The 72,089-nt window shown below is 38.2% G+C and overlaps 1 protein-coding gene across 1 annotated transcript; it reads right to left on the bottom strand.

Annotated features, from left to right (window-relative positions):
* Nucleotides 1-32,017: 32,017 nt before the first annotated feature.
* On the bottom strand, nt 32,018-55,484 carry LOC145247869 (general transcription factor II-I repeat domain-containing protein 2-like). The gene is made up of 2 exons (XM_080109486.1): nt 55,367-55,484; nt 32,018-33,894 (listed from the first exon to the last, which is right to left on the bottom strand). Exon 2 carries the CDS (start codon nt 33,870-33,872, stop codon nt 32,649-32,651), a length of 1,224 nt encoding a protein of 407 aa, XP_079965612.1. The 5' UTR covers nt 33,873-33,894; nt 55,367-55,484; the 3' UTR covers nt 32,018-32,648.
* Between the last annotated feature and the right edge of the window lie 16,605 nt (nt 55,485-72,089).

The following is a 72,089-nucleotide window of genomic DNA, read 5'->3' as shown; positions in this document are numbered from 1 at the left end:
GATGGTTTCGGTCCCATGAAATCTATTGAAAGACGTTCAAAGGAGGATCGGGAATGGATTAATCGACCTGATGGAGGTTTGAAGAACCTTGGTTTTAGTTCAGCACATATTTGACATTCAGCGCAGGTGCGCTTAGCATCTTCCATGGAGAATGGTAGATTCTTCTGCCTCACAAAGTGATAGAGTCTCGCTACTCCAGGATGACAAAGTGCTGCGTACAGGTCCTTTAGTGATAATGAGCGCGAAGCAGAACATGATCGAGAAAGGGTATATGCAGAGTTATTAAGAGAACCTGGTCTATATACTATCTCATAAGAATAGTTTGAAAGTTCAAGTCTCCACCGAAGCAGCTTATCGTTTTTAATACGATTTGGTGTCTGCGTGTTGAACATAAATGATGCAGCCTGTTGGTCAGTAATAATGGTAAAGTGTCGACCGAGTAAGAGGTCACGCCATTTACGCACAGATTCTACAATGGCTGCCGATTCACGTTCCACTGCTGAATGTCGACGCTCTGACTGCGTTAGGATTCTGGAAAAATATGCTACTGGACGTCCATTCTGGGAAAGGCAGGCTGCTAATGCTGTCGCAGATGCATCAGTTTCTATCGTAAAAGGAACTTCATCCTCAATGGCTGCAACCGAAGCCTTGCAAATTTCATCTTTCATGGCTTGAAATTGATTTTTGAGTTTCTCAGTGATAGGAAAGGACGTAATGTTTAATAAAGGTGAAATCCGATCTGAAAAATTCTCTATCCATGGTGAATAGTATGAGAAGAGACCTAGAGCCCGCCTGGGTGACTTACTGCAGTTCGGAATCGGTAATTCTTTTAGTGGTGTAAGTCTGTCCGGATCAGGACTGATTGTTCCATTTTCCAATAAGTGCCCTAGAAACTTGTAGTAAAAAAAAAAAAAAAAAAAAAAAATCGTGCAAACCTTTTACCACTGGCAACGCCCGCTTTAGAGAGTGAAAGAAGAAAGAAGAAGAAGAGAATGGCCACTGCGTCTATTTATAGACTAGAGATCATGGGAAGAGTATGCAAATAACTTTGGACGGTTTTGTCCTATAAAAAGTCTGTATTTGGGAGAGAGGGTGTCTTTTTTGTTTGGCAGAAGCAATTGCTGTCAGAAGTGCATTGGACTGCAGGATTGAAGAATGAAGATTGAGTTGTGGGGTCATTGTATTTAACCACAAGCTATTTCGGCAAAGAACAGATCATGGAATCTGGGATGTTGAGATTGGGAAAAGATGTGATACCACCTTTTAGTGGAGAAGGTGATGTAGTCGGATCGATAAAGAAAGTAAAACTGGTGGCTAAGCTTCAACATGTGCCAGACCTTGCCAGTTTTATTCCACTTTTTTTGCAGGGAGATGCACTCGTTCTCTATCTTGAGATGAATAATGCAGAACAAGAAGATGCAGAACTGATAGAGATGAGACTCGTGACCGCCTTCACTGAGGGGCCTTTTGAGGCATACGAAAAACTGCAACGATTCAAGTGGACAGGAGAATCGGTGGATGTTTATGCTAATAAAATCAAAAGATTGGCTGGACTGGCGGGATATCTGGGAAGAGGGCTGGAACATACAGCCAAACTGGCATTCATAACTGGATTCCTAGACGATGTATCTGTGGCATTACAGCAGCTACCGAACATATAGAGAATGGATGTCAGCAAACTGATACCGACTGCACGGCTTTTAGTCAGCAAAATGGTCGTAGAAACTCGGACATTGGCCGCAAGTGCGCAAACTAATGAGACTAATAAGGGAAAGAAAGAATCAAGCCTTCAGTGCTTTAGATATCAAGGACCGCACCTAAAAAAAGATTGCACAGAGATCCCTAGGGCCAGGGCAACATGCTACAATTGTGGAAAATTTGGCCACATTGCGAGATATATTCCTCAGATTCAGAGAAACGGGCAAGGGGGGGCTTCTGCGCCGCAAGCTACCCTAGCAATGAAATGAAGGCGCGATACTGGCCTCTTCCTATAATAGAAGTAGAGGTGAATGATTCTGTAATGACTGCACTTGTCGATACTGGGTGCACCACTACTTTAATCAATTCCAAACTTTTGAAGGGATATGGAAGGAGCGGTACAGTGAAAGCAGTTGATGGGAGGAATATAGAATGTAAAGGAGCCAGACAAGTGGAGATAAAAGTCTGTGGAATGCATGTAAAGGTGAGGGCAATCTTGATGAATCACATCGTTGATGGGATTGACGTCATAATTGGAATGGACGTGATTAATGAACTGGGAGGTGTAACTATAAAGAAAGCCAAAGTGAAGTTTGGAGATATACAATGTGCCGTGGCTGCCCATCCGCTGAATGTTTGCAAAATCGAGGATAAAGACTTTGAAGCAAACTTCGATGGAGATAAATGGACAGTAAGATGGACATGGAAGGGAGAGCCTCCAGTATTGCAGAACAAAGTTCAATATTATAAAAACTCTCTGGAAGGCGATAAGAAATTAGAATTCGAGAAAGAGGTGGAAAGATGGATATCGGATGGTATTCTGTTACCATGGAAAGGAGAAAGAAAAGGCGTGTTGCCATTGATGGCAGTATTTCAGGCCACAAAAGGGAAAGTTAGGCCAGTGTTCGACTTTCGTGAGTTGAACCGTTTTGTGGCGTGTCATACAGGGAGTGACATAATAGATGTATGTGATGAAAAGATAAGAAAGTGGAGACAGTTGGTAGGAGGGACCGCAATAGTGGACCTTAAGTCTGCCTACCTGCAACTACATGTGGCAAAGGAACTATGGCAGTACCAGCTGGTCTGTTATAAAGGAAAAACCTATTGCCTAACACGATTAGGATTCGGACTTAATGTCGCACCAAAGATTATGGCAGCCATTTTAAAAACAGTATTAAAGAAAGGAAGTAGGACGAAAGAGGCCACTGATTCATACATTGATGATATAATGGTAGACGTAACGAAAATATCGACACAGGAAGTTGTGGAACATTTGAAGGGGTTTGGGTTAGCAGCACAATCTCCAGAATCCCTGGACGGAGGAGCGGCACTGGGCCTTAAGCTTATGAAAAATAAGATGGGTGCACTAATGTTCAGGAGAGGCAACGAGATCCCAGAGATGGGAGGAGAAATTAGTAGGCGGGAGCTATTTTCGATCTGTGGTAAATTATTGGGGCACTATCCAATAGCTGGATGGCTGCGATTAGCATGCAGTTATGTGAAAAGAAGAGCAAATGGAATGGATTGGGAAGAAAAAGTTGATTGCAGAACCATGAAAGTGATGCAGGAGGTTCTAGCTGAGGTGAAAAAAAAAAGACCCTGTTAATGGCGCTTGGCACATACCTGAAGTGAGCACAGGAGTCGTGTGGTGTGATGCAAGCAATATTGCAACTGGCGTGGTTGTCGAGATTGGCGGTGTGGTGGCGGAAGATGCAACTTGGCTGAGGAAAAGTGATGACTTTAATCACATTAACATAACTGAATTAGATGCTGTTCTAAAGGGTGTCAATTTAGCTATCAAATGGAGACTGACAAATATTGAAATAAGAACTGATTCAGCCACTGTACTCAGTTGGGTGAACTCTACTGTGGAGGAGAGTGGCAGAATACGAACAAAGGGTGCCGGAGAAGTGATAATAAAGCAGAGATTAGGGATGCTTAGAGAGTTGATATCTGAATTGAAACTGCAAATAAAAGCAGTGTTTGTGCCTTCTGAAAGAAACAAGGCAGATGCGCTAACACGGATAAAAAAACAGTGGTTAATTGAGAAAGAGGAGGCGCCGATATGCTGTCTTGGAATTAGAGAAATTAAAGAGTTGCATGACATGCATCACATGGGAGTGGAGAGAACATTATATTTGGTGAGGCAAGTGGATCCGAATGTAAAACGGGAAGAAATTAAGATGATAGTAAAGAACTGTGTTCGGTGTCAATCGATCGATCCTGCCCCAAATATACATAATCCTGGGGAAATTGGAGTTTTAACGAACTGGACGAGACTAGCTATTGGCATAGCACACTACCGAGGGGGAGCGTACTTATCAATAATTGATTGTGGGCCAAGTAGACTGGCGATATGGAAGGAACTGCGAGTGGAAGCCGCATCTGCAGTTGCAACTGAATTAGAAAAGGTGATGCTTGAACGAGGTCTAGTAGGGGAGGTGATAATGGACAACGGCACTGTTTTTCGCTCAGAAATCTTTCAGACGATGCTAAAAAAGTGGAAGATTAAAAGTTATTACAGGGCAGCCTACAGACCTGGAGGAAATGGCATTGTGGAGCGACATCATCGGACCGTGAAAGCAATAGCTGAGAGAGGAAGAATATCGCCTGAAGAGGCCACATTTTGGTACAACATGTCCCCTAAGGTCGGGCAAAGAGATGACACAGTACTACATAGAGCAATCTTTAATTACGAATGGAGGCATCCTAGAGACATGTCACCGGAAATTAATGATCAAGGACCAGCCAGAATCCAAATAGGAGAAGAAGTTTGGGTGAAACCGCCTAATGCCCGATGCACAACGCAGTGGGGAAGAGGAGTGATAACAGGAGTGCAATCCCCAAACAACTTAAGTGTCAATGGAATGCCACGACATGTTTTAGATTTAAGGCGTGTGGTCCATTTAGGTGATGAGGATGGTGGTACTGAACCAGGGAGTGATGAAGATGAACCGGTGCAGATGCAGAGACCGCAAAGAGAACGCAATGCGCCGATCTGGACACGGGATTATGAGATGTGAATGATCTTTAATGATCATGGGGGCGTGTAGTAAAAAAAAATCGTGCAAACCTTTTACCACTGGCAACGCCCGCTTCAGAGAGTGAAAGAAGAAAGAAGAAGAAGAGAATGGCCACTGCGTCTATTTATAGACTAGAGATCATGGGAAGAGTATGCAAATAACTTTGGACGGTTTTGTCCTATAAAAAGTCTGTATTTGGGAGAGAGGGTGTCTTTTTTGTTTGGCAGAAGCAATTGCTGTCAGAAGTGCATTGGACTGCAGAATTGAAGAGTGAAGATTGAGTTGTGGGCTCATTGTATTTAACCACAAAACTTTAGTTTGGTTATACCATATTCACATTTTACAGGGTTTAGTTGCAAGTTAAGACGGTTGATAACCTTTCTAAAAGCTTCCATATTTTCGTTTAATTCTTTGTCATCAATGTAGGCAAATGTACCTTGGAGTTCATGTTCTTGAATCAGATTATGCATAATACGTTGAAACACAGCTACTGAGTTCGTTAGCCCAAAAGGTAACCTAGAAAACTCGTATAGTCCTCCGTCAGCTTCAAATGCTGTGTAAATTCTCTCGTCTCTACGTATAGGGCATTGATAATATGCAGACTTCAGGTCCAACTTATTGTAAATTTTGTACTGTGATAGTTGGCGTATGATATCCGAAATCTTGTTCAGGGCCCTAAAATCTACACAGAACCTCTTCGTTCCGTCCTTCTTTTTTACTAGTACTATCGGGAACCTCCACGGACTGTTTGACCTCTCTATAACCCCCGCCTGTAGCATTTCCTCTAGTGCTATATTAACTTCCTCCCGCTGCTTGAGAGGTGTTCTATAAGGGGTTTTCTTTATGGGATCGTTTTTTCCTGTATCGATCCTCATCTCTACTGTGTCAGTCCGACCTAAGTATTTATCCTCTGTGACGAATAAATCCGTATTTCGTCGCAGGACTTTATCTACATCTTTCCTAAATTCCTCCGGCACCTTTATGCCGTCGAGGTTACTCTTGTTTCTCGACTTCCTTTGTTTATTTGGCTTTGATATCGCCATTACTACTTCTGTTCTACTACATGTACCTATCTTGTAACCTTTCCTTAATGTTACTGTCTGATTTGTACTATTAGTAAGGGAAAGCTTTTCCTACCTTTTATTGTGACTACTGTGTTCGCTACCGATATACCACTTAAATCACTTAGGAAGTGTAATCAGAGTTTTTTTTTTTCTGTCTGTTTCGATTTACTCAAAACCGCACACACCTCGTCTTCTCATGTATCGTTCTCTTCTTCCTCTTCTACTTCTTGCTCTTTTTCTTCTTTTTTCTTCTCAATCGTCAGAAGCGTCGTCTTTGTCTTGACTACGTTTTTCCTTCTCCCTTCTTGCTCACAGTGACCCGTTTTTATGCTAAGCTGAACTCTCGTGTGTGCGAGAGAACACGAGATTTTGCGTGATTACTTGGCAATATTAACTGGCCGCCGCCATCTTGCCATTTTTCTTTGGACGTGCCCGCTTTGCAGAGTGCACACCTCGAGCGTTTGTCAGGTAAGCCCATCTGTTCGCAATTTATTACACACTCCCCCCTGATCTCATTATCACAGAAAGAGCAGGGAGGCAGTGGCCTTTTTCTTCGAGTGCTTCTTCGGAGAGGGGGATTCGGGGCTTCGTCATCGTCTGCGCTGTCTTCCGTGACACGAAGGTCGGCGAACCTAAAGCTGAGCATCGCAGGAGGTGTAAGGAAAAAATGTAAGGAAAAATTCAAGATGGCGCCCGACTCTCTCTTTAACACGGTAAGATATCCTCAACACGGCACAAGAAGCAACAGCCACACGATTCCCCAGCCAACTCAATCGTCACTGCCCCACGTCTTTCCCCTCACCCGCTTTTATCGTCGTTCTAGGCCGGCTAAATTTGCATATTCCGAGAATTCGTGTGACTTTGCGAGACATCATACTTTACAAAAGACGGCGGTCGCCATCTTGGTCCTTCTTTTCTATTTTTGGTCGGTACCGCTGAGCTGGTCTCGAGGTAAGTCTTTTTCCCCTCATCCGTCTCTCCCACGTACCCACACAACACGCAAACACGCGGGCGCTTATCTCCTGGATGCACGTTACACTCCCCCCTGATCTGATGATCACATGGAGAGCACTGGGGGGCCTTTTAGTGCGTGTGCTTCTGCGAAGAGGTACATTCACTGTTTCAGATTCGGGCTCTGGATCTGGTTCCGCCTCATCAGATGAAGTATCGCTATCAGTCTCTGGAAGGGGATCACTGAATCCGTGCATCGGCAGCTCATCGCTAGACGCTTCACTGCTTTCTTCTGTAGTTGTATGACGCACCTCGGTAGCTGGGCGAAGATCTCGCACATGTCGTGGGGTTCCATCGACCAAAACAGACTGCTGGCTAATCACTCCAGATATGTGTCCTCGCTTAAACTTGTCGGTGCACCGATTTCCTGGAGGCCGCACCCACACTGGATATCCCACTTCATATCTGTTATATGTTCCCTTGTCGGTTGGCTGCGTAGTGTTGATTCCCTTCACTCCGACTCGGTACGTGTAAATAGCATTCGCAGGTGCGGTTGAAGGGGACGTCCCGTCCTTTGGCGTAATGTTGTACCAATATGTTGCTTCCGCAATAGTACATCGCTTCCTGGCAGCAATTCTCTTGATGCTGCGATGGCTTCTTTCAGCAATGCTATTTCCTGACGGCACATGCGCACATCGCAACCGTAGACGGACGCCCCACTCATCTAACAACTGCCGGACTTGCTGGATACAAAACGCTGCATCAGTGTCAGTCAGGAGCTCTTCCGGCGCACCTCGCTCAAAAAAAATGGATGATAGGTGGCGAACAACATTTGCTGAATCCTGTCTGGTCATCTGCCGCCACACCGCAAATCTCGTAGGCCCGCAATCAATAAGAGTTAGAAAGGGCTTGCCACTGTAAAATCCGGCCGATCGATATGGAGCGCTGCACACACTGGGGCCTCTAAGAATCGCACCTTTCCATCCCGATGAATTGCGACTCCCCCCAGCGCCTTGATGGCATCGTATCCGAGCAACAGGTCAAACCCCAGGAGATTTCCTTGGGTCACGAGCCCATTGATCTTAGTGGCTGCACCAGTGTCCGTGTAGATCTTGACAGTTCCAGCTCCACAGCATGTCTGGGTCTCGCCTCCTATCGTGGTGACTTTGATCTTCCTCTTAGTCCAACTTGGACACAGCCTGGTGCTCACTATAGTATGCGAACAGCCTGAGTCGAGAAGTGCTGAGCAGGGTATCCTGTTTACGTAGACGGTCATTACTGGTTGCGCCTTGTTCAAATTTTGCTCGGGGAGCAGGGCGGCGCTGACGTCCTCTCCCCTGATACGTTTCCCGCACAGTTTTGAGCTAGATGCCCCAAACCGCCACACTTAAAACAGCGCACACGCCCCCTGTTGGTGCAATTCCTTGCAAAATGTCCGCGTCGGCCGCAGCGAAAACATTTCCCATTGCTTGCAGGGTTCTGATTCGGAATCTCCCGAGCGCCAATCTGGCCTGTCTGTGTCGCCATCACAACTGGTTCCCCCAGGTCCTCCTCATCTTTGATGATGGCTCGAGCACGTTCCATCAAGTGTTCCATGGTCGTTGTTGAAACGCTGGTTGAGGCTCTCAGTAGCTGCTTCATCCGAGTGGGAAGGCCCGCCACAAACGCGTACGCGAGCGTCCGCTCCGACACCCCTCCACCGAACAGAACTGCGAGTTTCTTTAACTCAGCGAAGAAAACGTCCACGCTTTCCTCCGGTAGAAGTTTTCGGGAAGCAAATTTTTCATAGGCCGTACAAGGATCCATGGCAAATGCCTTGTACAGCGCAGCTTTAATTGCGGTGACATCTCCCTTTTCGGCAGCACTGAGTTGCTGATATACACTCAAGGCACCCCCAGCCAATCTCAGGGGAATTACAGTGTGTACCCTTTTCATCTCACAAAGGTCGCACGTCAGCTCGACCCTTTCAACCCAGTCGACGATGGACGTGGACCCGTCAAACTCGGGTATGAGCTTTAAGTCAAATTTCGACTCGGTCATAGTCCTAGAGGCCAAATGGCCGAAATAGCTTGTAAGGAAAAAATGTAAGGAAAAATTCAAGATGGCGCCCGACTCTCTCTTTAACACGGTAAGATATCCTCAACACGGCACAAGAAGCAACATCCACACGATTCCCCAGCCAACTCAATCGTCACTGCCCCACGTCTTTCCCCTCACCCGCTTTTATCGTCGTTCTAGGCCGGCTAAATTTGCATATTCCGAGAATTCGTGTGACTTTGCGAGACATCATACTTTACAAAAGACGGCGGTCGCCATCTTGGTCCTTCTTTTCTATTTTTGGTCGGTACCGCTGAGCTGGTCTCGAGGTAAGTCTTTTTCCCCTCATCCGTCTCTCCCACGTACCCACACAACACGCAAACACGCGGGCGCTTATCTCCTGGATGCACGTTACAGGAGGGTCAGTACTTTGAAGGCTACCACTCTCAGTGTCGCTGTGCGTTGAAGCCGTCATGAACCAGAATGATGGGTCGCTGGTCACGGATTCTATTTCACTATCTTCGTCAAGCGGCAGCTGCGTTTGGAATACTGATCTTAAGTCTTTAATATGACGAGGTACTCTATCAACTCGCACCGCCTGCGGGCTGATCACTTCAGTGACATGGCCGGTTCCGTAGCGAGTCGTGCACTGGCCTCGGGTTTTTTTAACCCAGACGACATCTCCCTCTTTTATGTTCTTTTGTGGTGGCTCCGGTTCGGGTAGTGAGCTGCTCTCCAAACCTCTCACCCTGACACGGTATGTATGTAGCGCGTTGGCTGGCGCGGTGGAGGGTGAAACATCGTCCTTAGGGGTGACGTTGTACCAATAGACTGCTTCAGGTACCGTACACCCCTTCCGCGCTGCGATTGTCTTAACAGTTCTGTGATTGCGTTTAATAATCCCGTTTCCACTGGGAACATGGGCACACCGAAAACGCAGATGGACACCCCAGCCATCTGCAAACTGTTTAAACGGCTCACTAACAAAAGCGGGGCCATTGTCGGTGAGTATCTCAGAAGGAGAGCCACGCTCGAGGAACACACCTTCCAACTCATGGATAATGGCAGCCGCGTCCTGCCAGCGAAGGGGCCGCCACAATGAAAACCTAGATGGTCCACCGTCGATAAGCGTCAAAAAATGCCTCCCGTTGTAGTGCGTTATGTCCATCGCAATCCTATCCCAATTACGCTTCACACTGAGTATTCCCTTCTCCCACCGGACAGGTGCTGGGTCGATTGATCGGCAGGTGTTGCAGCTTCCCACAACAGATTTCACAGCCCTCCGAGACACAGAGGGGTCAACCAATCTGGCGAAGTAAAGCGTTCGGTTTACACCGGGGTGCCCGCTTTGGCAATGGACATCATTAATATGCTCCGGGCTGAGTCTATGTCCCACTGCAGCGCAATTTACAGGTGCTGACTCGTTCACTTCTTTTGGCAGGTCTAGCCAACGGCGTGGCACTCTGGTCAGACGATCCGCCTGATTCAAACAGGACTGCACCAGTGTCACATCTATGACCAAGTCGTATTCCTTAGTGGTTTCGGTTAGGGTAGCAAGCCGCCTGCGGATCAACATTTCGGCCGACGCCTTCGTTGTCAGACGTGCTTTTCCGTTCAAGGCATTGGTCATCCACCGATGCACACACGTGGAATCCGTGATGATGTGAAGGATTCTAGCCTGCCACTGAAGCGCTAGATTGACTCCTTTCAGTGTAGCATCGAGTTCAGCTAGGTTTATATGCTTGGCGTCATTCTCCGGCCGAAGCCAGCAGGCATCTTCTATTATCCTTCCGTCGACCGCCAGAGCAACGCCAAGGGCAAGTGAGCTGGCGTCTACCCAAACTGTAAATTCACTCCCATCGACGCACCAGCTCCCCCGTACAGGGTCATCATTGGTCACTCTGGCCACAACTTCCACCAGCATGCTTCGCAGGGCAGGATCATGCACCTCATCATCCCATCCAGTTGATATAGAAGTTGCCCGTCGCTTTATGGCCGCTACAGCCACTCGGAGCCACCCACACACAGGGAAGTGACCCACCAATTTTCCGCAAATGGAAAACGTGCTCCGACGTGTGATGGTAGATGGGATTTCCGGGATTTCACCACTCCTTCCCCATTGAAGGCTATCTGCACTTCCGCTCACCTGCAGTCCGAGCATTTTCGCCCCGTTCTGTAGCCGCTCCGGCTCCTTGCACGACAATCCGAAGTGCTCGAAGTGTTCTTTGACCGCCTGGGCAGACAGGAGGCTCTCATTGACAAAAATGTCGTCTATATACGACGATGTCGCATGTTGCACCGCTTCATCTTGACGCCGGATCGCCTGCATGATTGCTGTCATGATGTTAGGGGCTACATTCAGGCCGAATCCTAGCCTGGTCAAGCAATAGCGAGTTCCTTTGATCACCACCGTCTGGAACGGCCACAGCGATTTCTCAACACGTATTTGCAAGTACGCTCTTCGCAAGTCCAGTATGGCTGCTTCCGCACCCTGCCGCCGCCACTCCCGTAGTTTATGAGCACAGACATCAGCCCCCTCAGTGTGTGGGGCAACGTATTCATTAAGTTCCCGGTAATCAAGAACAGGTCGAACTTTCTGCTTGTTCTCTTGTCTGACAGCCATCAGGGGAATTAACCCCCGCAGGGGCCCGAGCTCATCCTCTGGGTATGGAACTAACCAGCCATTATCCAGCCACACTTGAAGTTCTGCCTCGTACTGCCCCCTAAGCCACGCAGGAGGGGGATACTCTGTAAGTCGATTCCGCAATGACACTGGTGGCTGGTCGCCTGCCCATTTCCAGGACGCTGTCCAAGTGTTTGTGCCCTTATCGTATTCTGCATGGAAGTCGGGCTCATCGAGAGTGATTGCTGCACACATTTGTTTGTTTGGTCGAGAGAAGCTCACATCACCGGCGCCGTTCACAGTAATTCCGCCTAGCTGTGTGATAGCGTCCATTCCAAGGAGAAGGTCATATCCGAGCAGCTCCCCATCGACCACTAACACCGACACAGCAACCGGAGAGCCATTGCCAATGCTGATATGAACAACGCTGACCCCCACAACACACCAATGAGCCTTGGCCGACAGTAAGTACAGGGATCCTTCGTTTCTTCCCTGAGGCGCAATATTCCTTTCGAAGAAGGGTTTGGGTACAGCCGGTGTCAACCAGCGCTGAATGTTCACATCCATCAACTTGAACTGTTACTGCAGGCAGCGCTTTGTTCAATGCCGCGTTGGGGAGGGTGCTAGCGCTGCGGCGTCCTCCCCTTGCCCGTTTCCCGGACAATTCCGCGCTATGTGGCCTAGCTTATTGCATTGGTGACACCGTATTACTTGTCGTGCTCCATAATTAGGGGTGCGCCTTGTACCGCTTTTGCAGTCTCTGGAAAAGTGGTTGGGGACACCACAGGTATAGCATCGTAGACCCTTCGTTGGCGAGTCCAGAGTGTCAACAGATGCGGAGACTAGTTCTCGATCGTCTTTCAAGATGTTTTGTGCTCTCGCCAATAACTCCTCCAATCCAATCTCAGTGAGTCTTGACGATGCTCGCAACAGTCGACTTGCCTCATCCGGAAGTCCCGACAAAAAGGCGCATGCCAATATGCGATCACTTGCACCGCCGAAGGGAGTGGCAAGCTTTTTCAAGTCGGCCATGTAGACATCCACTGTCTCCCCCGGCCCAAGTCAGCGTTCGGAAAACTGCCTCCAGGCGACAAAAGGGTCTGTACCAAATGCCCCGTATAGCGCTTGTGTAATCTGCTCCATGGTCGGATCCTCCCCTAGCTGCTGGTACACGGCATAAGCCCCTTTACTGAGTCTCAATGGGATAACCATAGCTGGGTCTTTAATCTTGCACAACCGGCAAACGCGCTCAGCCTTTTCCAGCCATTCGACCACCGAGGGACCAGTGGGGGAGCCATCGAATTCCGGAATTAATCTGATGTCAAATTTCTCCATACAAAAGCCGAGATAGCTTGTAATCAGAGTTTTTTTTCTGTCTGTTTCGATTTACTCAAAACCGCACACACCTCGTCTTCTCATGTATCGTTCTCTTCTTCCTCTTCTACTTCTTGCTCTTTTTCTTCTTTTTTCTTCTCAGTCGTCAGAAGCGTCGTCTTTGTCTTGACTACGTTTTTCTTTCTCCCTTCTTGCTCACAGTGACCCGTTTTTATGCTAAGCTGAACTCTCGTGTGTGCGAGAGAACACGAGATTTTGCGTGATTACTTGGCAATATTAACCGGCCGCCGCCATCTTGCCATTTTTCTTTGGACGTGCCCGCTTTGCAGAGTGCACACCTCGAGCGTTTGTCAGGTAAGCCCGTCTGTTCGCAATTTATTACGCAGGAAGCCCTTATCTATCTGTACCACTTCGTAGTCTAAACCCTGACCGTTTTTCATTCCGGCACGAGCTGTGCACGCATATAAATGCTGCGGTTTTAGGGTGACATCATGTCTTAATCTAACTATACTAGAAATATAAGCCTCTTCTTGCAGCGCTATGTACTCGCCGCCTAATCGAATTGCTCCTTAATCAAAGTACATTCTAACACCATTTTGCTTGAGCCAGTCTCGGCCCAATATGACGTTCCTATTTAGGTTTTCCGTCACTACGAAATCATGTCGAATGTACTGGCTTCCTACTTTAATCTGCAAACGCGCCACTCCTTGCACTAAGAGAGGTGACCCGTTTGCAGTCCTTAAATTAATCTCTATTTTCTTTATCTCAGGCTTCTGTCTGAGCCCTTCTAACACGGTACTTTTTATTACCGAAATTTTTGCGCCAGTGTCTACTAATGCTCTAAACTTATTTTTCTCTATTTTAATAGGGATGCAATTAGCGGCACCTATATGTCCTACTATCTTCGTCTGTGCAGTTCCTGGCTATATGGCCTTTTCTGCCGCAATTGAAACACTTAATCCCCGGCCAAGGGCTCTCCGTTTCTCTTGCCTTGAAGCCAGGTCCCCTATTAAATCCTCTATAATTCCCATGCCCCCTATCTGGCTCTGGGAATCTCTTTTCCCCTATCGCTTCTACGTTCCTCTGGCGTCTACTATAGTTAATTTCCATAGGTTCTTCTTCTCGGACATTGCCTCTTATACGGGTTTGCCACCGTTCCTCGATTAGGGCCTTTTCATAGGCTACTTTGAGGTCCGATGGTTCCTCCCTCATGATAGCGATTTTTACTTCTCTGTCATATAGCTCCTCGATGAAGAAATCTATCACTTGGCTTTTTGCTACTACATTGTTCGTATCTAGGCTACCATACGAACCTTCAGCCAAGCGCACTAACCTCTGCATGTACTCCTGCAGAGTTTCGCTCCTACCCTGTCTAATATTTGCCAACTCCCTCATGAATTTGGTAGGATTTGCCTGAACTCCAAAACAATTATCTAAAGCGCGTTTCAAGTCTACCCATGCCAAACTCGCATTGTTGGTTAGCAGACTTGAAACAAACTGTCCTACTGGGCCAGCCGTAGATAATAATACTAACTGACTGACCGTTTGTCTAATTATTCTACTATACTTATCTATATCACTAAGCCACCTACTATATTCGTGCGATTGTCGAGAGTCTAAAGTTTTTAGTTTCGCTAATAACGCCTCCCCCCTCAGAGAGTTCGAAATGGCCTTCCCTACGTTGTGTAGTTCAGCCCCTAGGATCTGCGCGAAATCTGTAAAAATATGCTGTTCCATTTTCGAAAATTATTTACTCGATACCCTAATTATTATGAGAAAGAATTAAAGAAAAACAAAATTTTTTTTTCAACACAACTTTTAGAGCCGAGGTTACGAAAAATATTGAAAACAAAAAATCACTGACCTTGCCTTTTCCTTGCGTGCGTTTTTCTCTTTGTTTTGGTCGGATTAGTCTTTCGTTGTTTGTGTGGTAACCGTTGTTTTTGTGTAAGAGTTCTTTCGTGTAATAGTTTTTCGTGTAAAAGTTCTTTCGTATAATAGTTTTTCGTGTGAGAGTTTTTTCTTCATGTAAGAGTTTTTCGTGTAAGAGTTTAAATTTCGTGTAAGAGTTTTTTCGTGTGAGAGTTTATTTTTTTTTGGGGGGGAGGGGGGTTAACAGGTATGAGTGAACCGGTCGTAGGGCACCAATTAGTTTTTATTATATATACCCCAGGTTCGGTTTTTGCATCGCTGATGCAAAACTGGTTCACGGCACCAAATAGGTTTTGTTATATAGCGCCAGGACCCCTAGGTTGGGAACGGTCGTTGTTAGTAAGTTCCCCGCTGCAACAAAACCAAGTAGCTGTCTTTTATTGATCGTCTATGTTGTTTAGTTTTCTGGCTGCTATGGTAACGGCAAAGACGGCAGAGTTATTTCCCCCTTGACTGTGCATTTTTCTCTCTCGGCTTTCTTCAGCTGTCATCCGCTTGTCAAAATATCGATTCCGACTGAAAGAAATTTAACATGCACACAAAGATCAGACATAACTCAGCAAACCAAATCCAGACGTAGCTGGCTTTTTATATAAAAATATATCTTGTTTTGAATTTTTTTTTTTTCTCATTCTTGTACATCGAGATTTTAATAGTTCAAAATTTAACAGTGGGGCTTACTGTCGTTTCAGTGATGGAGAGGGGGTGAAACCGTTATGCTCTCGACAACACACGTCTCCTATTGGCGGCTCTCTCTTCTCCTCTCTCTCTCTTCTGCTGGATTCCAAAAATCACCTCTTATATTAGCATGTGTTTTTCGCTTGGTTTTTTCCACTCCACGCTACCTGTCGATCACACTGCTATCGATAATGGTGCACGCGTCTGCTGGTCACGTTTTGACAATCTTTCGCCGCATCTCGACCTAGAGACATCGTGACCGATGTCTTTTCAGCTGACCGACTATTGACTTTATTTATACACGTGAATCCATTTCTCATGCTCTTCATATACATTCCAAATTTACAAGGATGTCACGTTTCCTTGTTTTGTAAACAAAAAAAATCGTCGTCCGATTTCTCTGTTTACGACGTAATTATTTTTTCGTTTCGACTGGTGGACAATCGATTATTCGATGCCCATCTTTTCAATCTTTTATTATCTTTTTTTTAAAGACGTTTTTCTTTTCAGTTATGTATCGGATGGTTCCAGCCATCCATTACATATCACATTCTATAATGGGTGACTACTTAAGATTTCTGAATTATGTATGCTCATCATTAAAGTTAACCAATACATAGTCTGCTCATTCTAGGATGGGTGACTACTTGGGAGTACTAAATGATTTATGCAGATCACAAATTTTAGCAATACCTAGTCTGGTCATTCTAGTATCGGTGACTATTTGGGATTATCATATGACTTATCCAGATCACTACAGTTTAGCGATCTGTAATCTGGTCATTCTAGGATTGGTGACTACTTGGGATACCCAAATGACTTATCCAGATAACGAATGTTAAGCAATACGTAGTCTGGTCATTCTAGGGTGGGTGATTCCTGGGGATTACCAAATAACTTATGCAGATCACGATAGTGAAGTGATACAAAGTTTGGTCATTCTAGGATGGATGACTACTAGGGATTACTAAATGACTTATGCAGATCACGAAAGTTAAGCAATACATAGTCTGCTCATTCTAGGATAGGTGACCACTTGGGATTACACAATGACTTATGCAGATCACGAAAGTTTAGCAATACACAATCTGGTCATTCTAGGATGGGTTACTGCTGGAGATTACCAAATGACATGCAGATCACCAAAGTTAAGCAATACACAGCCTGGTGATTCTAGGAGTGGTGACTACTGGGATTCCCAAATGACCTATGCAGATCACAATAGATAAGCAATACAAAGTCTGGTCATTCTAGTATGGGTGACTACTTGGGATTACTAAATTACTTCTGCAGACCACGAGAGTTTAGTAATACATAGTCTGGTCATTCTAGGATTGGTGACTACTTGGGAGTACTAAATGATTTATGCAGGTCAGAAAAGTTAAGCAATACGTAGTCTGGTCATTCCAGCATTGGTTTACTATTTGTATCTTCAAATGACTTATGCAGATCACAAACGTTTAGCAATACAGAGTCTGATCAATTTAGGATTGGTGACTAGGGATTTCCATATGACTTATGCAGATCACGAAAGTTAAGTTATATATAATCTGGTTATTCTAGGATGGGCGACCACTTGGGATTACCCAATGAGTTATGCAGATCACGAAACTTTAGCAATACACAATCTGGTCATTCTAGGATGGGTTACTGCTGGGGATTACAAAATGACTGATGCAGATCAAGAAAGTTAAGAAATACATTGTCTGATGATTCTAGGATGGGCGACTTCTTGGGATTACAAACTGACTTATGCAGAACACGAAAGTTAAGCAATACTTAATCTGGTCATTCTAGGATGGGTGACTACTTGGGATTACCCAATAACTTATGCAGATAACGAAAGTTAAGCAATACATAGTCTTGTCATTTTAGGATGGGTGTCTACTTGGGATTACTGAATGACTTATGCAGATCACGAATGTTACGGATTACGTGGGCTGGTTATTCAAGTATAGGTTACTACTTGGGATTACCAAATGACATGCAGATCACGAAAATTAAGTAATACATAGTCTGGCCATCCTAGGATAGATGACTTCTTGGGTTTACCTAATGACTTTTCCAGATCACGAAAGGTAAGCAATACGTAGTCTGGTCATCCTCGGACGGGTGACTTCATGGGAGTACCAAATGACTCATGAAGACCACAAAAGTGTAGCAATACATAGTCTGATCATTCTAAGATTGGTGACTACAGAGTAGTACTAAATGATTATGCAGGTAACGAAGGTTTAGCAATACATAGTCTGGTCATTGGGATTACCAAATGACTTATACAGATCACCAAAGTTAAGCAATACATAGCCTGGTCATTCTAGGATGGGTTACTACTTGGGATTACCAAATTATTTATGCACATCACGAAAGTTAAGCAATACATAGTCAGGTCATTCTAGGATGGGTGACTGGTGGGTATTACTACATGACTCATGCAGATCACGAAAGTTAAGCCATACATTGTCTGATCATTCTACGATGGGTGACTATTTGGGATTACCAAATGACTTATGCAGATCACGAAAGGTAAGCAATATGTAGTCTTGTCAATCTAGGATATGCGCCTACTATGGATTACCAAATGACCTATGCAGATCACAAACGTTGAGCAATATATAGTCTGGTCATTAGAGCATGGGTTACTACTTGGGATTACCAAGTTACTTATGAAGAGCACGAACGTAAAGCAATAACTAGTCTGGTCATGCTAGGATTGGTGACTACTTGGGATTACCAAATTACTTATGCAGATCACGGAAATTAAGCAATACACAGTCTGGTTATTCTAGGATGGGTGACAACTGGGGATTGCGAAATGATTTATGCAGATCACGATAGTAAAGCCATTGAAAGTTTAGTCATTCTAGGATGGGTGACTACTTGGGATTACTAAATGACTTATGAAGATTACGAAAGTTAAGCAATACATAGTCTGGTCATTCTAAGATGGGAGACTAATTGGGATTACCAAATAACTTATGCAGAGAATGACAGTTTCGCAATACATAGTCTGGTCATTCTAGAATGGGTGACTACTTGAGATTACCAAATGACTTATGCAGATCACGAAAGTTAAGCAATACACAGTCTTGTCATTCTAGGATGGGTGACTACTGGGGATTCCTACATAACTTATGCAGATCTCGATGGATAAGCAATACAAATCTGGGTATTCTAGGATGGGTTACTACTTTGATTTAGTAAATTACTTATGCAGATTACGAGAGTGTAGCAATACATAGTCTGGTCATTCTAGGATTGGTGACTCCTTGAGATTTCTAAATGATTTATACATATCACAAAAGTTAAGCAATACATTGTCTGCTCATTCTAGTATGGGTGACTACTTTGGAGTACATAATGATTTATTCATATCACTAAAGTTAAGCAATATGTCGTCTGGTCATTCTAGGATTGGCGACCACTTGGGATTACCCAATAACCTATGCAGATCACTGCAATACATAGTCTGGTCATTCGTAGATGGTTTTACTACTTGGGATTACCAGGTTACTTATGCAGATAACGAAAGTTAAGCAATACATAGTCTTGTCATTCTAGGATGTGTGACTACTTGGGATTACCAAATGACTTATGCTGATCACGAAAGTTAAGCAATATATAGTGTTGTAATTCTAGGATGCGTGACTAGTTGGGAGTACCAAATCACTTATGCGGATCTTGAAAGCTAAGCAATACATAGTCTGGTCATTCTATGATTGGTGACTACTAAAGATTTCTGAATTATGTATGCACATCATGAAAGTTAACCAATACATAGTCTGCTCATTCTAGCATCGGTGACTATTTGGGATTACCATATGACTTATCCAGATCACTACAGTTTAGCGATATGTAATCTGGTAATTCTAGGATTGGTGACTACTTGGGATACCCAAATGACTTATCCAGATAACGAATGTTAAGCAATACATAGTCTGGTCATTCTAGGATTGGTGACTACTTGGGATTATCAAGTTACTTATGCAGATCACGAAAGTTAAGCGATACATAGTCTGGTCATTCTAGGATGGGTGACTACTTAGGATTAGCAAATGACTTATGCAGATCACGAAAGTTAAGCAATACACAGTCTGGTGATTTTAGGACTGGTGACTACTGGGATTCCGAAATGACCTATGCAGATCACAATAGATAAGCAATACAAAGTCTGGTCATTCTAGGATGGGTGACAACTTGGGATTACTAAATTACTTATGCAGATCACGAGAGTTTAGCAATACATAGTCTGGTTATTCTAGGATTGGTGACTACTTGAGATTTCTAAATGATCTATGCACATCACAAAAGTAAAGCAATACATAGTCTGCTCATTCTAGGATTGATGACTACTTGGGAGTACCAAATGATTTATGCAGATCAGAAAAGTAAAGCAATACGTAGTCTGGTCATTCCAGCATCGGTTTACTATTTGTATCTTCAAATGACTTATGCAGATCACAAACGTTTAGCAATACATAGTCTGGTAAATTTAGGATTGGTGACTGGGGATTTCCATATTACGTATGCAGATCACGAAAGTTAAGTTACATATAATCTGGTCATTCTAGGATAGGGCGACCACTTGGGATTACCCAATGACTTATGCAGATCACGAAAGTTTAGCAATACACAATCTGGTCATTCTAGGATGGGTTACTGCTGGGGATTACCCAATGACTTATGCAGATCAAAAAAGTAAAGAAATACATTGTCTGGTGAATCTAGGATAGGTGACTTCTTGGGATTACAAATTGACTTATGCAGATCACGATAGTTAAGCAATACATAGTCTGGTCATTCTAGGATAGCTGACTACTTGGAATTACCAAATGACTTATGGAGATCACAAAAGTTAAGCAATACGTAGTCTGGTAATTCTAGGATGGGTTACTACTTGGGATTACCAAATGCCTTATGCAGAGCACGAAAGTTACACAATATGTAGTCTAGTCATCATAAGATGACTAGACTACATATTTTGATTACCAAATGACTTATGCAGATAAGGAATGTTAAGCAACACATAGTCTGGTAATTCTAGAATGGGTGACTACTTGGGATTACCAAATGACTGCTGCAGATCCCAAATGTTAAGCAATACATAGTCGGGTCATTCTAGGATGGGTAAATACTTGGGATTACCAAATGACTTATCCAGATCACGACAGTTAAGCAACGCATAGTCTTATGATTCTTGGATGGGTGACTACTTAGGATTACCAAATGACTTATGCAGATCAGGAAAGTTAAGCAATATATAGTCTGGTCAATGTAGGATTGGTGACTACTTGGGATTACCAAATGACTTATGCAGATCAGGAAAGTAAAGCAATACATAGTCTTGTCATTCTAGGATCGGTGACTACTTGGGATTACCAAATGACTTATGCAGAGCACGAAAGTTAAGCAATACACAATATGGTCATTCTAGGATGGGTTACTGCTGGGGATTACCAAATGACTTACGCAGATCACGATAGTTAAGCAATACATAGTTCGGTCATTCTAGGATGGCTGACTACTTGGGATTACCAAATGATTAATGCAGATCATTAAAGTTAAGCTAAACATTGTCTGCTCATTCTAGGATAGGTGACTACTTGGGATTACCAAATGACTTATGCAGAGTCCGAAAGTTAAGCAATACATAGTCTGGTCATTTTAGGATGGGTTACCACTTAAGATTACCAAATGACTTATGCAGATCAGGAATGTTAAGCAACACATAGTCTGGTTATTCTAGAATTGGTGACTACTGGAAATTACTAAAAGACTGCTGCAGATCCCAAAAGTTTAGCAATACATAGTCTGGTCATTCTAGGATGGGTAAATACTTGGGATTACCAAATGACTTATCCAGATCACGACAGTTAAGCAACACATAGTCTTATGATTCTGGGATAGGTTACAACTTAGGATTACCAAATGACTTATGCAAATCAGGAAATTTAAGCAATATATAGTCTTGTCAATCTAGGATTGTTGACTACTTGGGATTACCAAATGGCTTATGCAGATCACGAATGTAAAGCAATACATAATCTTGTCATTCTAGGATGGGTGTCTACTTGGGATTACCACATGACTTATGCAGATCACGAAAGTTAATCAATTGATAGTGTGGTCATTCTAGGATGCGTGACTAGTTAGGAGTACTAAATGACTTATGCGGATAATTAAAGTTAAGCAATACATAGTCTGGTCATTCTAGGATGGGTGACTACTTAAGATTTCTAAATTATTTATGCACATACTGAAAGTTAACCAATACATAGTCTGCTCATTCTAGGATGGGTGTCTACTTGTGAGTACTAAATGATTTATGCAGATCACAAATTTAAGCATCGGTGACTATTTGGGATTACCATATGACTTATCAATATCACTACAGTAAAGCAATATGTAATCTGGTTATTCTAGGATTGGTGACTGCTTGGGATACCCAAATTACTTATCCAGATCACGACAGTTAAGCAACACATAGTCTTATCATTCTAGGATGGATGACTACTTGTGATTACCATATGACTTATGCCAATCAGGAAAGTTAAGTAATGCATAGTCCGGTCATTCTAGGATGGGTGTCTACCTTCGATTACAAAATAACTTATGTAGATCACAGAAGTTAAGCAATATGTAGTCTGGTCATTCTAGGATGGGGGACTACTGGGGATTACCAAATTACTTCTGCACATCATGAAAGTTAAGCAATACATTGTCTGGTCGTCCTAGAATGGTGACTACTTCAGATTTCAAAATGAATTATGCACATCATGAAAGTTAAGCAATACATAGTGTGGTCATTCTAGGATGGGTAACTACTTGTGAATACCAAATAACTTATGCAAATCACGAAGGTTAAGCAATACATATTCTGGTAATTCTAGGATTGGTGACTACTTGGTATTATGAAATGATGTATGCACATCACGAAAGTTAAGCAATACATTGTCTGCTCATTCTCGGATGGGTGACTACTTCGGCGTACCAAATTATTTATGCAGATCACAAAAGTTAAGCAATACGTAGTCTGGTCATTCTAGCATGGGTGACTGTTTGGGATTATCAAATGACTGACCCAGATCACTAAATTTTAGCAATATGTAGTATGGTCATTATAGCACAAGTGACTATTTGGTATTACCAAATTACTTATGCAGATCACGATAGTTAAGCAATATGTAGTCTGGTCAATCTACTTGGTATTATCAAATGTCTTATGTGGCTCACAAAAGTAAAGCAATATGTAGTCTGGTCATTCTAGGATGGGTGACTAATTGGGATTACGAAATGATTAATGCAGATAATGAAAGTTAAGTTATAGTCTTGCAGATCAGTAATGCAGATCCTGAAGGTAAGTTATAGTCTTGTAAGTCTAGGATGTGGTGCTACTAGGGATTACCAAATGACTTATGCAGATCACGAAAGGTGAGCAATATGTAGTCTGGTTAATCTAGGATAGGTGACTAGTTGTGATTACCAAATTAGTTATGGAGATCTCGAAAGTAAATAATAAATAGTCTTGTCATTCTATGATGGCTGAGTACTTGGGATTACTAAATGACTCATGCAGATCACGAAAGTTAAGCAATACCTAGTCTCGTTATTCTAGATGGGTGATTACTGGGGATTCCCAAATGACTTATGCAGATCACTAAAGTTAAGCCAGATGTAGTCTAGTCAATTTCAGATGGGTGACTACTTGGGATTACCAAATGATTTTAGCATATCACTAATGTTAAGCCATATGTAGTCTGGTCATTATCAGATGGTTGGCTACTTGGGAGCAGCAAATCATTGATACAGATCACTAAAGTTAAGCAAAAAGTCGTCTGGTCATTATCAGATGGGTAACTCTTAGCAATGCAAATGCTTTATGTAGATTACCAAAGTTAAGCAACAATGAAGTTGGTCATTATCATGTGGGGTACTACTTGGGATTACCAAATGATTTATGCACATCACTAATCACTAGATTGTTATAATATGTAAGTGACCTCCCTGGGATGTAGCTTCATTGTTGAACACCATTAGAATAATATACAATCATTGTTATAATATGCAAGTGACCTCCCTTGGATGTAGCTTCGTTTTCGAATACTATTAAAATAATATACAATCATTATTATAATATGCAAGTGACCTGCCTTGGATGTAGCTTCGTTGTCAAATACCATTAGAATAATATACAAACATTGATATAATATGTAAGTGACCTCCCTTTGATGTAGCTTCATTGTAGAACACCATTAGAATAATATACAATCATTGTAATAATATGCAAATGTCGTCCCTTGGATGTAGCTTCAATGTCGAATCTCTTTAGAGGAGACGGGATTATATTGGTTAAATCATGAAAACCGATTGTCGAAATTAGTATCATATCCAAGAATTATGAAAAGTTATTAAATGTAAGTTATTTGATTGGTGTTTTTATAATGAAATAAACAGCCCAGATATTGCCTGAAAGTTAGTATTTTAGTAAGAGGAGGTCGATTATACGGATTAAATAACAAACAATGACTGTCGAAATTAGTAACATATCCAAGAATTATGAAAAATTATTAAATGTGAGTTATTTGTTTGGTGTGTTAGTAATGAAGTAGACAGGCTAGAAGATGTATCAAAGTTGTTATTTTTGTAAGAAGAACGGGATCGTGTCGGTTAATGAGTGGGGCGATTATTTGGGTTACTTTATTAAAAATAATTCTCAAAATTAGTAACATATCCAAGAATTATGAAAAATGGTAAAATGTGAATAACTTTATAGGTGTGTTTGTAATGAAAAAAACAGCCATACAATGTCTGAAAGTTATTATTTTAGTAATAGGAGGTGGCGACAATGTGGATTAAATTATTGTCGAAATTAGTAACATATCCAAGAATTATGAAAAATGATGTTTAATTATTTGATTGGTGTGTTTATAATGAAATAAACAGCCCAGTCAATGTAGCAAATTTATGATTTTTGTAAGAATTGGGCGATTATATATGCACACTCATTAGATTTGACTCTCGAAATTCATAACTTATGCAAGAATTATGAAAAATGATGAATGTGAGGCATTTTATTGATGATTTTTTCATGAAATAAACAGCCTAGAAATGTCTCAAAGGTATTATTTTAGTAAGAGGAGAGGGATTATGTGATGGAACTCAGAAAAAATGACGGTTGAAATTAGCAAAATATCAAAAAATTATGAAAAATGATGAAATGTGAGTTATTTGATTGGTATATTCGTAATGAAGTAGAGAAAACCAGACAATTTATCGAAGTTATTATTTTAGCAAGAGGTGCCGATTATTTGGATTACTTCATTAAAAATAATCGTCGAAATTAGTAAAATATCCAGGAATTATGAAAAATGATATATTGTGAGTTACTTTGTTGGTGGGTTTGTAATGAAATTATGACCTTCACCTTCACCGAGGTGCACGACTTATATGACCTTCACCTTCACCGAGGTGCACGACTTGACACAAAAAAAACACCTTCTTAATCAACTGCACGCGTCACTGCACGCGTCAACTGCACGCGTCACTGTAACGTCCAATGACAACAACAACAACCTTCTCACTCGACCTGCCTTTTATATCACTCTCTCAATCCCTCCTCTTGCGCATGCGCCCAGAGATTCCTGACAACCTCGAGACTTCCGCTTATAAAAACCCAAGTTTTGTTATTGCGCATGCCTACACAAGGCACAAACACGTGGGCGTTTGTTTTGTTGGTAAGTACTACACTCCCCCCTGATCTGATGATCACATAGAGTGCACTCCAGGGGTGACCTCTTAGTTCGCTGGCTTCTGCGAAGGGTGGTATTTACAATCTCGGATTCTGGTTCTGGTTCTGGTTCTGGGTGTGGTTCTGGTTCTGGTTCTGATCCTGCCTGATCAGACGAACTACAACTACCACTCTTTTGCTTGGTGAACTCACTTATCAGCAGCTCATCATCTGATGATACATCGCTCTCTGTAGTTGTGGGATCTACTTCACTAGCTGAGCGAAGATCGCGCACATGGCGTGGGGTTCCATCAACAAAGACCGACTGCTGGCTGACCACTCCAGATATTCGTCCTCACTTGAACTTGGTGGTGCACCGGTTTCCAGGGGGTCTTACCCAAACTGGATCCCCTACCTTGTATTTGTCATGACTCTCCTTGTCGATTGCCTGGACAGTGTCAATGCCCTTTGTCCTAACACGGTATGTGTGTATGGCATTGGCCGGTGCTGTTGTTAGTGTCTTCCCATCCTTTGGTGTGATGTTATACCAATACATGGCCTCCGTAATGGTGCATTGCTTTCTGGCAGCAATTCTCTTGATGCTGCGATGGCTCCTCTCAGCAATGCCATTCCCTGATGGCACATGAGCACATCGCAGTCGTAGTAGGACACCCCACTCATTCAACAACTGCCAAACTTGGTGGCTACAAAAAGCAGCATCGTTGTCCGTCAATATCTCTTCCGGCGCACCTCGCTCAGAAAAGATAGATGACAGTTGGCGGACAACATTCGCTGAGTCCTGCCTGGTCATTTGCCTCCACACCGCAAAACGAGTGGGTCCACAGTCAATAAGGGTAAGAAAGGGCTTACCACTGTAATGGGTAATATCCATCGCTACTTATTGCCACACATGCTCAACCTCCAATCGCCCCTTCTGCCATTGCTCAGGTGCAGGATCGATAGACTGGCATGCCTCACAGTGCTTGATGATCTGCCTGACATCTGCCCTTGTCACTGCCGGGTCCACACGCCTCGCAAAATACAGAGTTCTTTTGATACCTGGATGTCCACTCTGCACATGAATTCTTTTTATTTGGCATGAGCTAATCACGCCAACTGCGCAAGATCGAACAGCGAACTCTACGCCTGTCTTCACAGCTTCATACAATTTGTGAGGCACAAGGGTTAGTTGGTCTGCACGATTACAGTGTAATGCCACGAGCGTTACACTCACTGACAGGTCATACTCCGATACCAGACTCTTCATGGTGTTTAGCCTCCGCTGGATTAACATCTCACTGGCTGCCTTAGTGCGGACTCTCGTTCGTCCTGAAAGAGTGTCGGACACCCAGTGGTAGACGCAGAAAGAATCCGTGTACAAGTGCAACATCTTTGACTGCCATTGCAGTGCCAGATTTAAACCCTTCACAACAGCATCCAGTTCCGCCATGTTGATGTGTTGAGCATCATTAACGTGTCGCAGCCAGCACGTGTCTTCAATCACGTTTCCACGTTGCTCCAATAACACTCCCAATGCCAAGGAACTAGCATCAACCCACACATTCACAGTGTCCCCATCGACACACCATTCTCCACGGGCAGGGTCCTCCTTGTTAACTCTCTCTAGGGTTTCTGTCGTCATCAGAGTTAGAAGAGCATCATCAGACACATCATCCCAATCTGTAGTTACTAAACTTGCCCTGTATTTGATGACGCCCACAGCTGCTCGGAGCCAGCCACACGCTTGTAAGTGACCAATAAGTTTCCCACACAAGGAAAAAATAGTCCGCCGCATAATAACATCAGGGATGTTTTGAATCTCACTGCCACGCCTCCATCGTAAGGTACTGTCTTTCCCGCAGACGTCCAATCCTAATACCCGTGCTCCATCCCTCAGACATTCGGAATCCTTGCACTCCAACCCGAATCGAGCTAACTTTTCTCTGACGTGCGATGCAGATTGTATATCTTCATTGACGTACACATCGTCAATATAGGCCGATGTTGCGTCCTCAGTGGTCTTTTCCTGGAACAACACTGCATTTACAATGGTCTTCATGATTTGCAGTGCCACATTCAGCTTAAAGCCAAGTCGAGTAAGGCAGTATCTCTGACCCCGGAACCACACTGTCTGGAACGGCCACAATGTCTCATCCACTCACACCTGCAAATAAGCCTTCTGTAAGTCTACTATAGACACATTGGAGCCCTTCTGGCGCCATTCTCTCAGCTTGCTGGTGCACACATCAGCATCGGCAGTGTACGTCTCAATGTATCTATTGAGTTCACGATATTCCAGCATCGGACGAACTTTTGATTTGTTATGCTGGACTACCGCCATTAAGGTAATCAGACCCTTAGGTGGTCCCAGCTTGTTGGGGTAGGGGATCAGCCATCCATCCTGGATCTATGCTTAAGCTCCTTCTCGTATTCATTAGGGGCCTTGTCGGGTATCGAGTACTCTGCAATGCTATTCTTGAGTTCGGTTGGCGCCCTTCCTTCTGTCCACTTCCACGATGCAGTCCATGCTTTTTGGTGATGGTCGTAGTCCACCTTAAAATCAGGCCGATCAATGTGAACTGCAGCACACACTGGGGTTTCCAAAAACTGCACAGTCCTATCTCTTCCAATAACAACTCCGCCCAGTGTCTTAATGGCATCATATCCCAACAGTACATCGAATTCCAGCAAATCCCCTCACATCCCTAGCACATTAATGTCTGCGGCCACACCAGAGTCTGTGTGGACTTTGACAGTTCCGGCTCCACAGCAAGCTTGCGTATTGCCACCTATTGTGGTTACTTTGATGTTCTGCTTTGTCCAGTTTCGACACAACTTGGCACTCATGATGGTGTGTGAGCACCCGGAGTTGAGAAGAGCTGAACAAGGCACTTGGTCCACGTACACATTTATTGTCGGTTGCGCCTCAATTAAATCTTGTCCGGGGAACAGTGCTGACGTCCTGCCCCATAATGCATTTACCGCACAATTTTGGGATAAATGTCCATAACTAGCACATTGGAAACAGTGCGGGCGCTCCCGCCCCTTGTTAGTACAACTTCTTGCAAAATGGCCTCGCTGGCCGCAGCAGAAACATCTCCCATTGGTCGTGGGTCTCAAACTGGGACTCTTTTCACCATTAGTCTTAGCTGCCTGCGCCATCATTACAACCGGTTCCCTCAGGTCCTCCTCATCTCTGATAATGGCGCAAGCCTGTTCCAACAAATGTTGCATCGGCATTATAGATACGCTGGTGGAAGCTCTCAACAGTTGCTTAACATGGGTGGGAAGGCAGGCCACAAACCCATACACCAGTGTCTGCTCTGACACTCCATTGCCAAATAGAACTGCAAGTTTCTTCAGCTCCGCGAAGAAGACGTCCACTATTTCTCCTGGCATGAGCTTCCTAGAGGCAAATGTTTTGTAGGCCGTGCAGGGATCCATGGCAAATGCCTTGTATAAAGCATTTTTTATAGAGGTAACATCAGCCTTCTCTACGGCACTAAGTTGCTGATACACACTCAGGGCGCCTCCAGCCAATCTCAGGGGAATCACGGTATGCACCCCCTTTACTTCACAGAGGTTGCAGGTCAGCTCAACCCTTTCGACCCAGTCGACAGCAGAAGTGGATCCGTCGAATTCGGGTATCAGTTTTAAATCAAACTTTGCCCCAGCCATAGTTGTCCAGGAAAAGAGACAAAACGAAATAGCCGAAATAGCTTATGACCTTCACCTTCACCGAGGTGCACGACTTATATGACCTTCACCTTCACCGAGGTGCACGACTTGACACAAAAAAAAACAACTTCTTAATCAACTGCTAACGCACGCGTCACTGTAACGTCCAATGACAACAACAACAACCTTCTCACTCGACCTGCCTTTTATAACACTTTCTCAATCCCTCCTTGTGCGCATGCGCCCAGAGATTCCTGACAACCTCGAGACTTCCGCTTATAAAAACCCAAGTTTTGTTGTCACGAATGCCTACACAAGGCACAAACACATGGGCGTTTGTTTTGTTGGTAAGTACTACAGAAATAACCAGCCATACGATGTCTAAAAGTTATTATTTTAGTGATAGAATGGGGCGATAATGTGGATTTACTCATGAAAAATGATAGTAGAAATTAGTAACATACCATAGCCTATGTATCAAAGTTTTTATTTTAGTAAGAGTGGAGGCAATAATGTAAGTTAAATCATGTGACATGGTTGTTGAAATTAGTGACATATCCAAAAATTATGAAAAATGATGAAATGTGAGTTATTTGGATGATGTGTTTGTAATGAAAACCAGCCAAGACAATGTCTTAAAGTTATTATTTTAGACAGGTGAGCGATAATGTGGGTTAAATTGTCGAAATTTGTAACAATCCAAGAATTATGGGATTCAACGAGATACGTCAACATATATACTTACAGATTACCAGGAGTCACCCTGGATTCAATAAGATACATGTAAATATATGCAACCAGAATACATGGTCACCTGGGATGTAATGAGATAGATGCAAATATATACTAGCAGAATACTTGGCGTTGCCTTGAATTGAATTATATTGATTGAAATATATACTAACAGAATACCTTGCGTCGCCCCCGATTTAATGAGATTGATCGAGGTATATACTAGCAAAACACACAGCGTTGCCCGGGATTAAAAGAAATAGGTGAGAATATATATTAGCAAAATTCCTGGTATCGCTTGAGATTTGGTGAGATACATGTGTTGTATATTACCTGTCCATATACATGCTGTAAATTACCTACCCGAGGTACCATACAATTGTTCATATGTGGCGTTATGTAGGTAAAATATTCTTTTGCTCGAAATAGCAAATGATACATACACATACAAAATTCCTCTCTCAACAAATATGTTACAAAACGAAATTCAATTTTTTCATTGTTTATACGGTCCCGGGCAACGCCGGGTAGCCCCGCTAGTTTAAATATAAAAGCTCAAATGCTTAAATATTCAATTCAATGAAATAGCTGAAATAATTTAACAATGAATATAAATTAAATAGCTGATATGCTTAAAAATACAATTGAAAGGAAACACCTGAAATGCTTAAATATTCAATTTAAGACAAATAGCTGAAATACTTATATATTTAATTGAAATACTTATATATTTAATTGAAATACTTATATATTTAATTGAAATACTTATATATTTAATTGAAATACTTATATATTTAATTGAAATACTTATATATTTAATTGAAATACTTATATATTTAATTGAAATACTTATATATTTAATTGAAATACTTATATATTTAATTGAAATACTTATATATTTAATTGAAATACTTATCTATTTAATTGAAATAAAATAGCTGAAATGCTTGAACATTCAATTTAAGTGAAATGGCTGAAATGAAATTCAAACGTAAAAGGCTTGAATGCTTAAATATTTTATTTAAATTAAATTGCTTAAATGCTTAAATATTCAATTTAAATAACATAGTTGAAATGCTTAAATAATGAATTTAAATGAAATAACTAAAATGCTTAAGTTTTTAATTCAAATTAATTATCTGAAATGCTTAGATATTGAATTCAAATAAATAGCTGAAATGCTTTATTAATGAATTCAAATAAAATAGCTGGAATACGTAAATAGTCAATGTAAATGAAATAGCTGAAATGCTTAAATATTCAATTCAAATAAAATAGCTGAAATGCTTAAATATTCGATTCAAATTAAATAGCTTAAATGCTTAAATAAATTAAAAATAGCTGAACTATTAAATATTCAATTCAAATAAAATAGCTGAAATGTTTAATTATTCAATTCAAATAAAATAGCTGAAATGCTTAAATAAGAAATACAAATGAAATAGCTAAAATTCAAAAATATTCAATTTAAATAAAATAGCTAGAATGCCTTAATATACAATTAAAGTAAAATAGCTGAAATGCTAAAATAATTAATTTAAATGGAGTAGCTTAACGTTTAAATAGTCAACTAAAATAAAATAGATGAAAATCTTATATATTAAATTCAAATAAAATACTTGAAATGCTTAAATATTTATTTTCAAATAAAATAGCTGAAATGCTTAAACATTCGAATCAAATGAAATAGTTGAAAATCTTAATTCAAATAAAATAGCTGAAATGCTTAAACATTCGAATCAAATGAAATAGTTGAAAATCTTAATTCAAATAAAATAGCTTAATTTCTTAAAAATTCAATTCAAATGAAATAGCTGAAATCTTAAATATTCTATACAAACAATTGCTGAAATGCTTAAATGTGTAATTCACAGGAAATAGCCGAACTGCTTAAAAATTTAATTTAAAGAAAATAGCTGAAATTTTTAATTAATTAATTCAAATTAAATAGCTGAAATTCTTAAATAAGCAATTCAAATTAAATAGCTTAAATGCTTAAATATTCAATTCAAATGAAATAGCTGAAATACTAAATATTAAATTCACAGAAAATAACTATAATGCGTAAATATTTAATTCAAATAAAATAACTGAAATGTTTGAATATTCAATTTAAAGAAAATAGCTGAAATGTTTAATTATTCAATTCAAATAGCTGAAATGCTTAAATATTCAATTCAAATTAAATAGCTGAAATTCTAAAATAGTCAATTCAAATAAAATAGCTTAAAACGTCCCTGCGATAAATTCTTATACTCTATAGCAGGGCTGTCCAAACTTTATGGGACGTGGGTCGCATTCGGCAAGGAAATTAGATCGCGGGCCGCGGTTGACATTTTTCCTCTTATGCACTGTCTCACCGTACCAGATGTAAAGTAAAATACGTACATGTAAATGAATCTTTATATTTATCATAAAACATATTCCCGGAGAATAGATTAAAGAAGCTAAGATGTGAATACTACGAATAAGAGAGTTTTGGAAATTTGGAGCAAGATCAGTAGACAAGGAAACCTTAAAAATAACTGACAAGTATGAATAAGAATAAACCATAAATTTATTTGTAAAAAATATTTAAGGAAGCACGTAAAACAGTACAGTTTACTTAAAATTCAGTGAGATGGGTGTGCCTGCATTTTGGAAGCCAACTCCTTTGTGTCAATGTCAATTGAGGTTAAGGTTAAACGAAGGCTTCGAGAGATGTTTGATTAAGTAGATTCCTCTCTTTGGATTTAATCGACTTCATTGCAGAAAATGCTGCTTCACAAAGCTAGGTACTGCCAAACATTGACAGCAAGTGCAATCCAAAACGGCGTAAATTAGGATAATGCTCTTCAGAAAGAAGAGGCCAAAATTGAGTGATTGGCAGTGTAGCTTTGCTTAATAAAAACTGGTCACTTTGCAAGTCACACAATTCAAGCTGCAAATCTTCATCGGCTTCTAATATAGTTATAGTCAGCAGAGCATTGAATACATTGAAGTTTTTCTCAAGGTGCTGGAAATCTTGAAATCGCTTGTTGAAGTCTTCAATCAGGGTATCAAGAGTTTCAACAAAGCAGCAGAAGTTATTGTCCTCTATTTCTTTAGAAATAACATCACAACTTGGAAAGTGAATCAGAATGTTACTTTGCAGATTACTTTTGAAGAGACTTAATTTTTTGCGGAACCATCTATGAAACCATACAGAGAAACAATTGTTTGATTCCTACCCTGTTGAGCTTATTCAGATGCTGAGTAATATTCGTGAGGAATGCTAGACCTTTCAGAAAGTTGACGTCTTGCAATAAACCTTTAAATCCATCAGTGTCTGCATTCAGTTCTTCTAAAAAGTTTAGAATCTCATTACGCAAACTGAAGAACTGCTGCAGACATTTCCCAGCACTAAGCCAACAAACAGTAGAATGGAGTGAAACGTCAGAAAATTCTGTATCCAAATCTTTCAAGAAATCAACAAATAGACGATGCCTTAGTGCTTTATTACCGCCTCTAATGAAATTAATAATTCTCATTACATGCTGCATTACATCAGATAAACGTATACAGCGACTAGATAACGATTCTTGATGAATAATGCAATGAAACATTGGGTAGTCGACTCCAGCATCTCTCAAGTACGCTATAACCCCTCTTTTAGCTCCAGTCATTGATTTAGCACCATCTGTAACGACGCAAGAGCATTTCTGAAATCCACCATACTTGCTCACTAAAGAATTCAGTGCTTCATAAATATCAGATCCTTTTGTAGTGGTAAAAAGTGGGAGTAAGCCGAGTAACTCCTCATTGACATTAAACTGTGAGTCAATACTTCTAACAAAGACAAGCAACTGGCTGACATCCCTTATATCTGTGCTTTCATCAAGAGCGAGAGAAAAATAAACACACTGCTGAATTTGATTCATGACCTTCTCCTGAACGAAATTGCTAAGCTCTTCAACACGTCTAGCAACAGTTTGATGCGAGAGTGGAATTTTTTCAAACCCAAGAGCTGCATCGTTAAAGCCCATGGCCTTTCCCATAGCTATTGCACATCGCTTAATGAGATCACCGTCAGAGAATGCCTTTTTGGATTTAGCCATCAAAAGTGACACATCATAAGAGGCTATGGTTGTAGAAGACGAAGGCTTCACTAATTGAAACATCTTTTCTTGACGCTTACGCAGGTCTGATTTGAGATCATTGAGTAGGGCTCGCCGCGCCTCACCAGTGTATTTATCATAGCCAGTGACATGAAGAGTGCTGTAGTGTCGTTGTACATTGTACTCTTTCATAACAGATATCATTTCATTACAAATTAAACATAAAACTCGACCACTTTGTTCTTTCACCAGAAACCTCAATTCCCAACCATCCTTGAATTGACGCTTTTCATCAGAGATTTTTCTTTTCTGAGCCATCGTAAAAAATGTGGCACTAAGTCTGAAAAGAAAAAATAGAACAGAATGTAATGGAGGATTAAGTAAAACTGAAATTATAAAGAATAATAATAATAAATGTTTATTATTTCATCAAAATGAAAATCACAATTTAAAACAATTGTATGCTTATGATGGTGTACTACAACTATTAAAATTCTGTATACAGTACGGAATAAAGGTGTTTGAGTTGAATTATTCCAATTCAAACTCAAACAAAGTTTAGTAAAAAACAACTTTTTTCGAAATAACTCAATAGATGTCTAAATAATACTAATTCTTAAAAGTTTTCTAGAAGAGGCTGCGGGCCGCATTGAAGGCTAAGCTTTGGACAACCCTGCTCTATAAAAACGTGTACAATTGTTTCAATCCCTGAAAATCTACGTTTAATTAACCTTCAGAATCCCAAAGCCGGCCGACACTTAGCACTCAAGGACTTATACTCATCCTACCTCGCCCTTTTTACGTTTAATCAGGAAGGTAAAAAGGATCACTGAACGAGTTTTTGTTATTAATGTTTCATTAAAATAGATGCCACATTTCGTTAATAAATAATGCATTTCAATCTGCAATTATCCTCGCATTTACAAATAGTCGCATTTTTATGCAAAGAACTTGACTATTTTTCAGGATAACAGAATATTTTTAATCTGGCAAACGCTAATTAGGAATAACTTTTCCAGAGCATTATGCAAAATATCCGTTGACGTGATATTGTAAACAGAGACGGTACGTGATGAACGCTATAAATCTATAGACGAAAATAGTAATTCGATTCTTATATAGATAAGTTACAGTGCTATTTTGAATAGTATTTTCAAATTAAATTCAACTTTCTACAGTATTTTTATTTCATTAAATTGTTATGTGAGAGTAGAGCATCGTTGCGAAATACTCATTTTAATGAAGTGGTTTCGAAATAACGTATTTGTTTCCGTTCAGTAGCTTCTCTGCATAATTACCAATCCGACGTTTTTCCTTCTCTGTCGGAATTTATCTTGCTTCCAGATAAATTCGACGCTAAAGTAACTAAGCTGAAAAAAAGCATGAAACAAAAGAGGGGGAGGGGTAAAAATGAAATCTAAAGGTCTTGATTTGAAACGAAGAAGAAACTTTATTTACAATAAGTTGCAAATTTTTCCCTTTGCGAGCATTAAACTTAAACGCCAAGGTAATATATTATGAAAAAGTAACATGTAATGAAAAAATAACAACACTGCTGGTTCTTATAAAGAAGTTGTGTGTATCATATCAAATACAATAATAATGCACAAAATAGTAGGATCTCCTAATCACACTCGCATATGAAATTAATTTTAGGAGCGTACTCACAATTGAAAGCCAGTCAGGCACGGGCCTTTTCTTTTTTTTTTTTGTTGTTTAAAGTTCTTTTAGAATTTTCCTTCCCTCCATGTAGCATGCAAGCCGTAGAGACACACATGTATTACAGGAGCAAGACCTCGTCGCTTGTCCGGATAGGAAATTCCATAATTCCTTGTCACATAAAAAGGTATTTTCTTTAAATTCCACTCCTTGTAAAATAAATACGCGCAAGACCGCAGCCACATAGTTAATTTCCAGAAGTCTGTCTCGTCACAGCCGGATATTAATTTCTTGCCGGGTTTACTTCTTTGAAGGAGGCTCTTCAAAATTCCATTTTCAGCGCCGGGCAATGAACACGTTCACTCTCCACATCAGCAGAATTTCAAAAGAGGACGAATTACGCGCTGGGCTCGTGACGTCACCACAGAGCTAGCATTTCTCTTTTCTCCAAATTAAAGGGAGTTTCGTACAAATCCAAAATATACGAAATTAAAAATCATTATGGATACAAAACACAAAAAATCATATATAAGAACCAGATAAACAATAATAAATGTAAACAGGGGGGATGCACCATTATCGGTACAAGAAAAATTCCAACATTCTCCCCCGACAGGAAATGGCAGTTAACCTACAGTTGGATGACACCTGTAAAATTTACAATACAAATTTTTTTTTTATATATATACATATACCACAATGTATAGTCAGGAGCTCTCCAGGAAACACATATCAGAGCAAAAAAGCAGAAAAATTTAAATAGTGTTTTTTTTATACAAATTCACATGAAAACCTTCATGTTTTAGGTTAGAACAGAGGAGTACATGACCAAATTCAAAAATTTAAAACTAATGCTACGGTGCTAGGTTGCAACAGAAGTTTGAACAGAGAATATTATGCCAGGTAATTGACTATTTGCATATAAGAGTATAAAGGCTTGAGAAGTTCACTTACCATCCACCCTCCTCATCCTTCTATTATCTCTGGCAAACATCAAAATATCTCAGCTCCCTCGTAACCACAAGAGCCCAGTGAGATCAACACCGGTGCTACAAGAGGGACGAATCCAATCAACCCTATCCCCTGATAAGGTCTTCAACTTGGTGGGATGAAGTAAAACTGAAACCCAAATTCTGTACAAATTATTCAAGGCAATTACAGCTTTAAACGCTTGCATAGCCATATACATGTAGCTAAACAAACAAAGTTGAGTATAGGTGTCAGAAACACCTAGGCAGCTGGAGATGTAATACTTATGGAAGACTCCTATCAAGGAGAAATCCAATCTTCTTGTGTTCAGCACTGAAACAAACATCTCAGCATTAGAAAACTCACTTCTAACTAAGTATAGGATGGTTCTGAGCGCCTCAGAAACACCCCTGGACAAATCAAGCTTGACTTCGATAGCTCTTGCAATACTGCAGTAGGCTACGTCAAGGCAGATCTTTACAAAATATTCAAAAACAATAACACCTGCATGTGACTCCCAAGTAGGAACCGTTCTACTTAAAGGAGCCACTTCATAGAATGAAATTTCTGCAAGTGTTCTCTACACAACATATCCTACACTCTCGTAGGAACTCGGAGAAGCTGAACTACACATCATGTAGTCAGCAAATTCAACAGGATCTCTCATGGGATTCTTTATCGAGTTACACTCAACCTGAATCTGGACGCCCCAGTTCAACTTGAGTTCACGTAACTCTTCAAAAACCATTCTCCTCTTGGTTTTTACACCTTCACAGGTGATATAGTACTTTCTGCCCTATACCCTTGATGGAGAATTTCTCTCCCAGTGCTAACATTAGCCCTTAAAGTGCACAAAGCTTGCACTTTCACACAGGATAGACTCCTGTCCTTTAACCACTGATTATTGTCAGAACCACATGACTGGAGTAATATCCCACCGTCATGATTAAGTTCCTCGGTATTCTGACAAGGCTGTGGAAGATAACCACACATGCGAGTTTTCAAACTCACATGGTTAGAGGGCAAAACAATTCCAACATCCCATGGAAATCCCTCCATAAATTTCATTATATTCATGCCCACACTTACCAAGTCGTGGACACGAGTGGTATCATTCATGATACCTGGGAATCTCACTCCCAATAGCTTCTTTAAAATAATACAGGCAAACTGCCCGCCAGAAAAATCAAACTTCAGCGCAAGACTACGCAGATCCTCTGAAGTGGCACTTGCAACACTGCCTTCAGACTGTGATGCAACATCTTCCAAGCCAAACTTGCCAGCACTCAGCAAACAGTTTTCAGAGTCTGGACATTCGGGCTTAGTAGTCGGTAACTCGCCAAGCATCTCCCTAGGGGTTTCAAATATATCAGGGTTGCACAAGGAATAACACTCTACACCATCTGCCAACCTTGAAAGAATGAATCGAACCTGGGACGAGAACACTACAACATTAACAGCATCCGCTTCTACTATCGAATAGTCCACGTCCTCATGCAAGGAACGATCACCCAACAACTCTGTAATATTATCTACCGATGACAACCATTCATCGACATCGGCCTTCATTGTCATAAAATAAGGCTGAGGTAATTCCTCTGCAACCGCAACAAATCCAAGGCGGCGATAATTTTCCCCAAATAAAACTTTCGTTTCTTTACAAGGAATCCGGAAAAACGAGTGACCAACATCGTGCAGCGTTTTTTTTTTTTTTCTCAACAATATGGAATAAATCCAAACAAATACAAAAAATAGGCGCTCAAGAATTATACACAAAAAATGCACACACAAAGGTTACAAGGGTATTTGCATAAAATTCCTTCCTCGTAGCACAAACAAAACAAGACCAATACAGCATATTGAGCTGTGAAAATATCAAGGGATACAATCCCCAGTTACAAATTAAAAGAGTCACTATGATTCAAAATTAAAATTAAGTGAATTTAAAATTCAAACTTCTATATGGAAGTTAATTGACTAGAAATGAAATAGCGTTAACACTCTTGTAGCAATATCCTCACTGAATACGACCTAGGGAAAGAGTAGGAACAGAGTTTAAATATACAACTACGTTGGGGGAGGTTACATGCCACCAGTGGCGACTCGTGCCTAAGATTAGTGGGGGTGCTGTTATAAAGAAAACACCTATTGTTTTAATATTGTGTAAAAATAAAACAAACATAAAATTATACATAATTTATACGTATGCACACGTATAAAAATACAATAACTTAAAGGAATCCTAAATAGATGTAAATATTTTGAATATTTAACTTATTACATTCATTTGAAAGTAAACTCCATTCTTCTTGTTTTAATTTGTGAGAAAAGATTGATAATTTTCTCCTTAACTTCTGAATGACTGCTGAAGAACCTTTTTATCAATTGAAAGCACTGCAAGTTCATTTAGTCTTTCGCAACCCATGGTGTTCCTTAGATAAGTTTTTATTCTTTTCAGAGTTGAAAAACAACGTTCTATCTCTTATGTAGTCATGGGAATTGTCAAGATAATTTTTATTGGTTTTGTGATTTCACTAAGAACATCGTTTAAATTGTTTTCCAAAATAAATTTCAGGAGATCAATTACTTTGCAATACTCATGGATATCCGACCTACTATAAAATATTTCTAGCTCAGTTTCAAACTTTTCTTTGTCAATCATGGGATATGCTTCAGTTGTCAAGGATATCTCTTCTGTAGGTAGTTTTTTTCTTAAGACTAGCAAAGCTTATCTTGTAAAACAATTTAGCAAGTATTACATGTTTAGTTGAAGAATATCTGTCCGTTATATCAACAGATATATAGTCACACAGTTCTTTAGCTTCGCCCTTGAGTGTTTGTGAAGAATTTTCACAGTATTTGGTGTTTCTTATCTCTAAAATAGCAGTTTTGAAATTTGTTATGTATTCATTGACTTTATATATGCTAATTTCTCGAGAAATAATTTCAACATGAGACATAATTTGATGAAATAGCTCAAACTAAAATATGAAATTTTCATCGTTCAAATATTTCAGAATTCCTGTCGTTGCTGCAACGGTCTCATCTACATATGATGTTGACTTAATTTCAGTGACAGTTTTTTTATGCTTGAACATTTTCATGAACTCTATTTATGTATGTTAAAGTTCCACCTTGTGGCGGATACACGTAGAATGCTTACATCCAGATGCTTCTTGAAAAATGGACAGACGCTGTGGTGATCTAGAAAAGAAAGTCGGAATAGCCAAAATGTTAGAGATAAATATTCTAGCATTTCGTGTAATGCTTGCTGCATTCCTCATTATTAAATTAAGTTGATGCGTATAACAGTGAGTGAAATGCGCATTACTATAAACTGCTTTTATTTTCGCCTGAGCACCAGCTTTTTTGCCTTTCATGACATTTGCATCATCAAATGTCTGAGCTATCAGTTTTTGGCGATTCCCTTGAAGGATTATATCTAATTGTTGTAGAATACATTTTGATATCCCATCAGCGGTTTGGTTTTCTGGAATAAAGAATACCCAAATGCGTTCAAGTATTTTTCATCCAAGACGTACCGTAAAACAATGATCATTTGTGTATGTTCAGACACACCTGTTATTTCATCAGCCATGACAGCTACAAAGGAAGCTTTGCTAATTTCTGCCCTTATTTCATCATGGTATATTTGTAAAAGACAGTCAAGTATGTCATTCTGAATAGTCTTGAAAACACCTTTGAAGACATTACTGGTTTCTAAGTGATTCTTTAAATCTGGATCTAATTAAGATGCAAAATTTAAAAATCCTCTAAATACACTTGGATTTACTGAATCATCTTTTTCATCATGTCCTCGTAAGGGAGTTTCAAAGTTCCCACAAAAGAAAATACAATCTATTATTTTAGATAAAATTTCACGGTTCTTCTTAACATTCGTGTTATGATGATTGATTGAAAGTCTGCAGGCCTCACTAAGTTTTGCTTTAATATTTATGGTCCCCAAAATTGATAGGGAAACAACATTGTCAACGTGCTTCTCATGTTTTTCAGTTCTATCTTTCATTTTGCTAATAGTTCTGAAACTATCTTTTGTCCATGTTACATCACCCCCTAACAACAAACAAGGAAAGCAGAACAATGCTTTTTTAGTTCACAGCCGCAAAGCTAACTTTTCCGTTGGTACCATTAAAGCTACAAATATACACTTTGTTGTTGCTAATGCCTGGCTGAGATATTTGAATATCAGGCGTTGAACGGCTTCTTTTCTTAATTACAACTTTATCATGGAGAGACAGCTGTGAAAACTCAATCTGTTGAAGTTCATTTACCGTCGCAGAAGTTATTTCTTGGGGGTGCAAGGAGACCATGGTTAAATTCTTTTTATATCAATTGTGTTGAGAAAGGTAAATACTAGGTAGTCTATTAGTAGAATATCAATTAGGGTAGAAGGAATACAATGTTTACGTGATCCTCTTTTTGCGATTCAACTGAACCGGAAGTTCTAACTGAGTTGAATCATACTTTTATAACTTTTAGGTCACAGATTTTTATTAACGAAAAAATTTTACTATTTAACAACGGTTTTATTTAAAAAGCTTGTTGTTAATTAAAAATAGGCGTATAACAAAATAAGCTTGTCATTAAAATTGCTTTTTTTAATACAAATATTTTTAACTTTGCCATTATAAGCCGTCGAAAAAGGGGTGATACGCAAAAACATTTTAATCAAAAAACACTATTTTAAATTGTATACACTTTACAGAGTAATAAAAAATATACAAATATATTTCTTTTAAACTTTACAGATTAAATAAAATTTTACCGCAGGCAAACAAACGAAAAACATTGTTTAAATACATTTTATTTACAATTTTTTAATAATTTATTTTTTCATAAAAATAAAATCTTTGCCTGCAAACGATGGTAAAGTTAGGAGATTACCATTTGAAAATGGTTTTAATGGATAACAGTTTTATTTAAGATTTAAAAATGTGTGTTTAGAACAAAACTTTGTAAATAAAATATAGAATAAAAAAGTTTACATGTTTGTACTATGAGCAAACAAAAAAAAATTAAAGATACATAATTTTATTTACAAATCTTTTTACAACTTTTTATATAAAAATAAAAACAAACTTTGCTATTTACTAAGCTTATTATAAAAACGGTTTTACATACTCGTCTTGTTATTGCACATTTTAATTAAAAAAAACTTTGTTCAAAGTGTAAAACTTCTTGCTTTGTCCTCGTGGGATGTAAATAAATACTAAAGCTTTATATATATATATATATATATATATATATATATATATATATATATATATAATGTTTGTGCATATATATATAATGTGTATGTATATATATGTGTGTGTACATATATATGTGTGTATATATATGCGTGTATATATATGTGTATATGTATGTGTGTGTATATATATGTGCGTGTATATATGTGTGTATATACATGTGTATATATATATATCGTGTGTGTATATATATGTGTATATATATGTGTGTGTATATATATATGTGTGTGTATATATATATATGTGTATATATGTGTGTGTATGTATATGTGTGTATATGTGTGTATATGTGTGTTTATATATATGTGTGTGTATATGTGTGTATATATATGTGTGCATATATATGTGTGTGGGTGTATATATGTGCATATATATGTGTGTATATATATATGTGTGGGTATATATATGTGGGTGTATATATATATATATGTATATATATATATATATAAGGCAAAAACATTTCTAACTAAAATGTATTTTAAAAAATAAACTTTTCTTTGCTTTTCTATAAAAAAAATGTAAATATTTTTTATTCTGTAAAGTTAAACTACTACAAAATAAATAAATTTTAAACTACTTAAAAATACAAATAAAATAAGCCATATAGGTAAAATAAAAAATAACATTGGTAACTTCAAGGCTAAAAGCCCGAACACTTTTAATTAAAAAAAAAAAGTTTGGCATATTATATAATTTTGTCTGCTTAAATCGCATTTAAAAGTGTGGGATTTTTTTTTTTTTAAGGTGGAGATTTTATTTACAAGAACACGTTACACTTTTTAATAATAATAAAAAGAAAACATTTGTAAACAAAGCCTCTTAAAAAAAAAAGTAATAATAAGCGAAAACGCGCAAACACCGCGTTTAGAACTGCGAAAACTACAGTTCCAAATTCACTCATATCAACCGTTCTAGATCGGGCATGCGCACAAGCGAATTTCACTAAGAAAGTGTAACTGTGAATTTCGCAGCTCCAAGCAAAGTTTTGCTTTTATGCTTATATGAGTATGGGGACAATTATCGACATTAAGCTTCAGGATTATATATATATATATATATATATATATATATATATATATATATATATATATAATATGATATATTATCACATACAAAGAAAAAAAAACGTATTCTTTTTAACGTGTATAGATAATAATGAGTAGAAATGACTTGGGGGTGCTGCAGTTCCACAGCTCCAGGCACGAGCCGCCACTGCATGCCACTATGTCACATGTGTATCTTCGAAAGAATCCAAATAACCAAATGCAAATGCGGGCTAAGAAAGTAAAAAGGGGGCTTGCCTTTGCACAAACTCTTAGAATAACACAGTCTGCAAAGCAAATGGGTATAAACTCGCTATAGAAAATTATAAATATCTTCCACGTAGGATATAATATTTCTAATAATGTTGTCCGGTTAATTCACAACCCGGAAACATTTAACACATGTGAGAGAACGCACGTGTTCATTAAATCAAAGTAATGGGGTATATACTTATTCCTTTTTTTCTAATATATTGAGGAAAAATACCAACATATAACTAAAACCGGTTTCGGACACAGCGTCTCTATTTACTAGGCTCCCCACGATGGTATAGTTAGATAAAAGTCGTTTCTTAAAGTGGGGAAAATCCAGCTTCCGAAAAATATCGAACACGCTGAATTAGGACGAAAAATAAAATTACCTCAGTCTAGTAGGATTTCTTATTCGCTGACTAGGGACAGAAAATGCTATAGTTTCTCCCAAAGTAAATCGCAATACCCGTGGAAATTCAACTAAAGCAGGTAAAATATATTATATTTCGAAGGAGGGTTACGAAAGTTACAACTTCAATTCTAAAGAATAGAAAAAAGGAAAGTGTATACTTATCGCTTAATCTTTTTATTAAGAAAAATATTTATGAAAAGTTGTGCGTAAAATATTACTCAGAAATAAATAAAGACACTAGACGCACATAAAAATGCTAAATTCGGGAATTTTTATTAAGCGAAAGTCGAATGTTGGAAACACTAAATTACATTACACGTTTCCCAAATTCCGGACATAGCAGTCGTCGAATATTTTAGGGGGACGTTGAGAGACGCGCTAAGTTACGAGTGGGAAGGGAAAGCAGGTAATTAGACAGTCGTTCTGGACGAGGAAGTAACAGAAACGTGTCTCGAAATAAAAGGGGAGGGCGTATGCGTCGTATCATACGAGGCTTATAGTAACTTAGTTCGCTAAATTATTTGAGGTAACTGACCACTTAGTTTGAAAAGTATTCTGAAATAAGGAAATACGAAGTTGTAAAATGCCTTCAAATAAAGGAGTAGACTTATTTAAATGCTTCTAAATAAGGGGAAATAAATTTGGAAAATGCCCTTAAATAACGGAAGAAATTCACAGTAGTCGAACGAATCTAAGTGACGTTGATAGTGTCAGGTAGCGAAGTTAATAGAAATTTCAAGAGGTTAAATTCAATCCTAACTTGAAAGAAAATGAATTAAAGCGTATCTCGATTAAAAGGGTATATACTTTACTTTCAAAGCGTTCCGAAAAAGGGAATAATAAATTTGCCTAATGCATTTAATATCGGGACAAAATTTGCCCAATGCTTTCAAATAAAAGCAGAAATTTTCCAAACTACTTTTAAATAAACGAAAAAAAAATTGTAAAATGTCGGAATACAATATGCAAAATGCCCACAAATAAAGGCAGAAATTTTCAAAGTACTTTTACACAAAGAAAAATTTGCAAAATGTCGGAATTTATCCTGCTTACAGATAAATTCGACGCTAAAGTAACTAAGCTGAAAAAAAAGTATGAAACAAAAGAGGGGGAGGGGGTAAAAATGAAATCTAAAGGTCTTGATTTGAAACGAAGAAGAAACTTTATTTACAATAAGTTGCAAATTTTTCCCTTTGCGAGCATTAAACTTAAACGCCAAGGTAATATATTATGAAAAAGTAACATGTAATGAAAAAATAACAACACTGCTGGTTCTTATAAAGAAGTTGTGTGTATCATATCAAATACAATAATAATGCACAAAATAGTAGGATCTCCTAATCACACTCGCATATGAAATTAATTTTAGGCGCGTACTCACAATTGAAAGCCAGTCAGGCACGGGCCTTTTTCTTTTTTTTTTTGTTGTTTAAAGTTCTTTTAGAATTTTCCTTCCCTCCATGTTGCATGCAAACCGTAGAGACACACATGTATTACAGGAGCAAGACCTCGTCGCTTGTCCGGATAGGAAATTCCATAATTCCTTGTCACATAAAAAGGTATTTTCTTTAAATTCCACTCCTTGTAAAATAAATACGCGCAAGACCGTAGCCACATAGTTTATTTCCAGAAGTCTGTCTCGTCACAGCCGGATATTAATTTCTTGCCGGGTTTACTTCTTTGAAGGAGGCTCTTCAAAATTCCATTTTCAGCGCCGGGCAATGAACACGTTCACTCTCCACGTCAGCAGAATTTCAAAAGAGGACGAATTACACGCTGGGCTCGTGACGTCACCACAGAGCTAGCATTTCTCTTTTCTCCAAATTAAAGGGAGTTTCGTACAAATCAAAAATATACGAAATTAAAAATCATAATGGATACAAAATACAAAAAGTCATATCTAAGAACCAGATAAAAAATAATAAATGTAAACAGGGGGAATGCACCATTATTAGTACAAAAAAAATTCCAACATCTGTTTTGATATTATTATTTTTAAATTTTACAACTTTTTTCCATGAGCAAAGCTTCTTTCTTAGAACTGCACACCTGTGGTACTCTCTTCCGTTTGCCTGCTTTCAAGCTCTTCGTCGTCGTCTTCAAGTCCAAAGTAAACAAATTCTTGATGAGCCGTTCCTTTAAGTTACACAATTTATGCTTCTAACGATTAATATGATAATGTCCGATTGACGACTGTTAACTCTTTAACCTTGTCCTCAAGTGACCTATGGGCCTTGATAAGTGGTAAATCCGATGTAACATATAAATAAATTAATTATAAAACAAATTATTTCTGACAAGTCACTTCGAGATAAGTCAATTACGAGAAAATAGAGTAAATTTAGCAAGTGTTCGAGTAAGTAAAGAATTCATAGTGGACTATGTACTCAAACTACAACAAATTAAATTTTAACTGGAATTCACCAAAACTAATGACAAATGAAATCCACTTTGCAGCTTCACTGTGTTTAATAGCCAGAAGTGACTTTTCCAAGAAAGTTTGGTAATTAATCAAAAGTGACATTTTGGGGCATTTATTGCCCAATCCAAACATCAGCTTCGTTTTCGTTATTAACGTTTGTGTAATGTTAAATATTTTACCTTGGTTTTAGCATCACAAATGTTCGTATGAAAAAATGAAACGCTGTCTTAGCAAAATGGTGTTATCTCCTACAGACTAGTGACAAATCATTTAAAAGCGTCAAAAAGGAAACTTGAAGCTAAAAAAACTCTAAGCTACACATAAAGCTAAAGAAACCCTATAAGCTTAAAGATTTAGCTAAAAATTCTATTGGTTAAAAGATATAGTTAAAACCTGATAAGTTACAACATAAAACAAAAAAAAAAGATCTAAGTAACAATATAATTCTAAAAAACTATAAGCTAAACCATACCTAAAAACTCAAATATATAGCTAAAACCCTAAAAAATATAAAGGTAAAACATACAGATAAAACCATTTTAAATAAAATTTTCAGCAAAAGCCTATAAGCAAAAACATAAAGCTTAATAAAACTGTAAGCAGAACACATAAGCTACAGCATAAAGCTTAAAACCTATAAGCTAAAAAATAAGCTAAAAAATAAAGTAAAAATATCATAAGCTAAAATATTAAGCTAAAAAAGAATGTAACCCTATGAGCTAAAACAGAAACTTAGAATAACATATAAACTAAAACATATAGCTAAATACATATTAGCTAAACACAAAGATAACCCTATAAGATAAAACAAAAATCTATAAACTATAAGCTAAAACACAGAGCTAAAACACCTAAAACAGAAAGCTTAAACATATAGTAAAAAATTCTATAAGCTAAAACAGCGGTTCTCAACCTTTTTTTACCCATGGACCCCTTTTCCCTTCTTTTTTTTCTTGGTGGACCCCCTTATAATTTTTAGTCATAAAACAATATTCTATTTCTCAATATAATTTTTTGAGTTTTTAATAAACAAATAAATATTATATAATTAAACTTTATTTTTAAATGAAAACTAATTTAATGCAAATAAAGTATTTTACAACAATTATAATAATGAAAACTTGATTAACGCTAACTGTTTTTTGTGTTTTTGTTTTTGTAAATTCACGTAATGGAATGAATGTGTGTGTGTGTGTGTGTGTGTGTGTGTGTGTGTGTGTGTGTGTGTGTGTGTGTGTGTGTGTGTGTGTGTGTGTGTGTGTGTGTGTGTGTGTGTGTGTGTGTGTGTGTGTGTGTGTGTGTGGTTTTGGTACTTATGCAGGATACGGGCCGTACTATTTTGTAGATAGGATTTTTAAGTTATACTCAATTTTTACGGTATGTTTTGTTCCATTAAATTGTTAGGTGAATGTACATACATCTCAACCTTTTCCCGGATATCGCCCCCAAAAGCTATTTTTGACTTAAGTTAATTCATAATCGCCTCCAAGAATAAATAATAACAAATATTGTAATTATGACTAACCAACACTAGAAACATTTTGTACATGCAAATGGAAAACAAATTAATTAAAAATAATTTTATTGCAAATTTACAAGAAATGTAGAGAGTCTAACTATTGTGAGCCCTGAGATTGGTGATGTTTCGCTAAAAATTCAATGTCAGGTTTAATATTACTCAAGCAGATACGAATATCTCCACGAGAAATAATGTCAAATCTGTTTCGTTCCTTCTGTAAAATGTGATTCACAGTTTCGACAAGATATGATGTTGGGAAACACAAAAGGATTTTCGACATTTGTGACCTCAAATTTGGATACAGTGATTTTACAGTGTTTGATTGCCAAAATGCACACAACGTTTCTCTTTTGAACTTGATTTGCAATTCATCATTGCATTTTATCTCGATGATTTCCTCCTGGATATTTTCGTGTGCACTGAGAGGATCACAATCGAATGGGTCAATCATCCATGGCTCAATAGTGAAGTCAAATAAATTGGAAAATCTGATTTCTAGATCATTTTTCATGGCTGACAGATGGTTACAATAAATAACAATGTCATTTTCACATAAGTCGATTTCCGCTAGTTCGGGTATATTATCAAATTGCCTTCCTTTTAAATTAATTTGAAACATATTAAGTTTTTCAACAAAAGCTCTCATCACCCGTTTACAGTCTATCAGGGTTATCATTTTTCCTTGCAGCAGAAGAGAGACTTCATTTAGCTTACGGAAGATCCAACTAAGATAGTGTGTATTTTTCTTTTGAGCTTGAATTTCGATAGCTAAGTCTGACTGTCCTTCTGTTTGTAGGAATACAACTATTGCATTAAATAAGTTTACAAATCAGTGTGTCGCCGTCCGACATTAGTTCCGGATATTGAGTTAGTGTTTTGTTTATGTAAATATAAACGAATTTGTAATATAACAGAGCGAATGAAAATTGTAAACACTTGTAAGACAATGTCACTGGAGAATCGGATTTACTGAAATAAATTGAATATTCAAAACCGACAATTCATTTATAAGAGAGCAATTCATAGGTCACGTGACCAAAGTTTCGCACTAATAGTTTAGCTACGCGTTTATAATTTCAAAAGATTTAAAAAATTTACTCGCAAAAATGTCAAAATTTTTCACAGATAAAATTGATTGAAAATCACCCCCCAAAATTTTATTTTCGCCCACTAGGGGGCGATTCGCCCCCGGTTGAGAACCGCTGAGCTAAAACATATGGCAAAATACTTATGAGCTGAAACATAAAGCTAAAAATACTATAGCTTCATGGCCAGAAATGCCAGAATGTGCAAGTCAGAAGTAGAAAAATGATTTCATAGTAACAGACGCCGTGCTTCTGATTTGGCAAAATAAAGTTAAACATCTATAAGCTAAAACATAAATGAAATAACCTTTAAGCAAAAACATGAAACTATAAAATTATGAGTTAAAATATGAAACTATAAAAACTATAAGTTAAAACATAAAACTATAAAAACTATAAGTTAAAACATAAAACTATAAAAACTATGAGTAAAAACAAATAACTATAAAAACTATCAGTTAAAACATGAAACTAGAAAAAATATAAGCTAAAATATGAAACTACAAAAACTATCAGTTAAAACATAAAATTATAAAACTATAAGTAAAAACACAAAACAATAAAAACTATAAGTTGAAGCATAAAACTATAAAAACTATAAGCTAAAACATGAAACTATAAAATCTATAAGTTAAAACATGAAACTATAAAAACTATAAGTTAAAACATGAAACTATAAAATCTATAAGTTAAAACATGAAACTATAAAAACTATAAGTTAAAACATGAAACTATAAAAACTATCAGTTAAAACATGAAACTATAAAAACGATGAATTAAAACATAAAACTATAAAAACAATAAGTTAAAACATAACACTATAAAAACAATAAGTTGAAACATGAAACTATAAAAACTATAAGCTAAAATATGAAACTATAAAAAATATAAGTTCGAACACAAAACTATAAAAATTATAAGTTAAAATATGAAGCTGTAAAAACTATAAGTCAGAACATAAAACTATAAAAAGTATACGTAAACACATGAAACTATAACACTTTCACCTAAAACATGAAACTATAAAAACTATAAGTTAAAACATAAAACTATAAAAACTATAAGTTAAAACATGAAACTATAACAACTATAAGTTAAAACAAAAAACTATACAAACTCCAAGTTAAAACAAAACTATAAAAACTATAAGTTAAAACATAAAACTATAAAAACTATAAGCTAAAATATAAACCTATAAAAATTATAAGCTAAAACATGAAACTATAAAAACTATAAACTAAAACATAAAACTATAAAAACTATAAGTTAAAACATAGCACTATAAAAACTGGAATCAAAAATATGAAACTATAAAAACTATGAGTTAAAGCATAAAAATTTAAAAATTATGATATCAAAATATAAAACTATTAAAATATGAGTTAAAACATAAAACTAGAAAAACTATAAGATAAATCATAAAACTATAAAACTATAAGCTAAAACATGAACTGCAAAAACTATTAGTTAAAACATAAAACTATAAAAACCATAAAACTATCATCTAAAACATGAAAGTATACAAACTGTAAGTTAAACATAAAACTATAAAAACTATAAGCTAAAACATGAAACTATAAAAACTATGTGTTAAAAAATGAAACTACAACAACTATGAATTAAAAACTAAAACTATAAAAAATATGAGCTAATACATGAAACTGAAAACTTTAAGCTAAACCATGAAACTATAATAACTATAAGTAAAAACATTAAACTATAAAAACTATAAGTTAAAACATAAAACTATAAAACTATAAGCTAAAACATGAAACTATAAAAATTATCAGATAAAACATGAAACTGTAAGTTAAAACATAAAACTATAAAAACGATAAGTTAAAACATGAAACTATAAAAACGATAAGTAAAAACATGAAACCATAAAAACTATAAAATAAACATAAAACTATAAAAACTATAAGATAAAACATAAAACTATAAAAAAATATGATTTAAAACATAAAACTATAAAAACTATAAGCTAAATCATGAAACTATACACACTATAATTAAAACATGAACTAGAAAAACTATTAGTTAAAACATAAAACTATAAAATTATAAGCTAAAACATGAAACAATATAAACTATAAGCTAACACATGAAACTATAAAAATTGTAACATGAGACTATAAAGACTATATGTTTCAACAAAAAACTATAAAAACTATAAGTGAAAACACAAAAATATAAAATGATCAGTTAAAACCTGAAACTATAACAAATATGAGCTAAAACATTAAATTATAAAAAATATAAGTAAATCATAAAACTACGCAAATTTTAAGTTAAAACATGAAACTATGAATACTATATAGTAAAGCATAAAACTATAAAAACTATGAATTGAAACATCAAACTATGAAAAGTTTATGCTAAAACAGGAACCTATAAAAATATAAGTTAAAACATGAAATTGTAAAATCTATAAGTTAAAACATAAAACTATAAAATGTATGAGTTGAAACAAAAAAACTATAAAAAACTATAAGTTAAAACATAAGACTATAAAAACTATAAGTTAAAACATAAAACTATAAAAACTATAAGTGTAAACACAAAAATATAAAAATATGAGTTAAAACATGAACTACAAAAACTATTAGTTAAAACAAAAACCTATAAAAATTATAAGATAAAACATGAAACTATAAAATTGTAAACTACAACAGGAGACTATAAAAACTTTAAGTTAAACAAAAAACTATAAAAACTATCAGTGAAAACACACAAATAAAAAAAATATGAGTTAAAACATCAAACTATAAAAACTATAAGTTAAAACATGAAACTATAAAAAAAGTAAAAACATCAAACTATAAAAACTATGATGTAAAATACAAAACTATAAAAAAGTATCGGTTAAAACATTAAACTATAAAAACTATCAGTTAATACATAAAACATTAAAAACTATAAGTTAAAACATGAAACTATAAAAGCTATCAGTAAAAACATGAAGCTATAAAAACTCCAAGTTAAAATACAAACTATAAAAACTCTAAGTAAAAACATGCAACTATTAAAACTATAAGCTAAAAGATGAAACTAAAAAACGATAAGTTAATGCATGGAACTACAAAACCTATTAGGTAAAACATAAAACTAAAAAACTATAAGCTAAAACATGAAACTATAAAAACTGTGAGTTAAAAAATAAAACTATAAAACCTATAATTTAAACATGAAGCTATTAAAACTATAAGTTAAAACGAGAACCTACAAAAACGATAAGTTAAAGCATCAAACTACAAAAACTATTAGTTAAAACATAAGACTATAAAAACTATAAGCTGAAACATAAACTGATAGTTGTTATAAGTTTATTTTTAAAACATAAAACTATAAAACTAGGAGCTAAAACATGAAACTGTAAAAACTATCAGTTAAAACATAAAACTATACTTTAACACATGAATGTATAAAAACTATAAGATAAAATATGACACTATAAAATTATAAGCTAAAACATTAAACTATACAACATATAGGCTAAAACATGAAACTATAAAAACTATAAGTTAAAACAAAAAACTATAAAAACTATAAGTTAAACATGAAAATATAAAAACTATTACTTAAAACATAAAACTATAAAAACTATAATCTAAAACATAAAACTATAAAAACTATAAGTCAAAACATGGAAATATCAAAACTATAATTTCAAATATAAAATTATAAAAATTATCAGTAAAAACATGAAACTATAAAAACTCTAAGTTAAAACATAAAACTATAAAAACTATGAATGAAAACATAAAACTATTAGCAATATAAGCTAAAACATATATATATATATTAGCAATATAAGCTAAAACATATATATAAGAATTATAAGCTAAAACATTAAACTATAAACACCATAATTAAAACATAAATTATAAAAACTAAAAGTTAAAATAAAAGATTATAAAAACAGTGAGTTAAAAAATAAAATTATAAAACCTATAAGCTAAATCATAAAACTATAACAACAATCAGTTAGAACATAAAACTATAAAAATTTTATTTACAACATAAAACAATAAAAAAATAAGCAAAATTAAAACCTAAGTTAACAAATGAAACTACAACAATTATTAGTTTAAACATAAAATTATAAAAACTATAAGTTTAAACATGAAACTATAAAAACTATAAGGTCAAACAAGAAACTATAAAACAATAAGGTAAAACATAAAACTATAAAGACTATAAGTTAAAACATAAAACTATAAAAACTATAAGTTAAAACATAAAACTATAAACACTATAAGATAAAACATGAACTATAAAAATTATAAGAATAACATGCAACTATAAAACCAATAAGTTAAAACATAAAATTATAAAAACTATGAGTAAAAACAGTAAACTATAAAAAATAGACGTTGAAACATAAAACTACAAAAATTATAAGCTAAAGCATGAAACTCTTAACCCTGTACGTAAAAACATAACACAAAAAAATTAGTTTTTAAACCTGAAACTACAAAAACTATAAGTTACAATATAAAACCATAAAAACCGTTAGTTAAAACATTAATCTATACAAACTATATGTTAAAACATAAAACTATAAAAACTATAAGTAAAAACATAAAACTATAAAAACTATAAGCTAAAACATGAAACTATAAAAAATATAAGCTAAAACATGAAACTATAAAAACTATAAGTTTATAAATAAGAAGCAAAAACATGAAACTATAAAAACTATGAGTTAATACATAAAAATTTAAAAACTATGATATAAAATATAAAACTATAAAAATATCAATTAAAACATAAAACTAGAAACACTATAAGCTAACTCATGGAACTATAAAACTCTAAGTTAATACATGAACTACAAAAACTATTAGTTAAAACATAAACTTATAAACACTATAAAAACGATCAACTAAAACATGAAACTTTACAAACTGTAACTTAAGAGATAAAACTATAAAAACTATAAGCTAAAACATGAACCTATAAAAAGTATAAGTTAAAGAATTAAACTAAAACTATGAATTAAAAAATTAAACCATACAAAATATGAGCTAAAACATGAAACTGAAAATTTCAAGCTAAACCATGAAACTATAATAACTATAAGTAAAAACATAAAACTATAAAAACTATCAGTTAAAACATACAACTATAAAACTATAAGCTACAACATGAAACTACAGACATTATGAGATAAAACAGTAAACTATAATTTAAAACATAAAACTATAAAAACGATAAGTTAAAACATGAAATTATAAATCTATAAGTTAAAATATAACACAAAAAAACTTGAAGCTAAAACATGAAACTATAAAAACGATTAGTTGAAACATGAAACTATAAAAATTACACGTTAACATAAAACTATAGAACATATATGTTAAAACATAAAACTATAAAAAGATACACGATAAAACATAAAACTATAACAAGTTTAAGCTAAATCATGAAACTATAAAAACTATAAGTAAAAACGTGAAACTGCAAAAACTATTAGTTAAAATATAAAACTATAAAAACTATAAGATAAAACATGAAACTATAAAAACTGTAATTTAAAACATAAAATATAAAAACTATAATTTAAAACATTAAACTATAAAAACTGTAATTTAAACCAGAAAACAATAAAAACTATAAGTAAAAACATAAAACTATAAAAACTATAATTTAAAACATAAAACTATAAAGATTTTAGGTTAAACATGAAAACATAATTTGAACCAGAAAACAATAAAAACTATAAGTTAAAACAAGAAACTACAAAAGGACAACAATTCTTGCCAAAAAATGGATTATCTTGCAGTTAAAATAGCTACTAAAAGAAAACGTAAACTACGAGTTGAAACAACTCATAAGACGAATTGCGTGTAGAATTATTACTACTAAATTAACGACACCAAGTTTTCAGTAAGTACAAAAAACGAAAAACTTTTTTACATCCCTATAAAAACAAGTAATGTGGAAAAAAAATTCGTCGTTCTAAAAAGCATGTTTTGTTAATGATCGTATGGTTAAATGCATTAGCGTTGGAAAAAGAAAAAACTCCTGCAAAAGTAAATGATATATTTTATTTTATTGGCTAAAGCGAGTATTCACACACAAAAAAAACGTCGGATTTTAATCCGATTAAAATAAACTTTTCATTGGTTGACAGGGTGCACGTCGAAGAAGAAAAAAAACGATTTCGTACCGCACGACAAATAAACTGTGTGGGGTCAAGCTCCCCAGAATAGGGGCGGGGGAAATTTATAGCAGAATAAAAATTTAAATTGACCCAGTCTAAAAAGATTTCTCATTCATTGAACGAGTAAGAACTGTATGGTTTTTTGACTACATAAGCAACCCTGAGGCTGGTCAGTACCAGATGGGTGACCATTTTGATGAGTTTGATTTTAATGTGTATGTATGTGGGGGTCAGGCTCCCCAAAATGGGGGGGGTATTTAAAGTAGAATAAAAATTAAAATTGACCCAGTCTAGAAAGATTTCTCCTTCATTGAACAAATTATTTCAGCGCGTTTGGTCCACCATAGTCGAAAGGCGGCAAACGGTATCAAACGGGATCGAAAAAATGATGATATTTTTAACAAATATGGGCACAATATTTATCGATTTTTTTATCGATTCTTAAAAGCATTCCCTGTTTAATAATGGTCATGCATTATTCGGCTCGCTAAAATAAATTGTTAATTTATTTATGAAAGATTTTAAAATGGCTTTTTTTGTATAAATATTTAAAAAATATATTTTGCTTAACTTAAATTAATTATTTTACTTAACATATTCACCGAATTTCACACTTCAAAACTCAAAAGCGAAATAATTAAACACAATCAAAGTTCTGATATGCAGATATCAAAATAAGGTATGCAAACAAGTTTTTTGTTGTTTTTTTTTAATCTATGATCCTGTCCCTTACAACGACACGATATGTTTTGTTCAGTTTCAGATGATTATTTTAAGCATATTTTGAACCCCCCCCCTCAAAAAAACAAGGGTGGTGTAAGCAATATATATATATATATATATATATATATATATATATATATGTGTATATATAAATATCGTTTATGAAAAATAAGTACACTTTTATAAAGTTCATTCTTTTCTTAATAATCGCTGAACATTTCTTATTGATTGGATAATTACCTGATTTTTGGTCGATTTTTAAAAAGAGGGTCCGTCAAAAAGTACTTACCTGCGACCTCCAGCATTGTCCACATGTTGGTCTTGCAGGCCTCTGGAAGCATGACGAAAGTTGTTAGCATTAGAGGGGACATTAACGTCTGTTGGTGTGGTGTCTGGTGTTTGTGTGGTATCCGGTGTTGATGTGGTGTCTGGCTTGGGGGTGGAAGTGGGTTGTGCTATTGTTAAGAGTGGTGTATGCTCACAGAGAGTGGGGGGGCACCATTTCTTCCCCTTTTCTTCTTTTCTTTTTCTTTTTTATTCTTTCAAATGAACCAGGGAGTCGTGAGGTTGAGTTCTTTTTCCTGTCGCTGGCGGATTCATCCTCAAAGGAGCACTCTTTTCTCCGCTTGGTCCCTGTTTCAAGTAGTGTGGGGACCATTGGCTGTAGCTGCTCCTCTAGTTGCAATTCTTCTTGCTCCTCTGGCTGCTGTGGTTGTTTTTGTTGCTCCTGCTGATGCCGCTTTGGCTGCTGCTGCTTCGCTGCTGCTGTTTTTGCTGCTGCAGTGGTTTTTGTTGTTGTTGCCGTTGTTTTCGCGGCATCGGCTGCGCCAGCTGTTGTTGCTGTGACTGCTTCAGCTGCTGCAGCAGTTGTTGGTATTGCAGCTTCTTCGTCTGCTACTGTGGGAGCTGTTTAAGTGGAGGCTGTTTTTGCAGAGGCTGCTGTTGCTTCAATTGTTGGGTTGGTGGGACGGTTGGTTTGGGACTGTAGGATTCTGTTTCCGGCCGATCACTCTTCCCTCTAGGCCTCCTGCATGGTTCTGGACTTCCTCGGTGCTGGGGTTGGTGCCGATGTTGTGCAAGTGTTGGCTGTAGATGCTTTCTCAGGGGTTGGGCCGCATCAGATATTGGCTAAGTCGGGGTTGACCTTGTGGGGAAGCTCTTGGCCATGTGCTTTTGGCAGAACCAGCAGTGCCTTCCACCACCACCATTGTAGTTGCCTCCTTGAATGTCAGCTCTGCTGGTATCACTAGGAAGCCCTCTGCCTTGAATCTCATGGCCATTATGTAACTGCCCAAGTGCATTCCATTTTTTTACAATACCGGGGTTACTTTTTCGACCTCACCAAACTGGGTGAAGAGGGTCCCAGAGTTCTGCAGGTATTTGCATAGTTAGGTTGAATTCCTGCACCGTCCTTCTCTTGCCCTAGCGAGAGTCTCTCCGCATTGTCCTTGGTGGGTAGGAGTATGTCCCACATGGCATAGCTCCTCTGGCACAGGTATAGTAGCAGATTTTTCAGTTTGTGTAGGAGACCTGCAATGTCTTCCTTTTTCATCCTAGGAGGCGGTTTTCCAGTATATTGGAGATGACGAGGGACAGGACTCTGTCTTCAATCGCCTCCAAGGCGCCTGGCACTGGTTTAATTCCTGCCCCCTCTATGTACTTGGTTAAGTACAGGTCTCTGTACTCTTGAGGGGAAAGTTGCTTCTCTATAGTCGTCCCCCACGCAGACCCTCTTGTTAGTGTTGGTGTTGGATCTTTGGTGGGGTTGAACAATTTTCGCTGTTCCTTTGCAGAAGTGTTGCTATTTTAGGGGCTTTTCCCTTTCTACTTTCCTTTGGCACCGCCTCTCCCAGCTTGATGCTTCTTCCAGAAACAGCCTCCCTTTTGGGGGAGTCGGACTCTTGTGTAGCATTGTCCCATTTATTGGGAACCTTTGCCCCTTTTGTTTTGGTGAGGTCGAGGCGATATGCCCCCTCGTTCTCTTGATTTGCTCCCCTTTTGGGGAGTAGCCCTCCTGGGGAGCACTAACTCCTTTATCGTCGCTTGGGCTACTGCCTCTTCATTTTTGTTGTCAGAGCAGGATGCCCTGTTCAACATTATTTTTTCTTCCCTTTGGGGGAGTCGTCCTCTTGGGGACTTGCTGGTAAGTTTTCCCCCTTCTGTGGGGCGTCTCCTGGTTCATTGTCCGGGTGATACGCCGTGTTCAATTTTAGTGGTTTTGCTCCTCCTGTTGGGGAGTCGTCCTCTTGGGGAGCAGTTGTTTCTGTGGTAGCCCCCTGGCTGGGGATATCCATAGTGGTTGCCCCCGGGCTGGCGGTATCCATTTTTGTACTCTCTTCTCTTGGTTCTGTTTTAAAACCGTGACGTGGAGACAGCGTCCAAAGTGGGGAGCCGACTTTGGCACCAAAGACGGCAAGAGAGGAGATAGAAGTGAAAGAGGGAGTGGGTAGTTAGTGGAGGGAAGAGAAAAAGTGTTTCCGTCCCTCCCTCACAGAAAGGTCGTAAAATATCAGCTCGGATCCCTTCGCGAGGGAGAAGAGCAGAGAAAGACAGACAAAGTGGGGGTGCGGACAGAACGCTACCGAAACAAAAAGCTTGTCAGAGTGTTCCAGGCATGAGAATGTGTCGCCAGAACTGCACAGCCTCGTGCGATATATGTAGTGAGAAAAGATACTACACTTTCATCCTGGTTTCATTTTGATCCTAGTCCGAAGGCCAAAAACAACAGAAAAAAGGCAAGCCACTTTTCTATTTATTTAATGTATTTATTTGCTTCCCCACCAAAGCAAATTAGGCACAAGGCCGTTTTTAATGTGGGGTAAAAACCAGCTCCCCTAAAAGTAGGCAAAAAGGGGGCACTCTGGTTACCAAAAATGATAATTGCCCCAGTATAGAGGGTTTCCCCTCCATTGACTGGTACAAATTATCTTAAGTGCAGCATCTGCAGAACAGATACTACACTTTGATCCCAGCCCGAAGGCCAAGAACAACAGAAAAAAGGCAAGCCTCTTTTCTATTTATTTAAATATTTATTCAAGAAGAAAAATCACAAATTTTACAGAATTTTAGGGTTAAAATTATATAAAACAGGCAACTAATTCTTTTTAAATGTGGCATGAGGCCAGAAAGGGTGTGGGGGGAAGATGGGTGTCGGGGGTCGTCCACTTGTCCATTCCCTATCACTAGTTCACACCACCACAATACCGCATTCACTCTAGGAGTTGGATCTACTTAAAGCCCCAGATGACAATATTTACAAGTTTTTTTTGTTTTTTTAACAATAAAATTATATACAATGACTTTTTCCTTTTTTTTTTTTTTTTTTTTTTTTTAAAATAATGACTTTATATTTACAATGCAATAATGACAAAATAGAAATTGTGATGTGTATGATATATGCGGATGAAATTGTGATGTGTATGATATATGCGGATGATGGGCGGGGATAATGAGAGCCTTAAAAACACCCCAAAATAAAGAAAAATAACAGTAATAAAAAATAAATGAACCAAATAAAACGTTAAACGGTGAATGTGTTAGTACGGACCCACCCATACCTATTTAATTTTGAAATGCTTCCTGTTTTCCGGTATCGGCCGAAAACAAGGGAGCACTTCCTAAGAGGGAGTGGGCACAGCTACGGACAAAATAAAGGGGGGAGGGATATTCGGTGACCTCCAAGAAAAATAATATCGGGACGGGTTTGGACTAAAATAAATTAATCAGGACAGGGGTTCTTTGGAGGTATCCTAACACCTAAAAATAAAAATTGGGGACATGGAACTCATTTATACCAACTAGCTAAGGGACTGATCCACTACGGGATTATCTTGATCTGGTCTGGGGGTTGCTTTTACGGTCGGCGTGTGCCATGCCTAGGCAGGGAACACGTACTCAAGCCTGTTTCATACAAACGCACATAAACTAGCGGTGTGAATCCACCTCCTACTAAACTGTGAGCGAGATAACCTCCTTCTATCGCATCCGATTTTGATTTTAAGTTGGTGTTTAAAATACAAAATCAGATCCCGATGAGAAGGCGGCTTCCCCCCACGCCCTATCTCTATGCGTGAAACCCACACTACCAGTCTAGCTACGGCCAAGGTCGCTAGGAACACCATTCGTTCCTCCCTAGGCCACAAGGGATCTGCGTTGTAGACAACGGATGCTAAATCCAGGATCGTCACCTGATCGGGGACGATGCGAGCCGTGACCTCACTGACATACTCCCAGAATGCACGGAGCTTGGAACAAGTATAAAAAGCATGTTCTACGGTTTCTAAGCTATCTTCCTCGCACCGTGGACAAAAGGGACTAAATACCATACCAATTCTAAACAGTATGTCATTGAGGGGTAGAGCGTTTCTAACCAATCGCCAGGTCAGGGAAAATTCGGAATTGTTAAGGTATCCCCGGCCTGGCGCCCAATTCCATAGAGAGCGAACCTCCCCCTCCGACAGCTGCAGCCGCTCCCCAAGCGGGTCCGAAGCGGTCCCCACCACTAATCCCCGATATAATGCCCTTCTAGGCTGTGCAAGGTCCAAGGACACTAGCATCGCTCTAAGCGCATTTCGGCATTCGTTGAAGAATCTTGATTGCCCTCTCGGCCTTCTTTGGCATTCAATTAAATGATTGGGGATAAGGTCGGGAAAAGCTGCACCGACCGCGGGACCCCAATCAGACTCCTCAATCAGAGTTCTACCCAGGAACGCCAACCTTTCGGCATTTTTGTGGCTAGCCAGGTCAGGCATCCCCAGGCCCCCATCTTCAAGACGTCGAGTGCAGACCTGTCTACGGACAAGCGGCCGTCGCTCATTCCACAACAGTAAGAAGAGCGCACGCGTTAAGGCCGCCATGCGGACCGCAGGCAGAGGAAGTACAGCCAATCAGTAAAGGATCAGCGGAAACACATAAGTGGCGCATGCCTCCGCCCTACCTTTAAGGGACAATCCCCTTCGAAGTCAAATCCTCACAGACGCTTCAACCTTGGTCTGTACCTCCGACCAGTTCTTATCTAAACATAGACCGGGTCCAAACCTAACACCCAGAATACGGACCGGGCCATCCGTCCAGACAAATGCGCCAGACAAAGCATTTGAGCCCCGCCAAGCGGCCAACCTCAGGCCAACGGATTTGCTGAGATTGACTACGGCCCCTGTAACTTGTTCATAACGCTTGAGAGCCTTAATCACCGTAATAATATCAACGACACTCGAAACAAATACGGTGACATCATCGGCAAACGCGGAAACCCTGGCTGGGGCACCACCAGGAAGAGCAATTCCGCGCAGGGCCGGTCCAGCCACCCTAGTCCTCACTTTCCTAAGGAATGGTTCCAGCGCGAGGACATACAGACAGCAAGGGCGACAACGGACACCCCTGTTGCACCGACCGAGAAACAGCGAACGGCGCCGACCACACCCCGTTGACCTGCACAACTGCCGTCGGCCGAGCGTACAAAATGGAAATCCATCTGCAGAAGCCGAATCCAAATCCGGCGGTCTCTAAAACAGCCATCAGGAAACGATGATCCACCCTATCAAACGCCTTGGACTGATCCAAATTAATCAACGCGGCTTCAGTGTTGTCTTCTAAATTTTCTATGACTGTACGTACCAAATGCAAATTATTTTGAATTGATCTTCCCTTCACAGCGTAATTCTGATCCGGTTCGACCAAGTCAGCGATAACAATCTGCAAACGATTCGCCAGCACTCGGGCCAGGATTTTTAAATCCGTATTCAACAACGTGATATGCCTAAAATCATCTATCCCCCCAACATGTGTGTCGTTCTTCTTCAGAAGTGTGACCACTCCTTTGGTAACCTGACTCGGGATAGATCCCGTGTCAAACCAGTGGTTAAACACACCCGTCAGAATCGGAACAAACATGTGCGATATCCTCAAGTAAAGTTCGTAGGATAGTCCATCAAGTCCTGGTGATCTGTTATAGGCGACCTGCTTCATAGCAGCTACGACCTCACACTCTGTAACCCGACCATTGCAACCAGCCGCTCGGACTGCCTCCAGGCGGGGCGAGCCAGCCAAATAGTTGCCAAACTCCTGGACGCGGAGCCTGGACAGCTGCGCAAAAAGATCTTCAAAGTGCACTCGAAACCGCTCGCAAATCCCCCGAGCCGACACTAAGGAGTCCCCTTCCAGGCTCTGAATTTTACGAATGTAGTTATCCGATTTGCGCCCGAGCGAATAGACTCATTCGGCTTTGTCAACATTCACAGCTTCGTTGGGCATCTTTTTAATTCTAGCCCTAACTACCTGGCCCTGACATCGTTCGCTAGCCAAACGACTCAGGTCCGCCTTAGCTAAACCTATTTCTAGGGAATCCCCCCCAGCCACCGCCCGGGATAGTCTATCCTCTAGACGCTTCTCTGCCTTGGCCCTATCTAGCGCGAGGCGTTGGCCATATTTGATAGAGAAGTCTCTAATGCTAGATTTGGCGTTTACCCACCACTTACTCCCGGTAACCGCCCCCACTAATCCCTTCTGTATGTGTTTAGTTAGCCTTTCCCGAAAGTCACCTATCTCCAGTAAGGAGGTATTTAACTTCCAGTACCCAGCTAACTTGGGGTTGCTATCTAAGTCTAACCTGGCCACAAGTAGTTTGTGGTCAGAGTGGCCTAACCAGTGGAACGTGGGACAAGATATGTATTCTATATTGCCTCTTCTAACTAACATCCGATCCAAGTAAGTACTTGAAGCGGAAGGCCTGCTAGAGAGCCACGTCCACGTCTCCCACCCCGGTGATTGAAAAGGGATGGGGATTTTGGTTCAGACGATGGGGTTAGGGTAGGGGTTTTGGGTGGCTGAATAGTAGAGACAGTCTTCTCTACATTCATAGGGGACGGGGAACGGGACCCTGCCTCCTTGTTTTTTCTCGCCTTCTTTTTAGTTTCCTTTTTCGGTACTTGGTACTCTACCACAGTAGCCGTTTCCTTATCGTGCTCCCCTTCTGAGTCAGACGAGGAGACCGGATGCATTCTTTTCTGGCCGCTAACAACTTCTTTAGTGGTAACGTTGGTGGAAGAGACCGTTGACGAAACTGTGGGAACCGGCCGACCTTGTACCTCAGGGGACTGCTCGCTTGTGGAGGGGGTCTTAGTGGTTCTGCTATTTTTCTTTACCACTGTAGTCCAGCCGTCCGACGTTGTAGCTTCTTTGCTCCCTCCGGTTAGCTTCTCAGGGGCTGCTGGTACCACTGCCGCCGGCTTTGCTACTACTACTACTGTTTGCGGGTTTCTTTTCGGGCATTCCCGTGCCATATGGCCCTGCTGTTGACAATTCCAACAGTGGGGCCTGCGACCTTCTACTATAATGCTCATCGACCATATGTCGCACCTGAGCATGGGGGGGATGTTTTGTAAGCCTTCCTTGTCAACACGCATTTTTAGGTTGTAGTCCCCTACCATAAGGTTACGGGGACCACGGACAGGAATGACGGACTCTACATCCCCATATTGACTCATAAAGGCCCCTAATTGCTCAGGGCCGAGAATACAGGGGACTCCCAAAATAGACACGTTCGTCCGCGTCTTACTTAAATATTCCGGCTTAAGTTGAATGTGTCGCCACGTGAGTTCCGATCTGAATATTTTGACGGCGTCTTCTTCTTTCGGCAGTAGTAAATCCCACACTGCATAGCTTCTACGGCAGATATAAGTTGCGGGGATATTTAATTCCCCCAGAATTTTCGCCATGTCGTCTTTCGGCACACCGGTTAACGCTCGTTTCTTTGTGTCTATGGAGACTAACGATATTATTCTCTTTGATAGTCGTTCCACAGCTGCCGGTTCTACTTTAATAACATTACCGTCGGTCAAATCCTTATATTTTGTATTGAATAACCGGCGGTAATCCCCGGGAGTTAGTTGCGACTGGGGGCCCCATTCTTTAACTACTGCCCCGGCCGTCTGCGGTGTTGATATTATCGGCGACGGCGACATCGTCGGTGACACTGTTAACAGCGGTGATTTCTGTCCCGGGGGAATAGTAGAGCCAGATGAGTCTATTGTTTGTGAACTCCCTGGCAACGTCGGCCACTCTCCTGGTTTCTCCTTTGGGGACGACGGTTTAGGGGTCAGTGCCGGTTCTTTTGTGGCTGTGGTACTAACTGCCCCATTCTTGTTTTCAGTCTGAGCGGCCCCCTTCCTTTCTCGTTGACGCGACTCTCTCGCTTGTTGTAACGGTCGTCTGTTGTATTCATCTGCGCTGCTGTCGCTGCTACTAAATTCTAAGTCGGCTTGCCACGCGGCGTTCAGCTGTTCATCTAGCAGTGTTAGCATGTTAATGGCGTCCTCCCTATCGTCAGGCATCTCGTTCGAAAACGTCTGCTCCGAGTCGGTGTTTCTCAATATTGAGATATCTCCAGAGGTTGCTGGTTTAATTCCCGACCCTAGGGGGTCCGTTCTCCTATGGGCGGGAGGGCTGACAGTTAAAGCCCTCTTCCTCTGGTGATTCCACCGAGTCGGAACACCTCTTTCAGCTGGCCTAAATCTACTGCTACTACTATTACTGCCGGGAACAGCAGTACGACTAGTTACGTGAGAGCCGCTGCCTAGAGCGACTGACTCTCCTAGATTAGCGGTGTGGGGGACAACACTGGGTTTTGTGCGAGGAGCAACACTAAGCCATCCTAGTGGTCTGTCTACTGGGCCTGAACCGCCAGAACCCGGGTTAGGCGGGGGGGGGCAGAACCCGGACCACGTGGCGGTAGAATTTTTTCGAGGCCTGACCCGGCCCCCAGATTTGGCCGAAGCCCCCTCTGGGAACCGGACCCCGGGCTAGGCATGTCTGCACTGGAGCCCGGACCAGCTACCCTCCCCCTCTGCGTCTTCTTCCCGGCCCAGAGCCACCGGTTGGCCTGGCTGAGGATTCCGTTGGATGTGACTCCGAACCACCCCAGACGCAGACGACCGGTCAGCTATTTAAGTCGAGTCGAGAAGAGAGACAACCTGAAATAAATCGAAAACAAGACAGTTAGTTGCCTCGCGGGGAGGCAGAAAAATAAAAACAAGGCTCACCCGCCCAACAGGGACCGGCAGCCGGTCTTTGGACGTTGGGGACAGCCAAAGCAGCAAACAGAAAAGACAGGCGAACTCTCTTTTCTATTTATTTAAAAGGAAAATTCAACTTTTATTGTATATGGGTCGTGGAATTGCATTTATATGTAAAAAGTCTAGCTAATTTGCATATTCTTTTAAACATTCATTTTAATTAATTTCCTATTAGTTTTTTTGGTTTTCTTATCGGATGATCATCTTTAGTTAATTATTACGTGTAATTATATCCATGCAGACATTTTACATTATTAATTATTGTGTAATATTTGCATAAAAAGTTTATAGTAAACACAAACTTCTTTCTGTATATACTTATATATGCGTATATAGATTTGTTTAAAACATTTTGCTTACCATACGCCTCTGTCAGTTTTTAATCTACAGACATGAAAATGAATATATAGGGTATTCGAACCCATGCGAAATTTATACTTGGGTTTTAGCCTGAGAAAATCGGTGCAAAATTGTGAAAATTCAAAAATGGAATTCACCAGGTGAATGTCGAACGCTTGCATTACGAATATATATGCATAACGTAATAGCTATTTGTGCGTTTTAATTTTTAGCCTTGCAGCAAATATGTCCAACTCCCCGCATTAAGGCATTAACGTAAAAGGAAAAAAGTAAATCGTTAGCTAAACCTTTTGGTTTACATTCTCGGTGGTGACGCATAAGTGATTTTTTCTAAATCAGTACTATATATTGGGTCCAATATGATATGATAATAAATACGAAATCTTTATTAATCAAAATATCATATTTAAGCGTATTTTACGACCGGCCAATGCCGGGCAGCCTGCTAGTATATATATATATATATATATATATATATATATATATATATATATATATATATATATATATATATATATATAAAACTACAAATGACCTTGTAACGATATATGTAGCCCACTTTCCGGTTTACGACATCCGGTTGCGCATGCGCGCATAACCTGCGCACTGAAATATTAACATTATTATTTCGAAATTATTATTTAACATGGGAAGAGCTGGGTTTTAAATAACTTAAACGTAATACAGAAATGAACGATGTAACAAAAAAAAAGCAAAAAGTAATAACAATTGTTTATTTGGATAATTTAAACGCGAAAAAAAAAACCAATAATTGGGACGCTGAAATATTAACATTATTATTTCGAAATTATTATTTAACATGGGAAGAGTAGGGTTTAAAACAAAACAACAATTGGGACACTAAATATTAACGTTATTATTTCGAAATTATTATTTAACATGGGAAGAGTGGGGTTTAAAATAAACAAAAAACAAAAGAATAATTGGGACGCTAAATATTAACGTTATTATTTTAAATTATTATTTAACATAAGAAGAGTTGGGTTTTAAATAACTTAAACGTAATACAGAAATGAACGATGTAAAAAAAAAAAGCAGATGTATCAAAATTTGAATTTAACTATAATAAGTATTATGGTATCTGTTCAGTGCACATTTACCTATAAGTATGGCCAACCACTTATAATTCAGTAACTGTAATTTTTTTTTCTAAAAATTACATCAATTATAATAAACAGAACGATTCATAGAAATCTATCTATATTCTTTTTTCATTTTAATATACTTTTATTGAAATGTTTCTGTTATGTCAAAAAAAAAATTCTTTACGACACAAGTGTCACGCTCATACATGAATTCCATAGCTAATATAACATACTGACCCAAAGGGTCACGGGTAGTCTAGTATGATGTATATATATATATATATATATATATATATATATATATATATATATATATATATATATATATATATATATATTGAATCAATAACTGTTTTAATACAGAAGTTAATACAGATATGAATTGCACTAAACTTAACAATCTTGATAATAATAGACGTGAGATAAATAACGATACTATTTGTGGTAGTGCTTCCACAGGTTCTATTCATCCTAGCAAATTTAGTGACTGTAGCCAGATAATAATAACAATAATATTAATAATAATAGAAATAAATTCATATATGCTACTTATGATAACCTGCAATGCAATGTGGCAGCAGTAAAAATCTAGGGACAGGTTTGAAAAGGTAATGACGTTTGAATATGTTGGGATTGCGTGTTGAAGAATTATACTATTTAGGAAGGTTGTGAGTAGATTGTTGTGGTTATAGTAATATATCTATTCATTTTAAAGTATAATTGTAGAGAGAGGGTATCAGATTTTAACCTGGTATATAGTCTCATTGGTAGCTACGAAAACTGCAGCTTATGTTATAGAGATATATTCAATTAAGACAGTAAAGCTAATTAAGGGGCAGTATATTATTCAAAATAAAGGTAGGATTAGCCGGGAATAAGTGGGAAATTAAGTAGGGTCAGTTATTAGAAATCACCTAACCCTAACCCTGACACTCTTTCCACTGCAGTGGAAAGAGTGTCATGGAAATTAGGTGATTTCTAAGTTATTATATTTGTATTTATCTTTATGTTTGCATTTGAATATCAACTCACTTCTAATGGTCACCAAAGTGATATTTTGTGGGAAAGTCATTATTCTAACTGACTCGGATAAGCACAAGCGACAGCTTTTGGAACCTGGAGTATGGGATTTGGAATTGCCAATAATTACCTATTTAATAAAGAAAGGGTGTTTTTAGATCTAAGCTGTTTTAGTAATGTTGTTTCACTTCTGGGTGGGTATTGTTAAATGATGATATGTGGTTTGAGATTCTCAGCTTAATTAACGTGGAGGTGGATCATATATAGGTATATGGTTTTAGTGCATTTTCATTATTTTTGTTGGGTTGTGGATTCTACTGTTATTATGTTTGGGGTAGGTTGTGGGAAGAGAGCTGGGGGTTGTGGTGGGGTTGGCTGTCTAAGTTGTTATTATGGCTAAAGTCTAAGAGTAACTCTCATTGCTTGTACTATTAGTATTATCTCTATGTAGTTTCATTGTAAGGAAGTTTTGATCTATTTTATTATTGTTAGACTGTTCTGAGGTTTGAGATTGCAACTATGTAGAAGAGTTTATTGGAGGATATGTCGCAGCATGAGGGAGGAGAAAGCTGAGTAATTTGTGTTAAGCGATATACACGCCAGAAATTCTTTTCAAAGTTGAACGAATCAGTTCTTTCGATTTCTGTCTTCTCGCAAACATCGCACTCTTCACAAGCAAGTTCTTTTCAACCATCGACCGACCAAAAAAAAGAAACGACTCACAATCTTTGTTTCGACTTGACTTTTTATAGCCGTTGGGCGAACCTAATTGTCGCGGTTATGCGAGTATCGCTCACAAACGTTTTTCTTTGTAATCTAACAGTCCCAGGTTCGCTCCCCAACGCAGTCACGCACAACTCATACTTTTTGTGCGCATGCTCGTCACAGGGTAGATGGTATTTCGGTTACGTATCGAGCTCTTTTTACTTGTTTAGGATAATATAAACATTAATACGTTTATTAGACTGACTTAGTAAAAATTTATATAAATAAAAAAGTGACGTGTTATTGATTTGAAAAATATTTAGCTGCCAATGACAATTATTTTCATGAAGAAAATTATATCTTTATAGTACTGACCCTGACAAATATTCATTATTCAAAAAAAAAAGTATTATTATTCACAGAATTATGATTATTAACAGTCTCGTCACTAATAAACCATGGAAGACTTCCTTTTATTCGTATTAAATCTATTAAAAACATGAAGTGCAGAAAATGAAACGATTAAAGAATTCGTCTTCTCCAATTATTTCATCTCGAGAAAGGATCGTAAGCGCTCGGCACGGTGAGAATATCCAGGGCCGTTAACGAATAACCTCAACTCTCATGGCACTTATGAAAGCAGTACGATCCTCAATAAACTGGCATCGCGCTCTTTTGAACAATAGAGGCAATACTAGTTAGAAGTAACCACGAGGAGTATGAACTTTTAAAATATGGTTCAAGTACTAATCAGGGATACGTCTTTGACAGTGTTACTGTCAATATGACTTATGGTTCGGTTTAGCCCTAAAAGGTCCATTCTTGTAAGTTTTACCTTCATTCCGAGAAGGGATTAGTTTATTGTTAATCGCATAAGGAGTCCCTATCAAGGAATGTATACTTCATTTAGTGTGATGGCTTTTCAAAATTCCACGTGCATAGGAAATAATTAACACTGGAGAAACATTATAAGAAGCTCATACCACGTATTGCTTAAATACTTAATAAGTATTATGTGTCTTAGCCGGAGTTCGATCTCATCTTCGATGCGTTTAGTCATTACGGTTGTTAACGCTTCCTTGCACCTTCGATTAAAAAAAAAAGGCGTCGATATTAAAGGAACATATGATAGGAATTGAAAGTGATACCAGGTGCAACGAGGCTGATAAGAGCAGCATGGTGGCACCATAGTCATACGTTAAATGGATTTAATATGATAGTGCTCCCCTTGTCGGTTGTTATTGATTATGGCTGGGCGATTAATTTTATCTAAGTACCGCAGGAGAGAGAAAGGAACAATGAGGTGGTTTGGATGTTTTTATGTACATGTGCGTGTACGTTTGCGTTTAAGGAAATTGTCGCAAAGACAGGGAAATTTCAAAGAGTATAGTGGGGGGAAGGAAGGAAACGGACTAGTGAGAAGAGCAGAAGAGAGGGATGGAAAAAAGATGAAGAAAGGAGAGAGAAAGAAAAGAAGAAAAAGAAATAGACTACTTTGGAAAGAGGATTATGAAGAAGTGATGGATGAGAGAAAAGAAAAATGCAAATTATGACAGAGAAAGTGAAAGCGAAAATCCATATATCTATAAAAGTGAAATTATCTGTCTGTGTGTATGTACATTTCCCTACCAAACTACTCTGTCAATTTTTAGCCTACAGACACGAGATTTGACACAAGGGGCATTGAAATTTGGCAAAATCCTTTTAATCGGTTTTCGGCAAGTGGTCAAAGTTCAACAAGTTACCTTTGACAGCTCTACCGAATTCCTCTGCCAATTTTGGGTATAAATATTTGACTTTTAAATGTAGGTTACTTGGACATGGATAAAACTTTTCAATTTAATTTGAGCCCAAAAGAATAAATGTTAAGGGGTCAAAATTGGGGTCAAAGTTAAAAAAAATTGTCCTCTTCGGTCTCTACCTAATTACTCGGCCAATTTTTGCTCTAAACACATCAGCAATTACATAAAGTGTATTCTGACATAGTGCAAGCTTTTTAATTGGTTTCTGGCCGAAAATTTGGCTATCAAAAGGCCAAAGTTCCAAAGATTTGACCTTTGCGGTCTCTAGCAAACTATTCAGCAGGTCTAAACATTTGAAATTTCACATAAAGGTATTCAGACCTGCAGCAAGCTTTTTAATGTTTTGGGGCGGAAATTTGGCTGCCAAGAGGTCAAAGTTGAAAGCGTTGACCTCTGTAGACTCTACCAAACTCTTTTTTTTTTTTCAATTTTGGGTCTAAACATTTAAAATTTTAGATGTACGTTACCTGAATAGGTGTCAAACTTTTTAATATATATATATATATATATATATATATATATATATATATATATATATATATATATATATGTATATAGTTATGAACACATAAAGTTATGAACAGTACATAGGGCCCGAGCAAAGCCAGGCTGAACTGCTGATTTAATGAAAGACATTGCTTTCTCCATCTCTCTCATATTATATCATTATATATATACATATATATATGTATATATATATATATAATGATGTAATACGTTGCTTTCTTCATCTCTCTCTCTCTTTCTCTATCTTATATATATATATATATATATATATATATATATATATATATATATATGCATATATATATATACATATAAACATTTATTGTTTTGGGCTCAAATAAAATTGGAAAGTTTTATCCATGTCCAAGTAACCTTCATCTAAAATTCAAATGTTTAGACCCAAAATATGCGGAGAAGTTTGGTAGAGTTGTAGGTCAAATCGTTGAACTTTGACCACTTGCCAGCCAAATTTCTATTTGAAAACTGATTAAAACGATTTTGCCAATATATATAAATTAAACATGCATATACATAAATTATCATATATATATATATATATAAACACACATAAAAACACATTTAACCTGGTTATAAATAGGCCAGAACGCTAGATATCCACACACCTCGCTAAAATAGTACACACAAAGGAAGGGGTGAACCCGAGGTCAACTGGGTTTTAGTCCTGTAAGTGTCTGCTTATTGGCTGATTAGGAAGGGTGCGGTTGAACTAGAAAGCTGATTCACTTAATAAAAACTCAATAGAACCTGCTACAACTCCTCGCATAAGCCTGATGAATCCTAGCGTGGATGAAATGCGAAATATTCTGTGTAGCTTAATCGCCATATATATTCTATAACTTACTATATATACATACCAATGAAACTGATTCCATACATAAACTTAATTAAGAAGGTTCTATTTGCAGTTTTGTAATCTCTAATATAATAACCCGTATTGTGCCTGTATATATATATATATATATATATATATATATATATATATATGACCTTCACCTTCACCGAGGTGCACGACTTGTATGATCTTCACCGAGGTGCGCGACTTGACACACAAAAAAAACAACCTCTTAATCACCTGCTAACGCACGCGTCACTTTAACGTCCAATGACAATAACAACAACAACCTTCTCACTCGACCTGCCTTTTATACCACTATCTCAATCCCTCCTCGTGCGCATGCGCCCGTAGATTCCTGACAACCTCGAGATTTCCGCTTATAAAAACCCAAGTTTTGTTGTCGCGCATTCCTATACAAGGCACAAACACGTGGGCGTTTGTTTTGTTGGTAAGTACTACACTCCTCCCTGATCTGATGATCACATAGAGTGCACTGCGGGGGTGACCTCTTAGTTCGTTGGCTTCTGCGAAGGGTGGTATTTACAATCTCGGATTCAGGTTCTGGTTCTGGTTCTGGGTGTGGTTCTGGTTTTGGTTCTGATCCTACCTGATCAGACGAACTACAACTACCACTCTCTTGCTCGGTGACCTCACTCATCAGCAGCTCATCATCTGATGATTCATCGCTCTCTGTAGTTGTGGGATGTACTTCACTAGCTGGGCGAAGATCGCGCACATGGCGTGGGGTTCAATCAACAAGGACCGACTGCTGGCTGACCACTCCAGATATTCGTCCTCGCTTGAACTTTGTGGTGCACCGGTTTCCAGGGGGTCTTACCCAAACTGGATCCCCTACCTTGTATTTGTCATGACTCTCCTCGTCGATTGGCTGAACAGTGTCAATGCCCTTTATCCTAACACGGTATTTGTGTATGGCATTGGCCGGTGCTGTTGTTAGTGTCTTCCCATCCTTTGGTGTGATGTTATACCAATACGTGGCCTCCGTAATCGTGCATTGCTTTCTGGCAGTAATTCTCTTGATGCTGCGATGGCTCCTCTCAGCAATGCCATTCCCTGATGGCACATGAGCACATCGCAGTCGTAGTCGGACACCCCACTCATTCAACAACTGCCGAACTTGGTGGCTACAAAAAGCAGCAATGTTGTCCGTCAATATCTCTTCCGGCATACCCCGCTCAGAAAAGATAGATGACAGTTGGCGGACAACATTCGCTGAGTCCTGCCTGGTCATTTGCCGCCACACCGCAAAACGAGTGGGTCCACAGTCGATAAGGGTTAGAAAGGGCTTACCACTGTAATGGGTAATATCCATCGCTAATCGTTGCCACACGTGCTCAACCTCCAATTGTCCCTTCTGCCATTGCTCAGGTGCAGGATCGATAGACTGGCATGCCTCACAGTGCTTGATGATCTGCCTGACATCTGCCCTTGTCACTGCCGGGTCCACACGCCTTGCAAAATACAGAGTTCTTTTGATACCTTGTTATCCACTCAGCACATGAATTCTTTGTATTTGGCATGAGCTAATCGCGCCAACTGCGCAAGATCAAGCAGCGAACTCGAC

The sequence above is a fragment of the Euprymna scolopes genome, chromosome 26, assembly GCF_053919585.1.
Source record: "Euprymna scolopes isolate OS-2025 chromosome 26, ASM5391958v1, whole genome shotgun sequence".
NCBI classification, from domain to species: domain Eukaryota; kingdom Metazoa; phylum Mollusca; class Cephalopoda; order Sepiida; family Sepiolidae; genus Euprymna; species Euprymna scolopes.
Note: the sequence above shows the minus strand (reverse complement) of the source record. Positions and strands in the feature narration are given on the sequence as shown.

Bases quoted from the DNA above. Each gene is read 5' to 3' on its own strand.
- LOC145247869 (XM_080109486.1), bottom strand. From the start codon at position 33,872: ATGGCTCAGAAAAGAAAAATCTCTGATGAAAAGCGTCAATTCAAGGAT.